This window comes from Quercus suber, unplaced genomic scaffold (genome assembly GCF_002906115.3).
Source record: "Quercus suber isolate HL8 unplaced genomic scaffold, Cork oak 2.0 scaffold_466, whole genome shotgun sequence".
Lineage (NCBI taxonomy): Eukaryota > Viridiplantae > Streptophyta > Magnoliopsida > Fagales > Fagaceae > Quercus > Quercus suber.
This window is the reverse complement of record NW_027069917.1, coordinates 210,927-283,015: the sequence shown is the minus strand read 5'-3', so window position 1 is coordinate 283,015 and position 72,089 is coordinate 210,927. Positions and strand designations below refer to the sequence as shown.

At 35.3% G+C, this 72,089-nt stretch overlaps 5 protein-coding genes and 1 long non-coding RNA gene across 6 annotated transcripts in view; 3 read left to right on the top strand and 3 right to left on the bottom strand.

Moving 5' to 3' along the window:
- Window positions 1-1,832, bottom strand: part of LOC112039859 (cation/H(+) antiporter 15) — a 4,159-nt gene extending 2,327 nt beyond the window's left edge. The window contains exons 1-2 of the mRNA XM_065762622.1: window positions 1,525-1,832; window positions 1-535 (exon numbers count right to left, since the gene is read on the bottom strand). The exon at window positions 1-535 is cut by the window's left edge and continues 461 nt beyond it. Coding sequence (XP_065618694.1) covers window positions 1-535; window positions 1,525-1,743 — 754 coding nt within the window. The 5' untranslated portion in view covers window positions 1,744-1,832. The remainder of the gene's footprint in view (window positions 536-1,524) is intronic.
- Window positions 1,833-16,920: 15,088 nt separating this feature from the next.
- Window positions 16,921-17,709, top strand: LOC136062905 (uncharacterized). Its single transcript, XM_065762619.1, has one exon. It carries the CDS (start codon window positions 16,921-16,923, stop codon window positions 17,707-17,709), a length of 789 nt encoding a protein of 262 aa, XP_065618691.1.
- Window positions 17,710-32,430: 14,721 nt separating this feature from the next.
- On the top strand, window positions 32,431-34,724 carry LOC112008566 (epsin-3). Its single transcript, XM_024040894.2, has 4 exons — window positions 32,431-32,698; window positions 33,510-33,632; window positions 33,749-33,910; window positions 33,991-34,724. The coding sequence occupies exons 1-4, from the start codon at window positions 32,592-32,594 to the stop codon at window positions 34,589-34,591; spliced, it is 993 nt and encodes a 330-aa protein (XP_023896662.2). The 5' UTR covers window positions 32,431-32,591; the 3' UTR covers window positions 34,592-34,724.
- A 9,058-nt stretch (window positions 34,725-43,782) lies between these two features.
- LOC112030603 (uncharacterized mitochondrial protein AtMg01250-like) lies at window positions 43,783-44,217 on the bottom strand. The gene has a single exon (XM_024063278.1). The coding sequence runs from the start codon at window positions 44,215-44,217 to the stop codon at window positions 43,783-43,785; it is 435 nt and encodes a 144-aa protein (XP_023919046.1).
- A 2,412-nt stretch (window positions 44,218-46,629) lies between these two features.
- LOC136062909 (uncharacterized) lies at window positions 46,630-48,454 on the top strand. Its single transcript, XR_010624642.1, has 3 exons — window positions 46,630-46,850; window positions 47,455-47,505; window positions 47,975-48,454. It is a non-coding gene; the product is annotated as an uncharacterized LOC136062909 (long non-coding RNA).
- Window positions 48,455-62,817: 14,363 nt separating this feature from the next.
- Window positions 62,818-64,397, bottom strand: LOC136062904 (uncharacterized). Its single transcript, XM_065762618.1, has 4 exons — window positions 63,650-64,397; window positions 63,347-63,517; window positions 63,098-63,240; window positions 62,818-62,946 (listed from the first exon to the last, which is right to left on the bottom strand). The coding sequence occupies exons 1-4, from the start codon at window positions 64,395-64,397 to the stop codon at window positions 62,818-62,820; spliced, it is 1,191 nt and encodes a 396-aa protein (XP_065618690.1).
- Between the last annotated feature and the right edge of the window lie 7,692 nt (window positions 64,398-72,089).

Genomic DNA, 72,089 nt, shown 5'->3' with positions numbered 1-72,089 from the left:
GACGGACAGCAAAAATGCAAAAGACAACAAATAATATGCTTGACAGTATCACCCAGAGGGAAGCTAAAGAAGAACTTTCATTATCAGACAGGGCAATAGCAAAAGCTAATAGAATCCAAGCACACATGTCATTGACAAGAGCTGATGATAAAGCAATCTTGCCAATCTCCGAATTTATGAGTTTAAGCTCTGCAAGGATTCGAGCAAGCACAGGGAATGCAGTGACAGAGACGGCAAGACTGAAGAATAGGATGTAAGTCCCTAGTGTCATGGCACCATCTGATTTGTAAAGAAAGAAGGCGAAGACGGTACCGACCACGAAGGGTAAGACCATTCCAGAAATTGCAATAGCCAACGACTTTTTTCCAGTTCGCCTGATTACTGTAATGTCCATCTCTACTCCAACCAGGAAGAGGAAGTAAAGGAGACCCATATTTGCCAATGTCTCAACCACCATCACACTTCTTAGAGGAAACATTGTTTTGGCAAAGGTTCCGCTCCTTCCAAGCACTGATGGACCCAATATCACTCCACCCTGTATATGTTGTTGTACACATCGAATCAATGTTACAAGAATAATACTACGAGCTTCAAGGAAATATCATCATAAAATTACTATGTGATATATGTCGTACATATCCTTTGCCATAAATCGTTGAACTAGAACTTGAAAATATACCATGTACATGGGAGAACTCTTTATGTCACGTTTTTAAGTCTGAAATCATGACTTCAATTATTTTGGACAACAATGTATGCAACAACAATGCCCTATTGCACAATGACCAATATAATAATAATATACTAAGAATAAACAAGAGAAAGCCTCGGCCCATATCTAATTTAATAATTTTGGAGAAAGAACCCAACAAAGGAATAAAGGAGATAAAGATGGGTCATCCCAATTGCAAATGGCTGTCCAACGAGCTACATTGTGTCACAAAAAAAATTACATTTCTAGTAATAAAAATGGAGTCCCAACAAGAGAGGGACTGTAATGCCTCTTTGAAATCAGAGAAGAAAGGAGCTAGAAGCCAAGGCTAAAAAGTTGCTTGGAATGCCTCTTTCACCGCCAATTTTTCAACAATTATGATCATGCAGATGAAATATTGTAACTATGTACTAGGATCGTGGACCAAGGTGCTAATCTAAAGGGGTTTTTATGTTGATTATATGGTCCTAATCATTAAAGTGAAATTGTGCTTATTAAAAAGTTCATACGTATGTTATTAAATGGTAAAAGAAAAATTGTAGGAAAATGCAAGAGATATGAACTTTTTTTGCAAAAACTTTTATAAATTGTTAATGTGATGAATGATTATTAGTAAATAAAAATGATGTTATTTGTAGACCTAGATAAGAACAAGTAAGAAGTTGACTACAACAACAATTTGTAAAAATGTTGTTACATTTTTTGTGGCCGTAATATTACTCCCAACTGCATGCTGAAACTTGAAACTTTATACATGACAATCAATGTAGGGAAATTGAGTAGTACAGGTAATAATTAAGAGATAAACGTACCAAAACTTCAGAGATAACACGAGGTTGGCGAAGGGGTTTGAGGAGGAAAACCAGAACACGAGTAGTAACAACTACCATTGTCAATTGCAAAATGAAGAGAGGGAGAGAATAATCTAAAGGGTTATCGCCTTGCCATATACCATTTGTTGTTATCATGCTCGGCGCATAGCATACTATTGTGCTGTTTGTTTCGTTCAATGGTCGCTGCAATTCTGCCATTTCTTTACACTGCTTTAGTCTCCAATGCCGCAGCCAAAACCACCTCCTCTTATGGCCAAGCCGCCTACGAACACCTTTGGGGAAAAAGGAAAAAAAAAAAAAAAAGCGTGTTACTTCACAACTGGTGCTTCTACTTTTATCATCATGTATATCATTTTCACGTAGAAAAAATAGGCTGTTGCTTTCTTAGGAGTCAAAAAAGAGATGGATAACAGTAGTATGTAAGAGAAAGTTCAGGGTGGTTTTGGTGGTTGCCCGTCCCATTTGGGGGCACAATTTTCTTTAGCCAACGTTGACAGGAAGGTCACTATATTCTAGATAAATAAAGTCGAAACATAACATTTTATACAACTGTTACAACAATTCACCACATGGTGAGTTGTGAGTAGCAAAGAAAAAATGATGGGTCCAAATCTTCATCACTCACAACTCACTACGTGACGAGTTTTAGCAAAAATTGCGTAAAATATTGTAGTAATAACATTGCTCAGATAAATATTATCTGAGGTATCAATAATAAAAAAAAAAAAAAAATGCCATATATTTTATTTTAATTTAATTTAACAATTTGGATTGTACTTAAATACACAAGCAATTAGCAAAGATCAATGAGAGTATAACAAATTTAAACCCTGGTTTTAGGGGGACTCTTCTTTGGTCAACAATTCACAGAAAGGACTCTATTTTTAAAGAAATATCACCGGTTGCATCCAATAAAAAAATTGCAAGTATTCTAATTTAATTTAGTGATTTTGATCATACTTAGCTCTGTTTGTTTTAAAAGTAAAATATTTTCAAGTGTTTGGTGTGATATGTAAAATATTTCAAGCAAACTACTAAAACTGGAGCTAGAGGTTCAATGATCGGATCGTCAAAACAATGTTTCTAAAGATCAGACTACCAACAAATACAACCAAAACTACAACTCTAGCCACTTGGCTGTAGCCAGAATGATGTTTCTGTTGACCAGCCACTAATACCGGCAACCTAGCCACCAGATAAGAGGAGAGGTAGCTACTATGTGTTTTTGTAAAAAATTTTACCAAATTTTTAAAGGTAAAATATTTTACAACATTTTATAAAGGATTTTACGATTAACATAAAATATTTTACAAGTTTAACTACATTTTTACATGCAAACAAACACCTTAAAATAGGAAAACATTTTGCAAAAATTATTTTTTACTTCAAAATAAATAGAGCATTAAAACACACCTTTACGCACATAAAGAATAACTTCAATGGACAAAACTTAGGTACAGTACCTTAGGTGTTGTTCCTTATATTCTCCTCTTAAAATTTAGTCATGTGGCTACTTAACTAAAAAATAAACTTTCATCCTATAAGAAAAAACTCATATGGCAAAATCTTAAAAGGGGAACCCAAGGAACAGCACCTAAGTACTGTACCTAAGCCTTACTCAACTTCAATAGTAGATCTATATTAGAACCAATAAGAACTTAACACCATCATTTTTATATTCATCTAATTGTTATAATACTAATTACATTACAACCTTATTGTCTTAGCTTTCATAGGAACTATCCTAGGCATCCTAATTCACCGTATACAATTTATTACATAATTTTTCATGTGTGAACACATAATCCATTATAGTGGCAATTTTAGCAAATTTTCACATAAAATCATAAAATAATTACAAATGGTCTTATTTTCATGTTGGAATATTTTATACATATTGTTAGGACATATGTGTTTCACTTGTTTAGAACATATGTCATTATTTTATGTAATTAGCTAATCTTTTGACAAAACGTATTTTACTCGTAATTAGGTAGTTCTAGGTGTTTTTAATACTTCAAGAAACAATATTTCAAGATCAAGTGGTGAAGTCATCAAGTTTGTCCAAGAAACAAATTGAGAAGTGTAAATTCATTAAAGCTCGATAGCTGCATCTATCGAGCTTTAGTAAGCTGTTCAACCCCGTGTGCTCGATACCTTCTCGACAGCTCCTCGACACCTCCTATCTGTCGAGGTTTATGAAATTCAGAATTCTGATATGATTTTCTTGGAATCCGTGAATGTGTATTTGGGTTTTATTTTCTCCTAACCCTAGACATATAAAAGGATTGTTTTAAGGGTCATCAAAGAGTACACAAGTTACACAAGCTTTGAGAGAAGTTTGCTCAAGCAAATTATGACCGGAGATAAAGTTTTACCCTAGTTCATAATTCTTGAAGAAGTTGTTGTGTATGTGCATCATAGAGTTTTGTGACCAAGTATCTTCTTGATATTCATCGTTAGTATGAATTGAAGAACTTTGCAGCCAACAATTTTCTCTAGTTGGTGATTGAATTCGCGTACTAGAATTCACGCATTGATTAGTCACGTACTTAGGAGCCGTGCATCAAAAGGGGAAATTATCACTATAGAACAAGTCCAATTGGATATTGGGGTAAGGGTTCAACTGTAGGTTCATATAAGGTACTGGAATTCCTTTACTTGTAATCACTTGTTATGATAATAGTAAAATTTCAGGAGTGGTAACCTGAAAATCACCCGGTGAGGTTTTTGCAGTTAGATTTTCTCCATTCATAAACAAATCACTTTGTTATTTATTTTTCGTTGCATAATTAGTTTATTGATGATTTTTTTGTGCTACCACGTGTTTGCATGTTAATTAACTTAATTAATTCACTTGACTAAATTAATTGGTTAATTTATCACAAGGGGTCAATTCGTTTTTTGGCCTATCAAGTGGTATTAGAGCAAGTACACTCTGATTAGGTTTAATCTTTGCTGTGTTTATCCATTGATCCCTGTTTGTCATGGATAGAGGACAGTCGTTAATTATACCTCCTTTATTTAATGGCACTAACTATGCATACTAGAAAGTACACGCATGAGAGTTTTCTTGTAATCTTTAGATGAGAAGGTGTGGCAAGCTGCAGAAATTAGTTGGACTAAGCCAAAGGAAGCACCAGCCGATTAGGATGAAGCAAAGATCAAGGCGGCTAACTTTAACAGCAGGGCATTGAATGCTTTATTCAGTGCGGTCATCAATGAGGAGTTTAAGAAGATATCCTCCACTGAAACTTCTAAGGAAGCATGGACCATCCTCAAAACAACCTATAAGGGTACAAAGGTTGTCAAGGATTCAAAGATTCAGGATTGGCAAGTCGGGTAAAGGCAAGTGCATGGCTTTGAAGGTCAAGAGCAGTGACACTGATGAGCCTTCAGATGAGAGGATTCTAAGATGAAGTCCTACATTACAAGGTAGTTCAGGAAGTTTATATAAAATGCTAATGGGAAGGGCTTCGACAAGGACCGTAGGTAATCCAGTTCTTCTCAGTTCAAGAGCCAAGACAAAGGGAAGAAGGATGCAAGGGATGGTGGTCAGTATATTATTCTCGCAGGACTTAAGTGCTTTGGATGTCATGGTTTCAGACACATGAAACAGGAATGTCCTACATATCTCAAAAGCATTGGGAAAAGTAAGGCACTTGCTACTTCATTGAGTGACACTAAGCCTGAGGATGATTCTGACAATGAGGATGACGAAATCTTGAATGCGTACACTGCCATAGTCAATCCTACTGAAGGGATTGTTGAAGATGTCGATGAAGAAGAAGAATTGGTGGATTCTAAGTATGAAAAGATGGATGATCAAGATGATATCCATACAGCGTATGAGAAACTGTACAAGCTTTTTGAGAAACATGAGAAATTGTATAGACTGGCCACTAAGAAACTCAATGATGTGGAACTTGATCGTGAAGAGTTGTCCACAAAATTTGATGAGGCTAATCAGACTATTAGAGCACTAAGATTTAAGAACAATTTCTTGACTAAGAAGACCAAGAAGCTTGAAGCGGAGCTGTTTCAAGTTAGGGCTCAATTGGAGAGGACTTCAAGTGCAAAGCTTGATGAGATGCTCAGCATTCAGAAATCTACTACGGATTGAACAGGTTTAGGGTATGGTCTTTCTTCTTCTAATATTGCTTCTACTAGTGCCACTATTTTTGTTCCTCCTGCAAATAATGATGAAATTAAGAACAATGATGTTAAAACTGAATTAGCTAGTAAGAACTTAGACAAGAGTAAATCTATTTTACGAGCACCCCCTAAGCAAGATAAGAAAGATGTTAAAAACCTTAGGGTTAAGAAGGCTAACTCTCAAAAGCCTAAATAAAAGAAGCAGTATCTTTGTCATCATTGTGGAACTACCGGTCATACTCAACCAAATTGCTATAAGTGGTTAGTCACTCAACAGAGCAATGGCACGATAGCATCTGGAAGCCAAAATCAGCTTCAATCCTCTCTTGCACCTCTTGGAAATCTTCTCAAAGCCTTTATGTTCCTTTCGAACTTGAACGGTTTCAATTCTTCCCCCTCACCACTGATTCAAAGGTTTAATCAACAGAAATATTCTTCCAAAGTGTGGAAGGAAAAAGGCTCCAAGTGATTCTATCACTTTCTTCTCTTTCTTTGTGTTTTTGCTTGTTGCATTACTTGTGTGTTTTGCTTTATTGTTCTGAGTCAGTCTAGTTTTATGTTTTTCTTTACTTAACATGTTTTTGTTTGTTTATTTTCAATTTTGCTTATTTTTTTTTTCATATAAAAATAAATAAATAATTGAAAAATCAGAAAAAAAAAAAAAAAAAAAAAAAAAAAAAAAAAAAAAAAAAATTAAAAATAAATAAATAATTGAAAAAAAAAAAAAAAAAAAAAAAACAAAAAAAAAACAAAAACAAAAAAAATAAAATAAAATAAAACAAAACAAAACAAAAACAAAAACAAAAGCAGTGTGTGTTTTGTGTACATTGGTACTTGTGTACCTTGGATGGCCATTGAAACAAAATTTTCTAAACTTTGTATCTCTTGTAGCTTAGATAAGCATCTATATGCACAACTAAGCAAGTGAGCTTTATGGCTCTTGTTTGTGATGAGTAAAATTAATTTATCTCTTGTACTTAACACTCGTATCACTCTTTTTGATGAGAATGACTAGAAAATCCTAAGAGAAAGGCATAAATAACCATCTTATCATTGTTACCTATCAATCATGAATGACATCTGTATGCTTCAGCATAGCAAAAGTGTGATGTCAATGACATTTATGTGCTTTGGCATAGCAAAATTGAAATGTCAATTATCATTGGGTATTTCTTTTCTTTCTTTTATATGCCCATGCATGATATGCTAAATTAAAAAGAAAAAATGCAAAGAAAACAAAAAGCAAAAAGATCAAAAATGCTTTTAAATATAATTGCAAGCATATATTCTAAGAGATGTGGGAGTTATAAGATGTACCTCGAAGGTGATAGTCTCCATCAAACAGTTATGATTGTGAGTGAGTTAAAGTGATTTTGTCATATCTCAAATCATCATAACATGTATACACTTGTGCAATCTTGCGATGTTTTTCATACACAACATGCAATATTCTTTGCTACTTTTAATACATGTGCAAGTACAATGTGATTTGGCCATCACAAGGTTTTACATGTGTTAATATATGCTCATTAAACTATCTTGACTTGTTTTTGAAATATAAAATTGGTTAGACTTGTTTAGTGTGTGTGTGTGTGTGTTTTTGGGATCCATGTGCCTAAAATTTTGTTGAGAGATGAATTTGAGAGCTTATTATGTTGTTTGGATCATTGATTGAGTTGCATATTGGATTACATTCATGACTGTGTTTTTCACTTCTCGAAAAACTGTTTGTAAAAGCTAGCTCAACACCTCCTCAACAACTCCTCGATACCTAGCTATTTGTTGAACTTTTTTAGCTTTTTCTTATCGCAATCTCGACAGCTTCTCGACACATGGTGGATCAATCGAGAATGTTCCTGGCTCCTTGATAGCTTCTCGACTGCTGAGTCAATCGATCAAGCTTCTGTTCTTGGTTCTGGTGGTTTGTTCCTTGACACCTTCTCGACACCTTCATCTGTCGACAACCAATTTCTCGACAATTCCCTCGACAGATGGCTCGACACCTTTCGATACCTTCATCTGTCGAGATATACTGAGGTTCTATTTAAGCTTCTCATGTGATTCGATTCTCATTTTCTCGATCTCTCTCGATCTATCTACACCTATTCACCTCCCAAACCCTCTTTTCTCACTCAAAACCTTCAACCCACATGATTTTCGGCCTTTCTTTGCTTCAAATCACTTGGTATGCTCTCTTATCTCTTCATTCTTCATGCATTTCATGCATTTTGATTTAGGTTTTAGGGTTTTTGAAAAATTTTAGGGTTTTTCAAAATTGATGAGTGTTTGTTGAAATTTTGTGATGGGTTTTCATTTAAATGTGTTTAAAATCTCATGCATTGTATCACATTTGCATTATAATGGTATTATCATGCATTTAGATGTATGCAAGTTGATTGTGTGCTGGTAGGATTGGATTGGGCTGACCCCATGATGCAATTTCTTTTACATGTCACATGTTCATGCATTTCTCATGCATACGTACTCGCTTTTCAATATACTTGTTATATTTGAATTGCTTTGGGACTTTTCTGATTGTCTCTCTCTTTCTCCCTCTCGTTCTGTTTACATTAGTCGTGTCTATGGCACCTAAGCATAAATCTGCTTCGTCTCAGAACCCTCTTCGTTTCGGGGCATCGTCTTCTGATCCTACTCCTTCTAACATTCGGTTCCATGATAAGGATGCTTGAAAGGCTTTCTCAAAGAACTTTTCTAGACGGGATGTTCATTTGGAACACCAAGTCATTTTGGCGAACTTCGCCAACACTGACCTTCCCACTGTCATTCACAGTCAGGGATGGGAGTCATTGTGTGATGTCCCAGTCACCTGTCCTCTCGTGTTTATTCAGGAGTTTTACTCCAACATGCGCGAGATTGATCGTTCAGTACCTCTTTTCTTCACTCACGTTCGAGGTACGCGCATTGCTGTCACACCGCAACTTGTTGCAGATATGCTTCGGGTCCTAGGATAGAGTTTCCTGACAATCCTAATTGTGAGTGTATGAGGACTGTGTCCAAAGATGAGTTTATGGCTGCTTTCTATGAGTGCCCTTTTGATTAGGGTGAGCGTCAGTTTACACCGTGTTTGCCTTTTGTTAAAGGTCCTAGATTCTTGATCATGATAATGATTTTTGTACTCCATCCTCTCTCTTATTATAACTCTATTATAGAGCTTCGTGCTCGGTTTTTGTTATCTCTTCTTGAGCATCTTACTATAGACTTTCCTTCCCATTTCATTCTTTCTATTATAGATGTTCATTTAGATTCGGCGTCCCGTGATAAGCTCATCTTTCCTTCTGCTATCACGAGAATTTTACACCATTTTTCTGTCCCTTTTCCCTTGTCTGACCATTTCACTTTTATGTGTACCATAGACGCCGCTACTGTAAAATATAGTGAGTCATAGTTTAGGTCGCGACAGGAGTCAGCAGCACCTCCCTCCGATTTGGCTCCTTCATCTCGATCTACTTCATTCACATCCGCCCCTTCCTCTTTCATAGGTGATGTGACTCTTGGTGACATCATGGCACAGCTTTAGCGCATGGATGCTCACCTTGATACACTTTCTACTGAGTTGTATCAGGTGAATGTTCGTGTTAACCGTATTGCTAGGCAGCAGGCGACCTTAGGTGGTTTTGCTTTTGAAACTTCTCCTTCTCCTCCTTCAGTAGCTTTTGATTCTACAGCTAAGGATGATGATGATGCTGATGGCGATGACGATGATGCTTCTGATGATGATGATAGAGATGCTAGCTCTACCGATGAGATGTCTATTTAACACTCTACTCTTTGTCACTCATGACAAAAAGGGGAAGTAGTTTTAGGATATGAAAGTAGTCATTCTTAGAAGGAGAGTTAGTATAGGACCATTTTGATAGGGGGAGTGTTGATATGAGGGATGTAGTGAGGATTTTATGTATCTTTTCTTTTCTTTCCTTTCTTTGATAGATGCATTTGTTCTTGTACATTGGGTCTTGTGACCATTATTGACATACATTGTACTTATCTTCTTTATATGTGGATGTATGTTTTTCTTTCACCTATCCTTACATGTGTTGTTTCTTTTCTTCCTTTATGCTATACAATCTATTATTTCTATCTTTATGCTATGCAATCTATTATTTCTATTTCACACTAAGATACCTTGATGAGTTTTGTTTAAAGTGTTTCGGAAATACAGGTTGTCAAAGTCTACTTGCCATAAACTCTTTTCTTGTAAAGTTTTTCAAGAGTTTGTGTTAGGATAGATTTTATTGTATTCAACAAGTGAATATGACTTACGTGATTTATGACTTCTCTCATATGTTCATTTGTTTGTTGTGGTTTTGTCACGGATTGCCAAAAGGGGAGATTGTTAGGACATATGTGTTTCACTTGTTTAGAACATATGTTATTGTTTTATGTAATTGGCTAATCCTTTGACAAAAAGCACTTTACTTGTAATTGGGTAGTTCTATGTGTTTTTAATACTTCAAGCAACAAGGTTTCAAGATCAAGTGTTGAAGTCATCAAGTCTGTCCAAGAAACAAGCTAAGAAGTGCAAATTTATTAAAGCTCTACAGTTGGCTCGACAACTACATCTATCGAGCTTAAGTAAGCTGTTCAGCCCCATGTGCTTGACAACTTCTCGACACCTCCTATCTATCGAAGTTTATGAAATTCAGAAATTTGATCTGATTTTCTTGGAATCCATGAATGTGTCTTTGGGCTTTCTTTTCTCCTAACCCTAGATATATAAAATGATTTTTTTAAGGGTCGTCAAAGAGTACACAAGTTGCACAAGCTTTGAGAGAAGTTTGCTCAAGCAAATTGTGACCGGAGACAAAGTTTTGCCCTAATTCATCATTCTTGAAGAAGTTGCTATGTATGTGCACCATAGGGTTTTGTGACCAAGCATCTTCTTAATCTTCATCGTTGGGATGAATTGAAGAATTTTGCAGCCAACAATTTTCTCTAGTTGGTAATTGAAGTCGCGTACTGGGATCCACGCATTGGTTAGTCACGTACTTGGGAGCCGTGCATCAAAAGAGAAAATTATCACTACAGAACAAGTCCAATTATGTATTGGGGTAAGAGTTCAACTGTAGGTTGGTATAAGGTACTGGGATTCCTTTACTTATAACCGCTTGTTGTGATAATAGTGAAATTTTAGGAGTGGTGACCTGAAAATCACCCGGTGGGGTTTTTGCTGTTAGGTTTTCCCCATTTGTAAACAGATCACCGTGTTATTTATTTTTCACCGCATAATTAGTTTATTGATGATTTGTTTGTGCTACCACGTGTTTGCATGTTAATTAACTTAATTATTTCACTTGGCTAAATTAATTGGTTAATTTATCACAATGAGTCAATTCGTTTTTGGGCCTATCACATATACTATACATATTAGACATCAGTTTCAAAACCTTTCTGTAGACATCATATGACCTTGAAATAACAAACCTATTTAATAAAGCTCATCTTCAATCTAATACACATCCGAACAAGGTGTCCACTCAAATCTTACACACAAAGCCATGTACTTTAGAAACCTTTTTTATCCACATGCAATTTCACAAACATACTTCAATCCATAGCAAAAATTCATTACATTACTGGCTTGTACATGTGATTTCTCATACCCTTAAGCCAAAACTAGCATTTACCCAAACTTCACATGTTCTATTGAATTAAAGACTTTGATTTTTCCTTACCCTAGGCTAGTTTCTTGGAGGAATGGAGCTAGAATCACTTTAGCTTAAGTCTTTGAGGAGAACTTTAAGAAGAAATAGACATTTTCACCCCTTTAGAGTTGCTGGAACCGTAAGTTGAGGAGGGAGAGAGCTCAAGAGTGCTCTAGGCTTTTCTGAGAGAAAATAAGAAGAAATGCATGGTCAGCTAGTAGGGGTATGGGGGCTAGGTGGGCTATATGGAAAGGAGAACAAGTGTCCTCTCAAGAATTGGGCCAAGTCTTATGCTTATTGGTCCATATGTGCAGAAAGTTACTAAATTTTCCTTCTCTTAAGTACCTAATTACAAAACATATATATATAGTAACTTAACCACTTAATATAGTAGCATATATTGTTTCGTGCGTACTTAGTATATATAAATAAATATCTTCTATCTATTGTTCTCAGCAAAGTGAGTGGCCCTCCTCTCTCTCTTTGTTGTAGCATAAGGTTTCCCTTCTTCCACTGAGAAGGAAGGCACATCCCCTATAGTAACTCAGTTACCAGTAGGGCTTGGGTTTGAGGTACTGGTAGTTTGCAAGATGGATGATCTCGCACAAAGTTGGAAAATGCTGTCATTGTCTGAGGAGAAAGATAGGAATGTGGACTTAACGAGTAACAAGAAGGTGGGTAAATGGGTTTTGGCAGCGAAGTTTCTTACTCGAAGAATAGTGAACATCAAAGCCGTGGCTCGGATGTTTTGTCCATTGTGGAGAACAAGAAGAGAGTTCGAAGTGAGTGATGCTAGAAACAACGTAATTTTGTTTGATTTTATGCTTGAAGCAGATGTGGAGAAAGTCTTAATGGGAGAACCATGGTCATTTGACAGACATTTGGTTGTGTTGGAGCGCTATGATGGCTCTATCCCAGTCGATGAGTTGAGGTTTGCTATAACTTCATTCTGGGTTCAAATCCATGACCTACCATTCTCTTACTTGAATGTAGAAACTGCCCTTAGTCTTGGTAAATCTCTAGGTATTATTTCAAAACCTAAAAATAAAAACGAGATGAGAGGTCATAAATCATGCGAGTGGGGGTGGCCGTGGATGCTATGAGATCACTAAGTAGAGGGAGGCGTGTCACGTGGGACCAATCATCGGAGGGCTGGATTTCGTTCAAGTATGAACACCTACCGAATATTTGTTGCTTGTGTGGTCATTTAGCTCATGATGACAAGGATTTCATGGTTTGGCTTTAAAGTAAAGGTTTGCTAGCTATGGAGGATCAACAAGATGGAGCTTGAATAAGGGCAAACCAGCATAATCCATCAAAAAATGTAACAATCATAGTGCCTAGTTTCAAAGGGTCATGCTCAGGTAGTCACGTCAACATGAGAGCTAGTGTTTTAGGTCTAGTGACGGTGGTGGCAGACTCAACGGAGGAGGGGGCTATGGCTCATCAATGGCATCTAGTTAAGTAGGAAGGATACAGATTGGAGGGGGGAACTAACTCGATAAAGGAGCTGTTACCAACGCCAGTGACCTCAAAGAATATTTTTCAAAATCAATCCATGCCATAATTTGAGGAGATTATCCAGGGAGTTGATGAGGCAATCACGAAAAATCTTGGTGTTTTAAATTCAAATGAGGAGTTCCCTAACTCGATGGGAAATCTGGAGGGAGATGTAATTGATAAGGTGATCCCGTATAAGAAGGTTGTTTCGAAAGAGAAGGATAAAGATGGAAGGATAATGGGATTAAATAACATGAATCCGAGTAAGTTTAGTACGCCCGGTTTAGAGGGTAGTTTTACTATAAAAGTTGCCACAAGGAAAGAGGGCAGTAAAAGTAGAGGTAGAAATAAAGGGAAGGTAAAAGCTGGTACCGAAAAAAAAAAAAAAAAAAAAGGTGAGGGTAGTTTTACTATAAAAGTTGCCACAAGGAAAGAGGGCAGTAAAAGTAGAGGTAGAAATAAAGGGAAGGTAAAAGCTGGTACCGAAAAAAAAAAAAAAAAAAAAGGTGGAACGTGGACTAGATTAATAGATAGGCCTATGAGTTCGATGATCATGGAACAATCTAATGCGGATTATGGGCCAAAGAGAAAGTGTGAAGTCTTACAGAATGCGAAGGGGAACAATGAGGAACAATCTAAAAGGTTCAAGCTTAAGGAGGAAACAAAGAAACTTAGTCATCTATTGGCTACACACCTGGAAGCGATGGAGGTTGCTATGCAACCCCACCGGGAGCAATAAGTCTATTAAGTTGGAACTGTGGGGGGCTTGGGAACCTCCAAACAGTCAAAACCTTAGAAAATGTGATAAAACAAGAAGAGCCCATAATTGTCTTCCTCATGGAGACAAAATCAGATTTGGAAGTGATTATGAAGGTTCATGATAAATGTAACTTCAAGAATGGCTTGATGGTTCCAAGTAGAGGTAAAAGTGGGGGCTTAGCATTGTGTTGGAAGGAAGGAACTAAAGTGGACATGCAGACTTATTCTCAAACTCACATTGATGCCCTGGTGGATGGGGGCCCTGAGATTGGCTGGTGGCATTTGACTGGTTTCTAGGGTGATCCTAATACAACAAATAGACCAGAATCATGGGCAAAGCTTAAACACTTACATGGTACATCTACTCTCCCTTGGCTAGTGATTGGCAACTTCAATGAGATCATGGGGTTATCTAAAAAGGAAGGAGGTAGCTTTTGGCCTAGACCACAGATGGAGAGGTTTGTAGAGTGTAAATTGGTGTGGACTTAAAGCCATCAAATTTGTGGGGCCAAAATTTACTTGGATATATCAGAGGGAAAATGGGTTTTAGATACAGGAAAGGCTAGATAGAGCCCTAGCCTCACAAGATTGGAGCTTGAAATTTTCAGGGGCAAAACTGGTTCATCTAACATCAGTGGCATCTGATTATTCCCCAATCTCTCTCCGGTTAATACCGAAAACTAGAAGGAATACAGGCAAGGTATTTCACTTTAAATCTATGTGGTTGAAAGACCCAAGATGTGAGGATGTGGTGCACAATGCGTGGCAAGTCAATGTAGCAACAAGTCAAGAAGATGTATTCAACAACTATTTAAAGGTTTGTCGTTCACATTTGGAGGCTTGGAACAAGACTGAGTTTGGCCATGTAGGAAGAAAGATAGCTGAGTTATAGAAGCCCTTGGAGTGGTTGGAGCTTTAACTTGCATCCCCAACAATGATCAGGGATATGAAGAATACAAGGCTTGAATTAAATAAGTGGCTAGAGAAAGAGGATGCTATGTGGTTGCAAAGGTCTCGTGTTGATTGGTTTTAATCCGGGGATTAGAACACTAAATTTTTCCATGCTAAGGCATTAGCTCTGCACAACAAAAATCTTATTGAAGGCTTGCTTGACTCTGATGATGTATGGCAGGAAGAGGATAGTAAAGTTGAAGAAATTGTGGTGGATTACTATCAAAATCTCTTTACCTCTGGTAACCCAGTGGATTTTGATGAGATCATTCAAGTGGCCCAACCAAAAGTCACTCCATAAATGATCTTGGCATTGACCAGGGATTTCACAGCCGGTGAAGTTAGAATGACCATGAAGCAGATGTACTTGTTAAAGGCACTAGGTCCAGATGGCATGCCCCTCATATTCTTCTAGCATTTTTGGTCAATGATGGGAGATGTGGTAACCAAAACAACCCTTGACTTCCTAAATTCAGGTATATCCCCTCCAAATTTTCACGACACCCATATTGTGCTTATTCCAAAATGTAAAGAGCCAAAAAGAATTATGGATTATAGGCCTATTAGTTTATGCAATGTAGTCTATAAGATTGCTTCTAAGTCAATTGCTAATAGGTTAAAAAGTTCTTACCCTCTATTATTAATGATACCTAAAGTGCCTTTGTACACGGCAGGTTGATTACTGATAATGTTCTTGTAACTTTTGAAGTTATGCATCATATTAGTCAGAAAAAAGTGGGGAGAACAAGTGAGATGGTTTTGAAATTAGATATGAGCAAGTCATATGACAGGGTTGTATGGGCTTGCCTAGAGAAGATTATGGAGAAATTGGGTTTTTGAGGCCAAATGGAGGGAGTTGATGATGAAATGTGTCAATTTTGTTACCTAATCTATGAGAATAAATGGGAATCCAAAGGGACATATTGTGCCAAGTAGAGGATTACACCAAGGAAACCTCTTTTCTCCCTATCTCTTCCTGATATATGCTAAAGGCCTCTCTGCTATAGCCAAGGGACTGATGGGTGGAGTAGGGGTGCCGTACTAGCCCCAAATTATCTCATCTTTTCTTTGTGGATGATAGTATAATTTTCTACAAAGCTACTATTGAGGAGCGCAATGCCTTGTAGCGAGTTTTGCTAGTTTATGAAAAGGCTTCGGGGCAGCAGCTAAACTAAACAAAAACTTCTCTATTCTTTAGTAACAGTACCTCAATAGATATCAAAGAGGAGATTAAAACTAGATTTGGTGCTCAGGTGATTAAACAGTGTGAAAATTATTTGGGGTTACCTTCATTGGTAGGGCGGAGGAAACAGAATACCTTCAATGATATTAAAGAGAAGTTGGGCAAGAAATTAGCTAGATGGAAAGAGAAACTATTATTCAAAGTTGGCAAGGAGATCTTAATTAAGGCCGTGGCACAAGCAATCCTGACCTACACTATGAGCTGCTTTAAAATTCCCAACTCCCTATATGAGAAATTGACTGGGATGATTAAGAATTTTGGGTAGGGCCAAAGAAGAGAGGAGAAGAAAATGGCATGGCTTAGCTGGGACAAACTTTATGAACCAAAGGTAAAGGGTGGCATGGGATTTAAATAGATGAAACAATTCAATTTGGCCTTATTGGCAAAGCAAGGCTGGCGACTCCAAATGCAATAAGATTCACTAGCATACAGAGTTCTAAAAGCAAAGTATTTCCCAAGGTGTGAATATTTACAAGCACCTTTGGGAAACAGTCCGTCATTCACCTAGCAGAGTATATGGGCAACATAAAGTTAGTGAAATTTGGGTTGAAGTGGAGGATTGGTAATGGTGATAGTGTACGGGTTTGGGGTGACAAGTGGTTGTCGACACCATTAACATATAAAGTGTCATCGCCAAGGTTATTCTTAAGTCCTAATACTTGGGTAGGTAAGCTGATCAACAAAGAGGAGGCTTGCTGGAAGTCTGAGGTAGTTGATAGTCTACTTATGCCCCATGAAGCCATGATAGTTAAAGGTATACTAATCAGTTCACGTCTACCTGAAGATAAGCAGGTTTGGGCTTTAGATCCAAAAGGCTTATTTAGCGTGAAGAGTGCGTATTGGGGAGCAGTAGAGTTGTCTCAGTCTGAATGCAGTGGTAGTTGCTCAGATATCAGTCATGAAAGAAGGTTTTGGAAGCTTCTGTGGAGCCCCCCAATGCCCCATAAACTTTGACACTTTGCATGGAGAGCGTGTCAGGATGTTCTGCCCACAAAGTCTAATCTGATGCTCCGGAAGATCTTACAGGATAGTACGTGCGAGGAATGTGGGTTGATGGCAAAAACTACAGGTCACTTGTTTTGGTCCTATCCAAGGGCTCAAGAAATGTGGGCGTGCTCAGAGCTGGTCATCCCTTTTGAAAGGGACGAATGCCTGTCATTCAAAGATCTAATATGGAGATTGTTTATAGGGGATGCATCTCGGATAGAAGTTGCAGCAAAGGTGATCACCGATTCATGGAGTCTTTGGAACAACCAAAATGAGGTTCGGGTTGGTGGTGCAAGGAAAATAAGGGCTGACCTGATAAAGAGGGCAGTGCAGTATATGGAGGAATTTATTGCAGAAACGGAATTACCTATGAGTATGCCAGTTCCAGAGGCACAATTCCTAGCTTGGGTCCCTCCAACAACACATTATTTCAAGGTCAATGTGGACGGTGCGACTTTTGCGAAGCAGAAGGCTGCTGGGGTCGAGGTAATAATTCGGGATGATCAAGGACAGGTCATAGAAGCGTTAATCAAGAAGATTCAAGCACCTTTAGGGGCGGTTGAGATTGAAGCGAAGGTATTTGAAGCTGGGATGCAGTTCACGAAGGACATAGGCATTCAAGATCTCATTTTGGAAGGAGACTCACTTACCATTTATCATGCACTAGTGGGTTTGTCACTACCTCCAACTTTAGTGGATTCTGTGGTGAAAGGCTTGCAGTCCTTTTGTGGAGAATTTCATCAGATTTCTTTCTCACATGATCCGCATCAAGGAAATAGGCCGGCACACCTTTTAGCTAAACATGCCAAGGGCATTGTTGATTATCCTACTTGGATGGAAGAGAACCCTTATTTCTTATTTGAACAAGCTCTGCTCCATAATGTACTTTCTTTTATTGCTAATTAATATAGTTTTAGTCTTTTCATAAAAAATAAAAAATAAAATGTAATATAAATATCGTGCACATCAATCAAAACTTAGCTTTTGGTTTAATTTAATCTATGATCACTAGTTACTTTGCTTATATAAATAAGAAACAATCTTAGTTTAATGGTTCGTGCTAATTACAATTTTAACCCTCCATTACGAACCTTAGGGCCTCCTCTAGTTTAATTTAAAAGATCTTAATTGGTGCGGGGCACCACACTCCATATCCATGTGACCGTTGAAGTTCAAAAAATAAAAATGTAAATCAACTAAGCAAGGACAACCATCCTCAGATACTAGTCAACATCTGTGATGCCTAACCATATCTTGGGAACGCATATCTCTCGCCCAAAAGCGGCTGGAGGCTTAGGAATTGTCTCCACTCGACTATGGGAAAATCAAGCGTGGTGAGTATGGGCTAAAGTACTTCTTCAAGCTAAATATTTTCACCTCTCAAGCTTCCTTAACTGTGAATCTTCTAGAAACACATCACTCACTTGGAAAGCTATTATGTGCTTAATGGTTTGCAGTGGATCGTAGGAAATGGTAGTCAGATTTAAGTATGGAATGATGGTTACCTACTGGACCTCTTCGGACCACTACCAGAGACTGAATTTCTCAAACCATAGACTCTTCTATTTTTCAGGAGGGTATAGGTGAAACTTAGAAGAACTTCCCATGACAATCCCATGCATGTGATATTAAGGAAACTATTTTAGGCCTTCCTATTGCCTTAATTTCTTCTCCACAAGATCATTTAATTAATTTGGCCTTCCAACATGGGTTCACCGTTACTGTGAATTAGAAAGTCATTCATTTTTTTATACTAGTGTGTAACTTCATGCATATATACGGGTATAATTAAAAACAATCACAATTATTCGATTCATATTATAAGAGTACATATTTTTATAGAAGAGGTTTAAAATTATATATGCTATCAGCTTACATTAAAAATGATAAACTTTGGAAATAAGCCATAACTATAATTTCTTTTTTAAACGTGAAGGGAAAAAAAATCTTAAATTTTAAGAGTTCTCTCTTTTAATCCAAAATAAAATTTGTTATTTGACATTTATGATCCTATTTCTAAAAGAAGTTATCCTTAATTAATGATAGTATTTTTGAACTTAGATAGACTCGTGGCAAAAAATCGGACTCTAATTGAAATTCAATTTAAAATCTAATTGGATTTAAACTCTTCAATTTTTACACTCAATAATTCACTTTACACAAAATTAAAAATTAAATAGAATATGTGGTGGAAAAATGAGAATCCAATTAAAATCTAATTGGATTTTCTCCATGGCTATTTTATATATATATATATATATAAAAGACATTGTTGTAAATTCTAGCTCTTTGAACTGGATATGAAGATTCCATGTGGACATAAAATCCACATTTTCATACGGAAATGCTACCAAGATCGACTACTGTAAAACTACAAATGTAAATTGATTTGTATTTTCAGCCTAAAGATAATACGCGCGGTTGAAGGCTCTGTGTTTACTATATATGATGAATATACAAATTACAAAGAGTTTGAATAATACAAAAAAAAAAAAAAAAAAAAAATTATCTTAACAGCTTTATCCTTATTACTTATCAGCAACTGCTAAACCGTGTTGTGCAGTTGTCACATTATCACAATTACTTGAATTTTGTAACGTAGGTGAATGAGAGGAGAATTTGCTCTTATCCTTAAAAAAACTACCTACCAGCTCACAACCAAAATGGGATCGAATTTTTTGTCCACGTTGAAACAACTCTTCACGACCACAGAGATTTTGGATTTCCTGACCTGGACAATGAACAATATCCGATCCTTCTTCCAACTCAGGCCTCTAGAGTCTAGATGATATATGGCTGAGAACAAATCTTAGCGTGAATTAATTTGCTTCTAGAATCTCCTCTCCTTCCATTCCTTGGGATATAATGATTGTTTATGGAACATGGAACCTTTAATTCTCTCTTTAAACCAAAAAAAAAAAAGTGTTCTGCTTGGTAAATACATTGTGAAAAATAAATTAGTTAAAATATACTAGCCTTTGAGCACGCATTCACGCGCGTGCTCAAAGGCTCTTCAATTTTTTTGGTAAAAGTTAATAATTTGCATTCATTATAATTTAGAGCATTTTTTATAATTTAAGATTACTACATTTTTTAATTATAAAAAAAAACCTAGAGGTGTGATGAAAAAATTATTTCACCACACATAATACTCATCACACCCCTAGGTTTTTTTTTTTTTTTTTTGTGATTTAAAAATGTAGTAATCCTAAATTATAATAAATGCTCTAAATTATAATTAATGTAAATTATTACCCTTTACCAAAAAAATTGAAGAGCCTCTGAGCACGTACGTGAACGCGTGCTCAATCATTATGCTAAGACACAAATTTTTCACATTAAAAAAAAGGACAATATTAAATTTCATATAGTAGGATATTTACAAAAAACGTTCATTAACAACTACTTGATAGATTGACTACCACTTCACTCCCCTGAATTCATCCAATGCGTCTGTCATGCAATCTAACAAAATTGTTGATATATCATCCTAAAAAAATACCAAAAAATATAGAGAGTAAGGCTTAAATGTAAAAAAAAAAAAAAAAACCAACAAACAAAAATAATATATAGGAGGAAGACAAAGCACCACTTAAAACACATACACTAAAATAATTAATCAAACCCAATAACCACAAAAAAAAAAAAAAAAAAAAAATTTTATTTTTTATTTTTTTGGACACAACCCAAGCTCAAATACAAGTTTTGGCTCAACTATTAAATAAGCCGAGCTCAAACATAATAACGTGTTTATGAAAAAACTCACGAACATGCATGCTCAAATTTTTTATATGGATACTTGTCCATCAATATATTTATATAGATTTTAGAATGGATTACGTAAGCTTGTAACTAAGTTCATGTAATATCAAATTCATATTTGAATGGGTGTGAGAGACCGGAACTTTTGGAGTGCTCTCAATCAAAAGAGAAAGGTATCAACACCTCTTTTTTGGGTTTTTGATTATTGTGGAGTCTCCACTTTTTTTTTTTTATTAAAAAAAAAGAAAAAAGAAAAAGAAAAAGAAAAAGAAAAACTAAAATATACAATTTACATATTGAAATACCTCAAATTTCATTAATTGAATGTACAAATACAATTTGGTAGAATATCATTACAAGGTTTTGGGCCTAAATACAATCTATGTAAAAAAAAAATACAAAGCTTTGTTCCTAGATACAATCTACCAAAACAAAATAAAGCACCGATTCTACCAACTTAAAATTCTAATGTTCGAGGGCTAAGTTATAGAATGGGAAGGTGTTAGACACCCATTTTGCCCGAATAAAGTCCAGTCTTCTAAACTCTAAAATGATCATTTTAGTACCCTTAAACAATGATATGCAACATGTTGTGTTAATATTCCTAGATCTAGGGTTGGATATTATACAAAATTTTTCGATCTGTAGCTCTTCTACGTGAAGAAATTAAATGTGATTTTTTATTATAAAAAATGATTTTTTATTATAAAAAATGATTTTTTATTATAAAAAATGATTTTTAAAGGAAAAAAATTCAGATTAAATTTTGAATAATGAAAAAAAGGAATTGTGGGGCCCGAGGGCCTGACAGCCTCAGCCCATCGTGTAGTAGGCCCAAGGCCGGCGCCGAGGAAGACTGACCATCCAAGGCTAAGTTGGGGAAAGCCTCTTTTTTGACCTACACCGAGGACCTCTTCGTCCTCGGCATACTAAGGGTAATTTTTGGGAAGGGACAAGCCCAGAGCAAGCTGTCACATTCACACTTAATGCATTCACCTAACCCCTCTGGCCGCATTAATGTGGATATAACCCCTTAACAGGGCAACGTTGATCAGAGTGAACCACTTGAGTACTGATAAGGCCTCTGATGGGACGGACGGCCAGAAGAGAGGCAAATGGATGATCAACAGATGGAAGAAGGAGATAGGAAGATGAAGACTATATAAGAAAAGCAAGTAAAGTAAAAAGAAAGGGGGGGAGGAAAAGGGGCTTCTCGGCCACGGGCCGAGGAGCATCCCCCTAGTTGTAAATAAACTCTAAGTATTTTTTAATAAAAGAGAGTTCATGCTTGGTGAACGACGGCCAGCGCCTAAACCTTTAACCCACTCTCTACAAATTTATTGTTTGGGCTTGTTGGGCTGAAAACCCATTCATACTCAGGGTCAAATCCAAGTTGAGTCCCTACAATTGGTGCCGTCTGTGGGGAGGATTAGAGTGCTGGTTGGCGCACCAGACGATTGTTCTAAGTGATCGTTTTACAGTAGGTTGGCGAAGTAAAAAAAAAAAAAAAAAAACAGAAGATTTGACAGCGAAAAGAGAGATCTTGATATTATTTCATAAATAGAAACAGTACAAATTACAATCAGAGGCTCAGGCAGGCATGTTTCACAAACAAATTTACAAGCTAATCCTACCAGCTAGTTCTACAATCAGAGGCCCAGGTGGACCCGCCCTAAAAAACTAGCTAGAGGGAAGTGTCAAGCCGTGCTTTTATTGGCATAAAGAGAATGGGAGAGCTTGACACTAAAAGCAGGGAAGGGGGAGGGCCAGCTTGTTTCAAGGCCACCAATAACTCCTTTCTCGGAGCGGCGGAGCTGGAACAAAGAGAGGAGCAGATGCAGGGGCTCCGGGACACCTTCCCCCATGATGTTCCCTTGATTTTCTCCAATCCTCACGAGTGTTGGCCGTTGGAGACGGCAACACTCGAGCATCGCCCATGATATGAATTCTCACGCCTTCTTCGTCGGGGGTGCGCTCCGAGGAGAGACGTTAGGTACTTCAACAACATCCCTCCGGGCCACCTTGTATGGCGCCATCGGGGTTACGCCTAGATTCTGCTGCACTGGAAGCCCAGTGAGGGCGCGGCCATAACGGCTCTTGGCACGGATGTCCTCACACCCGCCCAAAGCCGCCTCATATTTGCCAACTCCAGTCACAATTCCGGCGGGGTTGTTAAAAGGGCTTGGGGAGCTGAAAGGATGTGTTTTTTCTGTTTGTGTTGGGAGGTTCGTGGATTATAGAGAAACCATCCCCCCACCTTATATAGGGGATGAGGGATGGTGAGAATTAATTCATGCAGAATTCCAAAAGAGAATTATCAGCTGGGCTAATAATGAAGCTACCAATTTCCAAGGAGGCCGTAGACCGTTCGACTCGTGTTAATTCACGAGGACATTAATGAAGGCGCGTTTCGCGCATCGAAGCGTCAAGCGCGGAACACGAATGGATAAAGGGCGCTTCATAAATGAAAAAGATGGGGGCTCGAGCTGGAGGCGAGATCAACGCCACGTGTAAAGATCATAATCTGACCCAAGGAGGAATCATTTCCAGTAAAGCGGTCCGAGGACAAACCCCTATTTACAGAAAAATAGAAGTGGTAGACAGAGCCAAGGTATTGCATGGTCCTTGGAACCAAGCCTGTGGTAAAACTATTCACACCATTATACCTGGGTACTAGACAGAACCAAGGTATTGCATGGTCCTCGGACTCAAACCTATAGGGAAACTAGATACTTACAGAAAAATAGAAATGGTAGACAGAGCCAAGGTATTACATGGTCCTCGGACCCAAGCCTATGGTAAAACTATTCACACCATTATACTTGGGTACTAGACAGAACCAAGGTATTGCATGGTCCTCGGACTCAAACCTATGGAAAACTAGATGCTCACAGAAAAATAGAAGTGATAGACAGAGCCAAGGTATTGCATGGTCCTCGAACCCAAGCCTATGGTAAAACTATTCACACCATTATACCTGGGTACTAGACAGAACCAAGGTATTGCATGGTCCTCGGACTCAAACCTATGGGGAAACTAGATACTTACAGAAAAATAAAAGTGGTAGACAGAGCCAAGGTATTGCATGGTCCTCAGACCCAAGCCTATGGTAAAACTATTCACACCATTATACCTGGGTACTAGACATAACCAAGGTATTGCATGGTCCTCGGACTCAAACCTATGGGGAAACTAGATATTAAATCTGATTTTTTTTAATTAAAAAACAGAATGAATTTAAAAAAAGAATTTTCAAATCTGAATTTTTTGTTTGAAAAAAGAATGGATTTTGAAAAGAATTTATAAATCTGATTTTTTTATTAACTAAGAACAACAGATCTAAGATTATATTATATATATCCTATATCTATATGATCAAACATATGAACAAACATGAACAAAAAATCATTACATTTTTTCTATGAAATAAAGATTCAAAAAAAGAAAAGAAAATCACATTAGAGATTAATATCCATAGATAAAATGTAAATAGACTCACATGCTAATGAAAGAACAAACATGTTAATAAAAGAGTATAAGCAATACTTGTATCAATGCATGAATAAATTCAGTAGGGGGGAATTACTTCAGAGTTAGAGGGAGAGTGAGTCTCTCTAAGTCCTAAAGAATTTTCTCTTAACGAAAAAGAAAATCTTAAAGTCAGTCTTCCAGAGTTTCTTTTATGTTTAGGGGTAGAGGGGTGTGCTGAATTTTAGATTTTCTCATCTATTTATAGAGATGTGTTTGCTTAAAAAATAAGTTAGGGTTGCTTAGAAAATTAGCAAACACAAATTAGGTAAGGTTTTATTCCTAAAAAATCGAATCTAATAAGTTTTGACTTGAGCTAAAAGTTTCTAGGCCTGTTTTCAAATCTGTGCCAATCAGCACTGTGGAAGTGCCGATTGGCACTCCTCAGTGTTCGGCCCAATTTCCTTTTCTAGTTCATTTTGGACTCTTTTTTGGGCATTTTCTAGGCTGGGATTTGTACTTGGACATTTTTCCAACTTGTATTCCAAATAAAATCCATTTTGACTTGATAATTAAGTCCCTAAAAGAATAATTATTTGAAATATAATTACTTCTAAAAGCCTAATTATCAACAATTCCCACATTATCAGATTATCCATTTTATTCCTATGCAACCAAACTCATTTTTAATCAAATTCAACAACCAATCACATAAATTATTTAATTAATTTTAATTATTGACCAATCAAAATTAATTTCAATTACGGTTTCACCTAAATGAAATGTATGCAGATAGTGAAAACTTGATCTCGTGATATCTTTCAATCCGACATATCATTGCCATTGTTAGAATCTCAAGATCATTTCTATGATACGTGATGAATGATTTAATGCATGAAACGTAGTCATGATTTTTGGGTACTTAGAACGACCATTTTAGTCATCTTCCAAAATTAAATTATAGGTAGGAATGGCAACAGGTCGGATTTAGGGCAAGTTTTTTTTATGCCCGAACCTGACTCGCTAGCCTGCTCCCGAAACCTGAACCTACCCCGTTTTATAAATGGTTTTTTTTTTTTTTAAAAATAAAAAAAACCCCCAAACTTGCCCCATCGGGCCTCGCCTAGCCATGCCACAATTTGGGCCCAAACCATGGCCCAATAAAAAACAAAAGGGCCTAAAGCCTGACCATGGCCCAATTTTAAAAAATAAAAATTATGTTTGCCCAGATTCAAGCAAATCTGGGCAGCTTGAATATGGGCAAACATAATTTTTTATTTATTTATTATTTATTATTTTTCTTTATACTAGCAGGAGTATACTTAGGTAGAGGAAATCAAAGAATGAAATTCCCACATACAAAAATAGTTGAAAAATAATAAAGATTTGAACTTTGGTAGAGAAAATCAAAGAATGAAATTGGAAAATTGAAAAGTAAAAAGACCCACAAGGAAATTATGGATGAACAATGACCAAAGATTTTTGATTTTGATTTTCCCTTTCAAAATCACAAATACAAACACAAACACAAACCCTAACACAAACACAAACACAAACACAGAATTCACAAACACAAAATTTTCAAATTTATGATTTTGCCTTTCAAAATCACAAACACAAACACAAAATTCAGATTTATGATTTTCCCATTCAAAATTACAAACACAAACACAGAAATCACAAACACAAACACAAACTCACATGATTGAGACCAAAAAAAAGAAAAAGAAAAAAGAAAAAAAAAGATGGAGAACGAGGTGGTTCGGTGGAGAAACATGGAGGGAGCGAGGCAGTTGGGTTGAGGTAGTGAAGTGAGGGGACGAATGGGGGTATGGCTGGCGGTGGTGATGCAAGTATGAGAGTGAGAATGGTTGAGGGTGAGAGTGCATGAGGGTGAGGGAGGGGGGTGGCTAGGCTGAGGAGGCTGAGAGGCGGCTGTGTGTTAAGAGAGAATTGAGAGAAAATGATAGGTTTAGGGTTAGGTTATATATATATATATATAGGGAAATGCTAGTGAATGCCCTTAGGACATTTGTTAATAACACATTTAAAGAAAGTTTTTATGGGAAAAGAAAAAAAAGCAATTAATATTTTGACAGTCTTTTTCATTTCCAATAAAAGTGGTGTAAAAAATTTCCTAAAATGGATTGTTAACCAATAACCTAAGCGAATTTGTTAGCATGACCCATATATGTGTGTGTGTGTGTGTGTTTTTTTTTTTTTTTTTTTTTGTAATTTTATTTTTATACTAAACAGGTTGAGTTTGAGTTCGGGTTCAGGGCAGGTATTACAAAAACCCACACCCGCTTTGGGTTTTATTTTGAAAACCCATACCCGACCTTATTGTTTATCGGGTCGGGTCGGGCCAGGTACCCGTGGGTCGGGTAACAGTTGTCATCCCTGATTATAGGTGCAAAATTGAGTATCTACAATGGGTAAAAAATTTTATCAGGGTTTTACTATATATGGAATAAGAATAACTTAATCAAATAGCTTGTGAACAAGATTGAGCTTGTTAAAGAAAAAAATGAACTAAGCTTGAACATGTAATCTTGTTTAGTAATGAGCTTGAACTTAACTCGTATTTGAAATAAAACTAAATAAACAAGTGTAAATTTTAATACTAGGCTCGATCGGCTTGTTTACAACCCAAAACACAAGAAAGCTTAGTCTAAAATAGATATGGGAGCAAAACATGAGAAGAAGAAGAAGAAGAGGGAGAGTGGGGTGAAGTGAGGATGACAAATTAAGCTTGATCGACAACATGAAGAAGAAGAGGTTGCGAAGAGCGTGATCAGCGATGTGGTGAGGTGGTGGTGAGTAACATCGACAACAACAAACTGTGAATGGCTTTGATTTTTGTACTGTCCTAGCTTTTATTCGATTTTCACCAGTATTTCAAGTTGTAAGAATCAAGAGCATTTTTATTTCATTTGATTGACTGATAGGAGAAATACTGGCCATACTGGTATGGCATGATATTGACTCCACGGATTTTGATTATCTTTAAAAAAAAAAAGAGGGAGAAATTATACTTTACCACCCTAAACTATACCTCATGTTACATTTTGCACCATAAATTATGACCCTTGTTACATTTTACACTTTGATATTAAGTTTGTTATTAACTTGGATGGAAAAATATGACACCACGTGAAAAGACCTAATTGCCCCTCTTCTCAATACTTTAAAAATAACAGATAAATTACATTTTACCACCTTAAACTATACTTCTTATTACACTTTGCATCCTAAATTTTGAATTTTTATCCAAGTTAACAGTAAACTTAATGGCAGGGTGCAAAGTGTAATAGGAGTCATAGTTTAGGGTGCAAAACGTGCATTCAAAAAGTTTAGGGTGCAAAGTGTAACATGAGGTATAGTTTAGAGTGATAAAGTGTAATTTTTCCTTAAAAAAAAGAAGAAGTTGGGGTTATAGATACTCTTTCGAGTATGAAGAGCAAAATCATGAAGGGGTAGACAGATCCACAAGATGTGAAATCTAGGTGATGTTAAGAAATTAATGCTTGATGAGACTAAATTGGTCTACAAAGTGTAAGAGTTGCATACACCATGGCAAAACTAGGAATTTTCTATTGGGGGGCCAACTAAAAAAATTGGAGAATTGTTTTCATTGGTTTTTGGGTCTAAAAAAATAAGTTGGCAAAGTATAACTATACCTAGAAAAAATGAAACTTAAAAGAATTGTGCATAACTCAAACAACTTAATTTCACCCTACACCTTGGGGTTGTTGTCCCATTTAATTAGAAGGTTAAGGTTGGGAATTGCCGTAAATACAAGATTGGTGAGGAAAAGGAATTATGCATAGTTTGGTTGGTGTGGTTCTTAGTTAATTCAATTGATAATTTTGTTGTTGCTGAATAAGCAACCAGGGTTTGAAAGATGAAAATAATGAAGAGAGAGAGAATGAAATATTAATAACAATGCAAAAATGGTAGAAGCTAATTGGAGAGAGAGAGAGAGAGAGAGAGAGAGAGAGAGAGGAAAATTAGACCAACCTCCCTTGTGACTTCACAAAATCACACTCCCCACAAACATTTCAACAAATGACATGACCCTTTAATATTTTTATAAATGCAACAAATAAGTATATATCCTCTCAAACTTTACTTTCCTAACGAAATACTCCAGTTTTGAATAAAGATTCTTACACAGAATTATAGGTGAAATGACACTCCCTTCTTAATGTTTGTGGATAAATAACACTTGCCTCTTGAGGTTTGCGTAAATGATTAGAAATACTTTTTAATTACTGGTATATTTGAAGTAACTATTTGAGAGAGAACAGGCTTATTTGTTGTATTATAAAAATCTCAAGGGTAGGATTGTCATTTTATGAAATGTTTAGGGGAGTTGTTATATTGTGAAATTTTGATGGAGGTTGGAGTAATTTATCTTTAAGAAAAAAAATTGAGGGAAGAGACATTGTGATGAATTTTGGGTTTTTTAAATGAAGAATGAGAAATAAGAGTTTGAAAACCCTCATTTTGAACTATATGTTAACCGGTAAATGTAAGAGAGAGTTCATTTTAAGAATCTGCTCCAGAGTAGAGTTGACCTATAAGGCCAAAAAGTAACTACAAAAAAAAAAAAAAAAAAAAAAAAAAAAAAAAAAAAAAAAAAAAAAAAAAAAAAAAAAAAAAAAAAAAAAAAAAAAAACCTTTCTACTAGTGTTTCCAAACACATTCTTAATGTTTTTCATTTTAAATTATTACTTTATATATATTTATATATACAGCCAAATTTGTCAACAAATCATTTACACGCATGAAATTGATGAGTTTTATTTATTTATTTATTTTTTTTTAACTTGTCGTTTAATAAATTTATATTTAAGAAATTGGTCAATATATTTAACTTAATAAAATTTACCGTAATCATAATCCAAATAAGAAGTAGTGAATCTTTTCAAAAAAGAAAAAACAAAAAAGTGGTGAGTGTGATCTTGGACAGATGTTTGAACACAATAACAAAAAAACAAAAACTAAACCAAAATAAACATGTCACCAAAATAAGTTGTCACAACAACAAGTGTCATCGTTTTCTTAATTTACTTTTCTTTCTTTTTTTATATATTTTTTTATTTTTTTATTTGGTAGAAAGTTTACTTTATTGTTAGAAAGGTGGAAGCTAATCAAGCAATATTATGGACAAGCTTGAACTTGTTCAAATAGTTAATGTATTAAGCTTAAAAGTGTAATTTAGTTTGTTAATATGTTCAAGCTTAATTGGCCATAGTTTATATAGAATTAAACGAAAAAACCTTGAACATATGATAATCAATTTGGTTCTCAATCATCCTTAATTTATTCTAAATGTTGTTTTACATTTATTTTTTAACACAAGTGTGTCGTTTTCCAAGGAAACACTAACCATGCATATTTGAATTATACTCCTAAGAAGGTAGTCAAATTATATTCAACAAACTCCCGAAGAACACACATTTATCCAACCAAATACATATGCAATTATAAGTATCATAATCTTCCCCACATATATTCCCGACGTTGATGTTGTACATCAATGTGGCGTCCTCAGGTCATAAAGGTGTTACTAGAATCTTTACTGGTTGAATTGTGAGTGAAATAATCCTTGGTTTCTCGATGAGTGACTAGAATCCTTAGAGCACTAGTATTGGGGGTGTAAAAACCCCTTAGTTTCTATTTTACCTCCTAAAACCTTAAAACCATGTTCCATCCGGGTATGTAAACCTAAAACTTTTTCCATCCTTTCTACACTTATTGTTCATAGGGTTGTAAGCAAAAATATAATATTTTAATTTCTCACACTCTCTCTCTTCTTGCATATATAATTATTTTATTTTATTATATTAGGCACTTTATATTATTTTATTGAGTTATATGTAAAAATAAAAACTGGGATGTAAGATGAGTTGGTAAATAAGTTGGTAAAATAGATAAAATGATATTTGAGGAGTAAAATAGGTTTTTTTTTTTTTTTGGCATTCCAGATGCTATTGCTCTTAAGTAGTATCTAGTAGACTTATATTTTCTTAGAGTTTTAGATTAATTATGTTAGTCTAAGGTTTTAAGATTCCCCTACACGTACTCATGAGTCTTTATTTAACAATATAGAAAACTAATATGGTTGGATCAAGATAACCTAGAGGGTGTGAGCACAATGTCCCTTTTCAGGATGCTAGTATTGGAGAATTTGTCAAATCCTCGCTACATTTAATTACATGAGTGGCGAAGCAACAAGGACGTATGAACTACTAAGTAATAGTAAGGGAGTCAATACCGTATTGGCATTCCAGATGCTATTGCTCTTAAGTAGTATCTAGTAGACTTATATTTTCTTAGAGTTTTAGATTAATTATGTTAGTCTAAGGTTTTAAGATTCCCCTACACGTACTCATGAGTCTTTATTTAACAATATAGAAAACTAATATGGTTGGATCAAGATAACCTAGAGGGTGTGAGCACAATGTCCCTTTTCAGGATGCTAGTATTGGAGAATTTGTCAAATCCTCGCTACATTTAATTACATGAGTGGCGAAGCAACAAGGACGTATGAACTACTAAGTAATAGTAAGGGAGTCAATACCGTATCGGAGGCTGTACCGGTTTGGCCAGCGGTACGATATATTTCGAATACCGGTTAATACCGGTGTACCGTTTCAGGTTTACAGCTATTTTTTATATTTATAAATAAAAAAAATATATATATATATATATGTATGTGTGTGTGTGTGTGCATATATATGTATATTATAATAAATATAAAAGTTTAGGATAAAATATTTCCTCAATTCAAAACTAATTATTTATGGTTTTAGACTTTAGTATCAATTAAAAAAAAAAAACACAATATAAAAAATAGAAAGCTTAAAAGTTACCATTGCATATTAAGAAAACAAATAATACTAATAAGTTAATGCAAATAAGTTACCATTCTGTCTTAACAAAAATTTAAAAATTACAAAACTTTAAAAAAAAAAAAAAAAAACCTTTTTTCTATACTGGCCGGTACGTCCGGTACCGGCTGGTATTGCCCGAAATTGGCCGGTACGGCCGGTATTTTTTCCGGTACGAAACAGGGGGATTATATGTACCGGTTTGCTTGCCGGTACGGTATATACCAGCGGTACCGGCCGGTGCGGTACGGAATTGACTCCCTTGAGTAATAGGCTTGATCTTTCGAGTAGACATCCCTAACCTTCCCCATGTTCCCAATAATCCAATCATTGGTTTCACTCAAACTCGAACACTTTAATTATAAGCTTAGAACAACTACTTTTAAAGAGACTATTGATCCATTTGATCAGGTGGAGGCATAGGTTGAGAAGATGGAAAGGCAATTCACTACCATGGGATGCACGGGTGAGTAATGTGTGAATTTTGTTGTAATAATGTGAGGGAAATGCTAACATATGGTGGGATATGGGACGAAGATTGTTGAATGAGGTTGATAAACAAGCTACATGGGAGGCATGTTATGAGCTTTACTTATAGCATTAAATACTAGTTGGAATTAGAATTGTTGAAACTCAAACTTGGGAACAAGAAACTTACAAAATATGAGGTAATAACGTTCACTGAGTTAGTACAATATGCCCCTCATATTGATGTAGATATAGCTAGTAAATGTCGTAGATTGCTTAAGAGTTTTTGAGAGATATGATATTAGACCACGACTTATTCCTGTAATGTTGAGAGATTTCCATGAACTAGTTGATTGATCTATGGTTGATATGGAATATTACAACCTACCATGTCATCATGGACAGGAATGACCAGATTGAAAGCCCAACCTATGTGTCCTTGCCCAAATTAATCAGATATGCCAATGACAACACCACCAAGTAGGGCTTAAGAACATGGGCTGGGGTAAGTAAGCACCAAAGCTCGAACCAAAAGCCCATGCAGAAATGTCGAGATTAATGGCTCGTTTGAATGGAGGGGGGAAGAAGGAGGAGGAGAGTAAAATTGACTAAAAATAAGTTAATTTTAGGCTAAATGTACTCTACTTTACTCTACTCTCCCTCTCTCTTCCTCAATCCAAATGGGCCATAAAGGACTTGTTAACCTTGAAATAATGGGATCCAAGGAATGATAGTTTGATAATCCTAATCTTCAGTTCAATCAATTTAAAAACATAAATTTTTCAAAAGAAAGAAGCAAAAACTTATGGATTACATTTGGTCAAATTCTAATATTAGTAATTTTGTTTTCCTTTTCAACTAAAATACTTGGCCTTTATTATCTGAGCTAGAATCATGGCTACCCATGTGGTTCTAAATTGCATCTCAAAATAGTGTATAGGCATTCTTTAGGAAAGCTTTTTATCCGTTTGAGGAACTGTGTTTTGAGGCCTTTTCCTTCTTATGCTGGGGTCTTCGATTATTTAAGTCCTTAAATGTTTTACAATTGCCTATAAGGAACATTTCTGGCTTCTGTATGTAGTCTGGTTCCTTGGTATATAATCACCAAACTTTTTAAGTAAGTATTAGGTTTCACTAATGACTTAAGTGTTTAAACAAGTTTTCATTGTAAAAGAAATCTCTGCCATTGTCATGGGGTCCTTGTTGCTAGACCACATTAAAAAGCAAGCATCTTCTTTTCTACAAGAGAAATACAAAAAAGCTAGGCTGGCCTTCACAGACGTTACTGAAGCTGAACTGTAAGTCTATCTCTCTTTTTCTTTTTATTAAACAATAGGTAAGATTATGTTCCTCAACACTAAAAGAAGAATGTGGTGCGAAATGCGTGACTAATTACCAAAATTGCTTTTAAGTTACCTTATAAAATGTTGATTGGTTATAAATCCTAATTTTCTAGAATGGAACAAATTAATGAAATCGCAACAATAACTCAGATACAATTTTCACTTTATTTAATTAGGCTTTCGTTAAGTGCATTTGATGAATTTTGCTATAATAAAAAATAAAAAAAAATAAAAAAAAGAAGAAGAAGAGAGAGAGAGAGAGAGAGAGAGAGAGAGAGAGAGAGAGAGTATGGACCATTATGCATAAAAGGGTTAAATTTGTTGCCAATAAAATGTTGATTGGTTATAAATCCTAATTTTCTAGTATGGAACAAATTAATGAAATTAATCGCAACAATAACTCAGATACAATTTTCACTTTATTTAATTAGGCTTTCGTTAAGTGCATTTGATGAATTTAGCTATAATAAAAAAAAAAAAAAAAAAAGAAGAAGAAGAAGAGAGAGAGAGAGAGTATGGACCATTATGCATAAAAGGGTTAAATTTATTGCCAATGGAATGATTTTTCAATATTTTTAGTTTGTTAGCTTCCCAATTGCTACCTTCTTCAGTCAAAAAAAAAAAAAAAAAAAAAAGCTTCCCAATTGCCATCCATTAAACGGTTTCCCTTGTTTATAGTATAGAACAAAATAGATATAATTTTATTTTAGGTTACTATCTGCTGCTTTTACAATAACTTATATAAGATTGATGCTCTTATATAAAGGTTGGTTGAAGAAGCAACAAATAATGATCCATGTAGCCTTGATGCTAGAATAATGACTAGAATAGCTGAAGCATCTTTCGAGATAGATGATTATTGGAGAATTGTTGATATTCTTCACAACAGGTAAATTTTGCGTGCTTTTGGCTAAAAGAATTCAATTTAATAAAAATTACAACATTAATGTGTTTAATTATTCACAAGCATGCATACTTTTTATTAGTGATACGTAAGCATTGCAGGTTGTCTAGTAATGATTGGAAGCGATGGAGGCAATCCTACAAATCACTGGTGCTTCTTGGGTTCTTACTAACCCATGGTCCTGAAGAATTTGCTGAAGAATTTCAATGTGATACTGATGTTATTCAAGAGCTCGGAACATTTAAACACATAGATGAAAAGGGGTAATTAAAATGTGTAAATGTCGCATTACCATATGCTTGCTTTTATTATTTTAACCCTATTTCGTTGTGATCGATGTTAGGTTCAACTGGGGTATAAGCATGCAAAAGAAATCAGACGAATTACTTAAACTTTTGGGAGGAGGAGAGACACTCAAACAGGCACGTTTGAAAGCCCTCAAAGTAACAAAAGAAATCCAAGGATTTGGAGGTTCAATGGGTTATCCTTCGTCCTCTACTCCTTCCACAACCACTCCTTCCTCATCGTCCTCGGAAGCATCAAGATTTTCATCATTTCTCTCATGTTCTACCACAAGTCCCACATGGAATGATATAAATGAGCTAGACAAGCATCAACTGTATACACCCAAAAAAGAAGTGCTGGGAAGTTATTCACAAGGAGGTATACATGATGAGGAGAATACTATTTTCCCAGCTACAAACAAAAATTCCGAAGGATCACACCTGTGGGATAGCCCTCGGATTCAAGAAACGGGTTCTTTACTTGATTCTGAGGACGAGGAAGATGAAAAAAAGGATGGTTTTATGAGTGGAATTTGCTCGAAGCTTGTTGGAAGTAGTTCTTCAAGAGGTAATCACGAAAAGGTTGGATTTAGGAGTGTTTCTGATGCCGGAAGGATGACAAAGAAAAGGTTTGATCGTCAATATTCGCTTTGGTATTGATAGGGTTATGTAAATTCAAGTTTTTGCTTTGGATTTGACTTATTTTCGTGCATATGTAAGTGTTACTAACCATAAGAGAATATGATTTTGCAATAAACATATTTGGACAAATTATGGAACAGCAATTCTAATGCGATTTCTTCTCTCACCCACCAAATTTTCACTTTCCTGGCATATGAAGGGACCAAATTTGCCTCCCCTTGCCCAATAACTTAGGGTTTGAACTCAGATAATATGTTCTGATACCATAATAAATTAATATTATTTCAAAATTTAAATTTTAAAATAGTGAAAATGTTATAAATGTAACATTTTTCTTTAAGATAAAAGTGATTTTAAGGATCTTACAACTACACAACGTATATAAACTAATGTTTCATTAATAACTAAAAAAGAGAGAGAGTAATTTACACTTATTTATTTAATTGTTAAAATATAATTTATTGACACGTTAATTTGTAAATTTTGTAGTATGTTTATTATTTTTGTTTAAAAAATAATTAATTTAATTATATAACTATTATTCTACAAGTCAATTTGATCAATGTGATATCTCTACAAGTTAGCTTTACCTTTTTTTCTTTTTTTCTTTCTTTCTTAATGTGAATGAGCAGCTTCATTTCAAAATGTAAATAGATTACATAATTTCAATACAGAGAGCACTCCAGTCCTGCAAGGTTGCAGAGAATCAGCACAAGACACAAACTAGCTTGAGTCTCTCAAATACAGTAAACACAAACAACGAATGAACTACTAACAAGAATTTTTCAGAAAGAGAAGCAACGACCTAGGCTTTCACGCTAGCTTTTGTGGTCAGCCACTTCTCAAACCCAACACTAATAAGTTCAAAAATTAAAACCCTAATTTCAAAAGAAAAAGATGACACAAGAAAACTTTGCCAAAGCTAAGAAGTCTTTCACTCTCTCCAATTTCCTTACACTTAATAAGATTTTTCCACCTAAACACAGGGATCACGAGCCATGTATTGGAGTGTTGTTGTCAAATCATAGAGGCTAAGCGAAATCTTCAACAAGCCTTTAAGCAATCAAGAGATTGGTTTAGAGGTTAGCGTATCAACTGATGGCATCAAAAAGCTATGAAGAAACAAGGCTGGAGCCAGTAGTACTGCAAGTTTGAGCGAGAAGCTCGGGTACTGTGAGAGGGTTTGGATTTCACTTGTTCTCGACATCATTGTAGAGTTGCGTTTTGTGTTTTTTTTTTTTTTTTTTTTTTTTTTATGAGTTAGGTTTGGCCCTATAGTGTTTTTTCCAATTAGGCTTTCACTTCCTATGTGATTCCTTGTGGTTGTGTGTGAGAGTTGTTTTGTGATAATTGAATATTTATTTTATCCATATTGCACTTGAATTTGATTAATTAATTATTTATCCGGATACATCAAAATTAATAAAATTGGTAGTACAGCTTAGGAGTCTAAACAACATTTTTCAACCCCTGGCCCATCTTAGAGCATTCACATCAGTTTATCTTTTTTTTTTTTTTTTTTTGGGTCTATTTTAGCATAAGACATACATTTTCTATTCTATACTCCATTTTATTTAAATAATCATTTATTATTATTTTTTGACCTTTATTTTCTCTAGTTCTCTCCATCTCTCAGGTCTCTTTGTTTTTTTTGTTCTCTCTATTCTCTCTCATCTCAATTGTCTCTCTCCACTCTGCTCTGTTCTCTCTTCGTTCTCTCATCTTTCAGCACCTTCATCTCAAATGTCTCTCTCCTCTATGCTCTTTTTCATCACCATCGTTGTTCCCCCTTTCTCTTAATTTGACCCATCATCAAACCTATCACTGTCCTCTACCTTTTTCTTGATTTGACCTAGCACAACTTTCCTCTTTTTTGATTTGATTGGCAACACCACAAAATCATAGGTTTTTTGGGTTGATAGCTTTCTCGTTGATCTCACCATGACCCGAACATGGGTTTTTTGGGTTGAGGTGAAATAGGTCGAGATGATGTTAGGTTGAGATAAAATGGGTGGGTTGAGGCAAAAATTCTATTGTGGTTTTCCTTTGAATTTGGTTTGAATTTTTATTTATTTTGGGTTGATTTTTTTTTTTGGTTAAATTTTCTATTTATTTTGAGTCAATTTTGTGATCAAACTATAAGGTGTTGTGATGGGTTGTGGTGGTGTTGGTGGATAGTGCTATGTTGCGGTGGTGGTTGGACAGTGGTGGGTGGTTGATCAGTTCTATCTGGTCTAGAGAGAGAGAGAGAGAGAGAGAGAGAGAGAGAGAGAGAGAGAGAGAGAGAGAGAGAGAGAGAGAGAGAGAGAATTAGATGGAAAAAGAAGAGAGGTGAGAGAAAAAAATATAAAATAATGAAACACACTGTTATTGTAATGAAAGCACAAATAGTGTAAAACACTATAGTTTGTTTAGACCCCCAATTTTAAAAACACGGCTTAATTGCTTTTACTCTAACTTATATAAATGCAGAACAAGAGTAAATGATATGCAATAACTGGGACTACTCTCTAAGCCAGAACCACAAGCAAGCAATAACAAATATAAAGTTTAAAGAGTAAGGAAGAGAGATGCAAACACAAGATAACATCAAGACATGTTATCAAAGAGGAAACCGAAGAATTCAGCGAAAAACCTCAGTGCAACCCTCCAAGTCGAAATGATCCAATAGTGAATAAGTTTGAGTACAAGGATACCAAAAAGATCCTCCAAGCCTAATCTACCTAAAGTACTTGAGCCCTTCAAGCTCCAGTTACCAACGGACTTCTCAGAGTCTTGTCTTCACTAGCTTCTCGAATCTCGCAATATCGCCTGATTGCATTTGCCAAGCCTCATCGGCTTATTTTGGCAAATCTCCAATGCTTCCCAAGCTCCAAATCACTCTCTACACTCTTAATATGTGTGGGTTGTGTTTGGGTATAAATATCATCTCAAGGAATAACAATAGGAGAGGGAAAAGAGAAGAGACTACAAAGATTTCTCTATTGAGGATGAGTAGCTCTCTCTAATAAGGTAAGTGTGTTGTAGAAACCTTTTTAGGGTTTTCTTTTAAACAATCTCCTTACAATTTTGTGGGTAATAAGGGTATATATAGTATGGTGAAGAGTATAAGAGTCACACTTAAAAATCCCAGCTGTTAGTGCATTTCGTGGGTCATCCCGCTAGTCGGCCAAGTCGGGAGATGAGTCCCGAAACACCCTAATTCCTTAGCTTCTGGCATATACTCCTCATGTGACCCTTGAGGGTTGCACCACTTGCGAGCCAAGTCATGAGATCAACTTCTTGAGCAAATCTTCATTACTTAAGACTAAACCCATTACAATTAAATCTCACAAAATACAAGGAAATAAATTAATACAATTACAACACTTTTTGTTATCTAATAAAGCCAACATAAATGTTATGTGAAAAACCATAACTTAACATGTAGCAATTGTGTAAATTTTCACAATTTTATACTAACTAATGTGGAAGAATTTTGGGGTAAATATACAAAGTTGGACACATTTTATATTTTACATTAACTGATACAAGTGCTCTTATTACTTACATCTTGCGAAAAAAACTCCTACATAGCTATTTACTAACATGGCCATAGATTCATAAATATCACAACTGTGTGATATACAAATTTGTTTGAAATTTTTAGCCTAACATCCTTTGGCTCTGCTCTCAAGTCCTCTTACTATGGAAGCAGGTCAAGCATATGCCCTTGTTACAAGCGTCACTGTGTGCTTCATTTGATGCGTGTATATAAATTTTAAAATGCCTCATTAGACTTGTTGGGCTTTTAACTATTTTTGTGATGGTCTACAAAGCCCGACCTAATTAATCTACTGTCAATAAAATTTGAAGATACAATGAATCGTTTTTTGGTGTATGGAGGATGCAAATCCAAGTTTCTTAAAACGAAAAACCCATACTCCATACTCTACAAAAGATTCGGCAGGTTGGTTAATTTTTAATCTTTAGATATCCAAGCAAATACTTTTTAGATGCCAGACCTAATTTTGGCTCGGCTGAAAGTCTTGCAATCATTCCTCATTTCCTCCCTTCTAAATTCCCGGCAAACAGTAGGTGACTGCAAAAAGAAATATAAATGCAAGGCAATGACTTTGACTTATACATGGAATTGTGAATGGTAAGCATGTTTGCAGCATATAATGCATACATAATTTGACTGACACGAAATAATAGAATCGAGCAGTTTTTTTTTTTTTTTTTTTTTTTTTTTTTTTTTAGTAAACAATAATGTTTATTAGAACACAAAAAAAAAAAAAAAAAAATACTATTATTTTAAATCAGGTTTGTAATACATTACATAATTAGAGTATAATTACAAAATAGCTAGCTTAATATTTATAGTTGTAGACTGGGGTATAAACACTAAGCACACATAACCAATCTGGAATAAACATTTTTTTTTTTTTTTTAGTAAACAGTAATACTTATTAGAACACACACAAAAATAGTAATACTAGTGTTTTAAACCGGGTTTAAACTAGTTGTAGTCCAGAGTTATGAACAGAGTTGAGCTGTTATGAGTGTGACTAAGGTAACCAAATTAAATAAAACTCAACCAAAAAGACCAGTTCAAAGTTTCAAACCAAACACTAACATTATTAAATCATTGAATATGGTCATTTTTCTGTTCCTGGGTCTTTGTTAATTCCTTTCATAATATATATGCTAGTGTCTGGTGTATTGTCACTATAGTTCTTTTGCTCGGAGTCATATCATATCTGTTAGAACTTAGAAGAAGTGGGCTATGCATTGTCTTTTTCGCTTGATGACAAGCGACGTTGCAAGTTGCAACTCAACTTCTATACAGGGAACTTTATGGCTAGATTCAAGTTAAATAACCTTAGTGTAATTTAATAATCATCGGATTGGATGTGTTCAATAAATCCGGTGTTAGATTTTTTTAATTTTAACTAAAGAAGTGGTATCCTAGCTTTACTAAACTAATTCACTTTATGCTCATGAGATAGCTCAGAAATCCCATGAGTTGTTAGATTTTTTTTGTCTACTGATAGTGATACCCATTCATGCTCGTATATATCATGATCAGAAATTAATAACTATCTTATCAATAAATCTTCAAATTTCAAGTTAAACTACTTTAAAATAATATACAAAAAATTATTTATTGATTGAACGGTAAACTAAATTTAATTAATATGAAATTTTGTGTGCTTGTTAAAAATAACAGAGTTTGTAATATGACAAGGAAACTAATAAAATATTAATCCAACAAAAATTATTAAGTAATGCAAAATTTATATATATAACTACACATGTGAATCTTACATAGTGTGAGAGGGTATTGATCTCATGAGACCATCTTCTAAAACTACATTAATGGAGGGTTTGACTTACCTCCAGTACTTTTTTGACTTGACATCTCTTGTTATTTTAAATATACATCGGCAGTAGTTGTGGGTTTTAATCTCCACATTTTATTTAGTTAGTAAGTGATGTAACAGTTTCTCATTAAAACAAAATGAGATTCCAGTTAAAAAAGTACTAAATGTAAGCCAAACCCATTAATAGAAATATGGGAAAGGGGTGGGTTAAAGACAAGAAAAGGTTAGGCAGCCCTGCTTTCCAAAATAGGGCCTTCTACAAAATCGGAGTTGGGAAAACTAAACTGAAAATTTATAAGAGTACAAACCCTTGAAGAAATAAAAATCAAGGCTGAAAACTTATCTAATCAAAATGTGTGAAAATTTTACGGGAAAAAAGAGCAGTGCCAATGATGGTCAAGGTTATTGCTGATCATGGTTTGAGGTGTACTACAATTTGTAGGAAAAAGATTGATGTAATGGATTCTAGGATGTTGGTTAGAAGTAACTTTCTTTACCAATCAAGGTAAAGATAACTTTTTCAACCCAAAAAAAAAGGGTAAAGATAACTTTCCTAACAAGCCAGGTTTGCCAATTTAGAATAAAAACTCCTCTCTAATGGATCCCACGTAATTAGTTTAAAAAAGAGACGCAAAATTATAGAAATTTTCTTTAAACTAGGGGTCTATTTGGAATCCTCTTATTTTGCTGAAATTGAAAACTTTTTCCTGAAAGTATTGTAAATAAAGGTAAAAAATAGTTGAAATTCAAACCTGTGCGGGCAGAGCCCACATGATTTCTAGTCATGCCCGATAACCACTCTGGCATGCCCACTTCATGCCAGTTAGTACGTCAAATCGTATTTAACAGAAATTGAAAACGTATTAGCTGTTAATCTCTCATATGTTGTCTGATATATGATATAGTTTTCATAACAACCTTTTCTTCTCACTCAAAAAAAAAAAATCTTTTTGTTATCCAGCCATTTCTTTATGTCTTTTCCATTTTCAATTTTGATTATCTATATTAGGAGAAATTACACTTTACTATCCTAAATTATATATCAAATTACACTTTGCATTTTAAACTATTCGAATACATACTTTGCACCCTAAAATATCACACTTATCACTCTTTGCACCCCGGTGTTACTTTTGCTGTTATTTTTAACAGAATGCTACTACATGTGACAAGCACATGCATTTCACTTAGGTGACAAGCCCATGCACTTCTATTATTTATTATTATTATTTTTTGGTGTTTTTGGCAAACTTCTCATAAGTAGTATTACTTGCGTGCCACCCTTTAGTTACTAGTTCCACCATAAATTGACAAATAGGCAGTAGGAATGGTCACTCACTAGCTCTCCACCACATACTGATAAACACAAAATTACCCATATGCACAAAATACCCATTTCACAGTGCTAACTAAACAATACCCATATGCAAATCACCTAGGAAAGTAGAATGAAAAGCTAATCTTAAAGCTAAATATTTTGGTTCATCGTTATCATCCACAACTCTGAAGCATCATCAACTATTTGCAACAACATCATCTCAGCATAGAAAAATACTCTAATTGATCTCAAATCTCAACCTCCAAAGCAACGACAGGGTCCTTTCTTAAATTTATCTCTACTCTTGGCTTGCAATATGTAATGGAGAGAGATAGGTAAGCATAAAAGTTAGAAATGAGTGATGAAATGGGAAATAATTGTGGAGGGATGGTGTCACAGTGGTGGAGCAGAAGCAATTTCCGAATTGGGAATTTAGGGTTTACAAGAATTTGAATTTGGGGAAGAGGCCAGCATGCACGACATAAGGAGAGAGATGTGGAAAAAATTGGCTTCTATTTTTTTTTTTTTTTTTTTTTGAGAATCCAAGCCGCACGGCCAAATTTAATTCAAGAAAAGGAATTACAAAGCATCCCTCGTTACAAGGGGGGCTAAATCATCATGGATGGACTCAATCCAAACCTGTAACTCATTACTAGACTTAGATCGTTTAGCAAGAAAATGGGCAACTGAGTTGCCTAGACGCCTAACATGTTGAAACTTACAAAAATGAAACTCAGCAGCTAAGGAAAGGCAATCCTGAATAATATGACCATACTCTGGATGATGCACCTCCCTGCCTTGCGGTGGCCTTATGATGACCTTGGCATCTCCTTCAACCACTACTTCGAAAATGCACAGATCCTTAGCAAACACCAAAGCCCTTCTACAGGCAAGACCTTCCATCGTAGCTGCTGAAGAGGGGAGAGGAACGCACTCAGCCAAAGAACCTATCACTCTACCAAAGGAGTCTCGAATAACAATCCCTAACCTCGCTGCTTCCACCTTAGAAAAAACTGCACCATCAAAATTGATTTTGTAATAATTGGGACTGGGAGGCCTCCATCTAATAGTGGTACTGCCTTCAGCTACTGCCTTTCTTTCACACACCTTGGCAGATTTGAACTCCAACAGGTATGAATCTACTCTAGCTCGAATCTGATAGTACTCAAGGACAGATTCCCCCATTTTTGCAGCATTTCTGCTATTCCAAACTAACCAAAAAATCACAACCAACAATTCAACATCCATCCTATCCTTTTTCAAGAGCAAGGCAGCCTAGAGATTAGGGAACGAAATGAATTTTTGTCTGGTGAGTTTCATGATTTCTTCATCAGTTTCCCATACGACCAACAACCTTCTGCAATTCCATAGAGCATGAATCAAGTCTTCGCCATTAGACTTACATATTGGACAGTAAGCTGAATTAACCACATTGCGATGCATCAGATTGTGGAGGGTTGGTAAAGCTTCATTGGCTGCTTTCCATATTAGGTGTCTCACCTTGTGAGGCACTTGTAGATCCCATATACTCTTCCAAAGGTGCCTACTGCCTCCCCTTGAAGAGGTACTTGGTAACAAGTTCCGCTCTTTTTGAGCTTAAAGCAGGTAACCTGATCGGGTTGTGTACTCACCATGAGTAGAAGGTAGCCACACTTGCTGGTCTTGAATATCATACATACTCAGAGGAATGACTTTTATCCTCTTTGCTTCATAAGGTAGGAACCTTTGATCAATCAAACCAGGTTTCCAAGCATGAGTTTCATGGTCTATAAGCTCACAGACCCTTAAGTTTGAAGCCATACTTGATACTGAGGAAAAAACTCTAGAGCCTGAAACTTGGGAAAGCCACTTATCACCTCAGATCTAAATGCATTCACCATTTCCAACTCTCTAAATCCTTCCCAAATCAATAACATGCTTTGCTTGAATGATACTTTTCCAAGCATAAGACCCTTTGTTCAAACATTCACATTCCATGATAGAATAGTTTGGGAAAAATTTTGCCATAAAAACTTTATGGAACAAGGAATCCTCATTTTTATCCACGCCCTAGATTTGTTTGGCTAGAAGTGAGTCATTAAACTTACTTAATTCTTTGAAGCCCATACCCCCTCACTCTTAGGCTGGCACATTTTTTCCCAACTAATCCAATGAATTTTCCTCTACTCACTGTGATATCCCGACCAAAACTTACTAATAAGCATCTCAATCTCATTGATGAGACCTTTAGGCAACTTAAAGCATGACATGATGTAAGTAGGAATGGCTTGGATAACCGCCTTCACAAGAATTTCACGACCTGCTTGAGACAAGAGTTTTTGCTTCCATCCCTTCAATTTCTTCCAAATTCTCTCCTTGATGATACTAAATGACTTCTTTTTTGTACGTCCAACCAAGAAGGGTAGACCAAAGTAATGCTCGTATCTTTGAGTAACAGGGACACCCAAGAAGGTAGAAATAACCTCTTTAGTCCGAGATAGAGTGTTAGAGTTGAAGAAAATATTAGTCTTTCCTCTATTGATGGACTAACTTGAAGCTTGCTCATATTGATATAGAATTGATTGGATCTTCACACACTTAGAAACTGTAGCTCTACAAAATACCACACTGTCGTCAGCAAATAAGAGGTGGGATACCCTTGGACTAGCAGGGCACAAAGATACTCCCCTAATGTCTCCAATCCTCTCGGCTTGTTCAAAAAGAGCATGCAAACCCTCTGTCACCAATAAGAAAAGATAAGGCGATAATGGATCACCCTGACGCAACCCTCGGGTTGGAGTAATCCAACCATATGGTTGGCCATTAAGCATAACTGAATAAGTAACAGTGCAGATACAAGCAGTAATTAGATTAATCCACCTTGGACTAAAACCCATCTTTTCCATAATCCTCTCCAAATAAACCCATTCAACTCGGTCATAAGCCTTCCGCATATCAAGCTTCAATGCCATGTAATCCATTTTGCCTGTTCTCTTTTCTTTCAGGTAATGCAGCGTCTCATGGGCTATGAGGACATTATCTATAAAAAGTCACTCTGATAGGAAGGCGCTCTGAGTCTCCGAAATTAGCTTAGGCAGAAGAGGTTTTAAGCAATTTTCCAAGACTTCAGCTATCAACTTATACAAGACATTACTTAAGCTAATTGGTCTGAAATACAAAACTTTTCTAGGACACTAAATTTTAGGAATCAAGGTAATGAAAGTATGGTTAAGATTAGCTAGGATTGTACCTAAATTAAGGATTGCCAAGAGTGCTTCTGTTACTTCCTTACCAATTTTTCCCTAAAACTGTTTGTAGAAAAGTGGTGGTAAGCCATCCGATCCTAGGGTTGTATTCGCGTCCATTTGCTTTAAAGCATGTTTCACCTCATCCTCCAAAAATGGCTTAAGCAACTCATCATTCATCTCCGCTGACACCCTCCGTTTTACCACATTTAGAATAGGTGCAAACTCGGAAGGATTTGCCGAGGTAAATAAAGAAGAGTAGTATCTTGTGATCAGGTTCCCAATCCAATCTTCCCCTTCCACCCAAATCCCTTGCTCATTCTCTAGACTTGCAATGAAGTTTTTTTTATTCCTCTCTATTGCTTGACAATGGAAATAATTAGTGTTCTGATCTCCAAATTTCAACCAATCAGTTCTTGAATGCTGGCGCCACATACATTCCTCATTTTCCATCATCTTGTGAATCTCCTCAATAAGAGCTTTGATCCGAGCATGCCCACGCCTCCCAACCATAGAGTCACTTTCTGCTCGCAGAAGTTCTTTCCGTTTTTGGACTAAAGCTATACGAATATTACCAAATGTTTTCTTATCCTAAAGCTTAACTCAGTCTGGCAATCAAAAAACTTCCTACACTTTACCCATAGCATCCTCTTCTAGGCACATATCCCAGGCCGAGTGAACCACCTCCTCACAATGATCATCTTTAAGCCATATGGCTTCAAACCGGAAAGGTTTTTGGGATCTGTAAAATCGAGTATTGACATCATCAGAAGCTAACCACAAAAGCTTATGATCAAAAGACAAACCTTGAAGATGATGGAGAAGGATAGAGGGGAATTTCAAGATCCAGTTAGCTATGGCCAAAGCTTTATCTAACCAAACCCAAACTAGAGAGCCATCAAACCTCATGTTACACCAGGTAAAGGGTATCACCGTGTAACCCAAATCCTTAAGCCCATAGAAATCTTAACAACCTCTGAAATCTTGCATTTGTTTTTCAGATCGAATCGCTCCTCCTAATTTCTCTTCGACCTACACAATTTCTTATTGACATCATCAGAAGCTAACCACAAAAGCTTATGATCAAAAGACAAACCTTGAAGATGATGGAGAAGGATAGAGGGGAATTTCAAGATCCAGTTAGCTATGGCCAAAGCTTTATCTAACCAAACCCAAACTAGAGAGCCATCAAACCTCATGTTACACCAGGTAAAGGGTATCACCGTGTAACCCAAATCCTTAAGCCCATAGAAATCTTAACAACCTCTGAAATCTTGCATTTGTTTTTCAGATCGAATCGCTCCTCCTAATTTCTCTTCGACCTACACAATTTCATTGAAATCATCGATGCACACCCACGGTAAATTGTACTGTGAGGCTAGGTGGCAGAGCATAGACCAAGAATCTTCCTGGTTGGCAACTTTAGGAGCTCCGTAGAATCCCATGAAGCGCTAGGTGTCATCAATTCTTGGATTAATCACTATGTCGATGTGTCGAGGAGAGAAAGTCTGAATGTGCAAATTCAGCTCATCCATCCAAAGCATAGCAAGACCACCACCCCGATTTCTTCTTGGCACAATGAATAAGTTATCAAACTTCAATCTACATCTCAACCTTTCTAAATAAGAATTCTTTTTCCTGGTTTCCATTAAAAAAACCAAGTTAGGGCTCTTTGCTTTCACTAGTTCCAAAAGCTCTTGAACTCGCCGTGGGTTCCCAAGCCCACGGCAGTTTCAGTTGACACAATTCATAGTGAATGACAAGGCTAATTGACAGCCACCGCCGATAATACAGATAGGGTAGGGGACTCATTTTTGCTAACCTCTCTCCTTTTCACGAGTTGAGTATCTAAAGCTTCAGGTGGAGGTCTTTCATGGGTTAGGGGAGAGCTTATATTCTGGGATGTTTTAACAGGGGCTAGCCTTTCCAACCTGGTCCTCTTTCTTCCTTGCACTTTTTAAGAAGCCTTAAGATAAATGGGCTTGGTAATTAAGCCTTGATCAGTTCCTTTGTCCAACCCCTTAAGAGGTAAAGCTGTGTTGCCTAAACTCAGCCCAATAGTGTAATGTCCTATCAGTTTAAAAAAAAAAAAAATGAGAGGTTAGGTTGTTTTAAGCTCCCACGTGCCCCCCACCTAACCCCACTACCCAACACTCCTTTTCTCTCATCTTATCTCTTCTTTGGCCAGCTCACTCCCTCACTTCTCTTTTCTTTCTTTTTCTTCTTTTTCATTTTTGGCAGAACTCCTTTTCACTCCTTCAAACTCTCTTGCCGACACCTCCAAATCAACATCTCCACCATCATTTTTCTGGCAAGATCACCGGAAAATTTTTGGGAACCCATAAACACCTTCACATCCTTTTTTTGAGGTAAAAATTTCTCATCTTTTTGGTGGGTTTTGCACTTTTGCTTGAGGTTATTTTTATCTAAGCTTTAATAATGATACCCATGTGATTTATGAGCATTGGAGGTGATATTTATGTGTTTTTATGTATGTGTTTTGTATTGGTGGGATTATTTGATGAGTGGGTATATATTTTGTGCTATTGTTGGCTACTTAAGGTTTATGTATGGTGGAAAAATTTAGGAGTTTTAAGTTATAACATGTGATGGTTGGTAAATTTAATTTTTCCATTGCCATTGGGTTTATTTGGAGTTAGTTGAAGTTCTAAATTTGTTGTCTTAGAGGATATTTTGATTTTGCTTTCATGGATCTTTTAATGATGTAGTGTAAATCTTATGGAAGCTAGTCATAATGTTGGAGATGATATTAAATGGGTTAACTCTATAAATTGGAGTTTATGCCTTGTGAATCAATTTGTTGAGAAACTATGGAAGTGGAATATATTATTATTGATGAGGTTAAATACTAGGCTTGCCTAATTAAGTGATTATTTGGCAATTCCTAAATTGTGGCTAGATGCAATTTCAAGCTCTATACTTATTGTGATAGGTTTACTTAATATTTTTTAGGTTCTAGCTAATCTCCTTGGAGCTTGGAGAATTAGGATTTTGCGGTGTGAGGTAAGTAACTTTTTAATGGGATTTTGGAAAATAACCATGTTTTATAAATGTTGTTTTTGGGTCAAATACATTTTGGAAAATTATATATGGATATATGGTTTCTTAAAAGTATTGTGTTGTGACCCTATTATATATTATTACATATGAAAAGAGCATCATATTTGGTATTGCATTTGGGGAAATGCATGAATTGTTGATATGGAAAAATGAGCATCTTTTATTTAATCTTGATAAGAAAATCTTGGATTTTATGGTGTATTGGAAAATTTAAGATGCTTATCTTGTCTTAGTACTTGAGAAATTAATAGAAAATCTTTTGACAAGAATGAAGTTGAAAATTTTACAAACTTTGTAGAAGTTAGATTATTTAAGGTTTTCTGAAACTACCTGGATATGAACTATGTGTTTCAAAGTAATGTAACCTGTGAGTTTATGTTGTTTTAACACCATGCCATGTGTGATTTCTCAGTAATCATCCGATTTGGTTTTTGTAGTCTTTGTGACAATGGAATCAAATCTAGGTTAGTGCCCTTTCACTTTGGATGACGCGTTCTTCCCTGCTGTTCATGGGGGGAAGAGGATTCCTTAATTATGTGTGGGTGAGGCTGTTGCCCATGGGGCCAAGAGATCACATGCAAGAGAGGTCCTATTTGACGCGCTCTCTTTGCTGCCCATGGGGGAAGAGAGAAACCTTGAGGGTATGGGTGAGGCTGCTGTCCATGGGGCCAAGAGTCTGTATACCAGAGAGGACAATATCATGCCAATTGTGAATGGATGGATCCCCTGACCGGTCTATGTGGTAGTGTGGTATATTTGAGATAAATTACCATATGTTAGAATTAATGGCTTTGGAATTATACTATTATTGCTCACAGATTATAGCATATGGTTTCAAGATATTTACTTTGAGGAACTTGTATTTCATTATTAAATCATTCTTGTCATATTATTATTATCATAGTAGATGAAACTTGCATTTCCCCACCCCCCATTAAATATGCTACTTACTAGGCTCTGTTTTATTCCATTATTTTATAATCTTTTCAGAGTAGGCAACGGTCTTTTGAGATAGCTTTTTGATGGCTAATAGTAGTTAGACTAACTACTGATGGAGGCTGAACTTTTGTAATGGGTTTATTAGATGGTGTACATCTTAGAATAGGCTTGACTCATTCTTTTGTATATTAAAGTGGTTGTGACGTTATTCTCACTGATGGGACAAGCTGATGATATGTAACTAAAATTTAGACCTCTATTCTTTTGTGGCCAATGGTCATTGTAATTATTGTTTAGAACTCTGAATTACTTTGAGAGTCTATTTAATGGAATTATTATGATAATTCTTGATTTTAGTACTTGATGTGATTTTTGTGGATTAAATTGTCAAAAAAGAAAATCTACAGGTTCTTTGAGATGTCTTTTTCATGCTTTGGACCCTTTGGGGTGTGACAAATAGTGCATGACCCATTTACTTTGACACTAATATCATCAGGGCCCAGATGCTTTTGCATTTCCTGACCATCCTCTGCTTCTCCTGCCTTGCCCTCTAACTTTGAAAAAACCCCAGGTGGCTAAAGGTGGATTTTAGGGCATGTTACTCTGCAACGCATTGTCTGTCGTATTTAATCCCCTTTTTTCGCCTTCAAACATGGCGATTTCCCTATCAATCTCCTGAAGTTTAGCCGAGAAAAGGTCCTCATGCTCGCATTGATCCTGTGTATCCCTTGCCATCCTTGGATTCTCGCTAAAAGAGGTGATTCGCCTAGTACAACCTTCCTTATCAGTCACATCACTATCTTTACTGGCCCTCAACGTCTGTGATGTAGGCGTAGATACTTTAATATTTTCCTTTTTCCATTTCCCCATCCATGCACAATTCCATATCGGGAACGGATTCACCATGGAGATTTTCCTCCGCCATGCCTGGACTGCTCTCCTCACTGACAGACTGAGCTTTTTTCCTTAGAACCTTTTCACCCTCATAAAAACCAAGAACAAAAACCACCGGTTTGTTATAGGACTTGTACGGGGCAGCTTGTAGGCTCTGGTCGAACTGCCTCTGTTCAGGGGTGAGAGTGCCTTTGCTTTCAACCCATAACCTGCACTCTTTATCTCTGTGATCCATGCATCTGCACCAATAGCAGATATTGGGCAGTTGTTCATATCTAAACTTAACCCAGAATTTTTTTCCATTCTCGAAAGAAACCAACCGACCTCTACAAAGAGGTAGAGCAATATCTAGGGGTCACTTTAATGCAAATAAAACTACCACTATCTTCCTCTACTCCGCCATTTGATCTACACAACTTGCCAATAATATCACAAATACTCTCAGCCACTCCACTCTTCATGAAACAGATTGGAATATCATGCATTTGGACCCAAAATGTGGCCTTTCGAAACTACAGCTCCTGAGCAGGGACTTCACCGTCAAACGATTCCAACATGACAAGGTGTTTATCAAAACTCCAAGGCTCGCTTTAGGTGATACGATTGACATCCAACTGAGTGCTAAAAACAAAGAGGACATTGTGGTCTTCGATATTCCTAATTTGAAAACCACTCGTAGACCTCCATAGTTGTTGGAACGTTCGTGCCACTGCTTCCATATTCAAGGCTCACCTAGTTAGGAATTTTGTAGTTATGATGAACTTGGATGACCTTAGATTGTTTTGCAGAATAAGGTTTGAACCTGCCCTCTCATTGAGGGAGAGGTTTTTCCAAGACTTGGTAATATCCTCCATAGTACCTGTGTTTCCCAAAAACCCTATGAAAAAATACAACCAACAAGCTCTGAGAGTAAACTAGTTACCTATAGAGGACAAACAACCTTCACAAGGAAGGGACCTACCTATTCTACAGCCTAAGAGAGGATGGTCAGAGCCAAAACTTTCTTAAGGGCAGAGAGACCCTAGTCAGTTTTATCAATGCATCTATTAAACACTCAAGAAAGAGTCGAATTGGCTTCTATTTTAATTGATTTCGAAGAAGGGTGCTTCAATTTTTAAGTTTGTTCCACCTAAGCAAAATGCATGTGCTTGTCATGTGCAGTAGCATTCCATTAAAAATAATAGCAAAAGTAACAGTGGGGTGCAAAATGTGATAGTTTAGGGTGCAAAGTATAATCTAGTGTATAATTCAGGGTGGTAAAGTGCAATTTCCCCCTATATTAGTCTTCATTCCAACTTCTTGCCATTCTAGCGGCAAATCAAATTCAAAATAATAGTATGTCATTTTGATGACAAGAACCATGGTTTTAAGAACTAAAATGGTCAAAGAACCAGAAAAGAGACTGGTTCCTTATTTTTACTAATTCTTGATCAATTTTTTCTTGTTTTGACCGATTTTTTTACTAGTTTTCTTGGTTTAAGACTCCTTATAGTTGTTAATAAAGCATAGATCTGCGTAGTAAATATTTGATGTGGGACTCATTAGACATCTACACAACACACACACAGACAATATACAAATCAAATCGTGGGTGCCACAATCTTCCCCACTTAAATACCTAACACCTTTGTTGGGGCCCACTTTGAGGGGGTATTGTCCCTGAGCCCACACTGGGTTACCAGACTGGTTCTGTTACATATATACTACATGTAACAACCCAAGGAAAAATGCTAATTACATTTGTGCTATACCTCTACAGATTTAGTCACAATTGAAGCTCCTTATAGTTATTAATAAAGCTTAGGTGTACGCAATAAATGCCTAATGTGGGACTCATCATACACCCATACAACACACACTTAGACAATATCCAAATTAGATTTGGGGCACCACACTAAGAGCCAAAAGGCTCTTTAAAAATGCCTTTTGACCCTTTAGGAAAATTATCTTTGGCATTGGCATAGAATAATATAGTAAGGAAAGCTTATATCTTTTACTATTTTGGTTTAAAGAAGCACTTTTCAAAGAGTATTTAGAACATACACTCCCCAGAAATGCTTCTTTTTCTTCTCTAATTTTCAACCATAAATTACTAATGCTTTTAGAGTTTTCTCTTCTTGTTTCCATAGTTTTGATCCCTTTTAATCCAATATGCTCAAACTATGGTGGTGATGTGAGAGATCACGCCCCTGGCCGAAACCTAAAGAAGGTTTTGGCATAACTCACATGAATAGGTGGAGTCATGTTATTGTCTCTCAAGAGAGAGTAGAGCTACTACAAATGTTATCAAGCCCCCTAGATTAAGGGTTTACTTGGAGTTGCTACTTATTTAATTGGAAAAACAAGAAAATCAAATCAAAAAGTGCATTGTTCTTATTGATAAATTGAAATTGTACATTTCTTTGATAATAATTAGAAAATTATGTGGCTTTGATCCTAGATACAATCTAAAACAAAAATACAAATTTTCAATTCCTAGTTACAATATAAAAAATAGAATATTACAAGAAAAATCCTAATCTACTAACCCTAGATCTAAGTTTAAAGGCTAGGTTACAGGATTGTGAAGGTTTTAAGCACCAAACTGCTTAGTGAAACTAGTCTTCTAGACTATAGTGGCCAATGATCATATCATGTCATTCAAGAATTTGTATTATCCAAGAACATATGATTGTAAAGATATTGAAACAAACATTGATGATGAAACCTTATTCTAGACAAGCAAAAAGTTAATATTGAAAGACATGGTGAATATGTGTGTGATATATGACAAACCCTAATCTAGAGCATGTGAACATGTTATTGAGTTCTTAGCCTAGACTTAAATTAGAGACTAAGATTAATTCATAGATCCAAATAGATTTTGAAAACAATTTTTATTTTGAAAAAGACCTTCAGATTTGTAAAGAGATTTAATTTTAAAAAGAAGTTTTGATTTTGAAACATATTTTATTCTTGAAACTAAAACACAAAATTGTTTTTATCATATAAGGATTAAGACTCAGAACAACATACAATAAAGCAAACGATATTATTAGATTTGAGAGCTTTTTTACATCAGACATCTAGGATTCAGGTCGGCTATGGAGGCTTCTCCTAACTCTCTCTTGCCTCCTTAAGATTACAAGGACCCTATTTATAGACCAAACGAAATACATAATACAATACAGAAAAGGAGGGGCCATTCTTATGGAGTTACAAGTGTCATTACAAGAGAAGGGACCGGCTCTGAAGAATCTTCTGGGAGATAAGGATCTGCCATCTTTTTGTCTTCATATGAGTCTGAAGAAGTGAAGCTTGGCAACAAGTGTCATGCTGAATACAGGATTGGATTTCTTCAGAGATATGTTTCTGACAAATAGATAATGAACAGTAACGGGTGAAAGATTACGTCTGAAGACGTTTCTAGGACTTTGTAGTGCTCTTTTTTTTTTTTTTTTTTTTTTTTTTTTTTTTACAATAAAGCAAACGATATTTTACAATAATGCTATTTTAATCCCATCCATCTCTTCCTTGGAACCATTCTTCATCAACGTCATCTGGATCATGATTGTGATAGTAAGGGTCATCATACCCTACAAGAGGATTAGGCATCTCCCAATGATCTTCATGTGGCCATTGTTGCCTACAGATGTCTGGATCAGTTGGTACTATTTCAGGAAGGATTCCTTTGTTAAGGGATTCAGCCATGGTAAGTGCATGATAACAAGATACCCAATGAACATCTGAATGTGTGTGGAGTGTACCATCTGAATTAGTAACCCAATGCATCTCTGAAGGGTGAAGAATTCCATCTGCTCGGATATCATTTTTAGAATTCAACTTGGCTACCAAACACGCTGAGGTGACTTTGTGACCAAATCTTGGATGTTCTGTTTTTGGATACTTCGTCCAATCACCATTATGGGCATCATTTTTCAGGATTTCAAACGAGAACTTGTGAAAATATTTATTTCTATGGGGAAAAATGTATCTGTAGAATTCTGGCTCAAAATGGAGACATAGGTAATACTCATTGAGTAAGTACCACATGTAAAGGTAATGTGCAACATTCCAATTAGTTACCCAAAAGGCAAAAGGGGTTTTCCATGGTTGGTCCGCATCAGGAAAAACAGCTAGAAAGTGGCACTGGTGTTTTTTAAGGTATTCATGAAGGGTTCTAATGATTCTTTTGGATCTGGCTTGAAGGGTCAAGGTTTTTATTTGGTCCTTTATTTCTGGAGGAAGGGTGTCTATCATGGTAAGGATATCATTAGGTTCTGCCATGGGTGGATTTGAGGATGTGGATGGATCAGTAATAGGATATACACACAAGGGTGGAGGGATAATGGTGGTGTTAAGAGCAGGAGGCTTTCTAGAAAGATAATCAGTGATGAGATTATCTTTTCCTTTGATGTGTTTTACTTGAAAAGACCATTGTGAAAACCAATTTGACCATCTGAGTAACTGAGGATGTGGGAGCATTTTCCTTTTGAACTGAAGCATTTTGGGGAAAGAGGACATATCCATTTCTACTAGAAAATTATGCCCAATAAGATGGAACTGGAATTTTTCAATCCCATGTTTGACTGCTAGAATCTCTTTGAAAGTGGAGTGATAATGAAGCTCTGAAGGCTTAAATGCACCACTTTTATATCCACAAATGTTTCTTTTGCCATTAAGCTCCTCAAAAAGGGCTGCTGCCCAATATTCATCACTAGCATCTGTCTGCAAAATTCTTTTGCCCGGACCTGGAATCTGCAAAGGAGGAAGCTTTTCTGCTAATTTCTTCAGTTGTTGGACTACTTCTGTATGAACAGAATTCCATTCTGGGGATGATTTCTTCAATAGCTGAGCCAAACAATTCCTGTACTTGGAAATCTTTGGGATAAAATCAGACATATAATTTACAATTCCAAGGAACTGTTGTATTTGCTTAGCACTTGTGAGCTTATCTGGGAATTCACTAAGAGAAACAGCTATATGAGGCTGTAAAGTATACTTCCCTTCTGAAATATTTACTCCCAAAAAGTCTATAGAAGACTGTCCTATGACCATTTTCTTTTCTGAAAGCATTACCCCTTGTGATCTTGCCAAATTATGGAATTCAATGAGCAATTTTTCATGAGACTCTTCGTCTTTTGAAAACAGAAGGATATCATCTACATAAATTAATGCATTTGTCAAGAGGGGATGGAACAGAGTTACCATTGCTTTTTGAAATTGGGATGGAGCATTTTTTAGGCCAAAAGGCATGACTGTCCATTGATAATGATGGTCTGGAATGCAGAATGCTGTCTTGTATCTTTCTTCTGGATGGATTCCTAATTGCCAAAAGCCTGCTTTAAGATCAAACTTTGAGAATACCCTAGCATTTGAAAGATGCTGGAACAGAGCACTCTTGTTTGGCAAGGGAAATTTGTCATCTGCTAGGAAATGGTTAAGATCCTGATAATTGATCACCAATCTGAGTTTTCCACGCACTTGCTCAGCATGCTTGTTAACATAGAAAGCTTCACATGCCCACGGAGAAGTTGTGGGCTCAATAAGTCCTTCAGAAAGGAGGGTAGATAGCTCTTGCTTGGCTAAAGTCAAATGTTCTGGGTTCATACCCCTGTGATTGGCTTTTGTGGGGTTGATATCTTCATTCTTTTTGAAGGGTAGGCTAATGAAGAAATTTGGGTTTTTCCACAAAGGGTTTGGATTTTTAAGGAGGAATTCAGAGTGACTGTTTGCACAACAATCATTGATTATCTGGAATCTTATAGGATCAAAAGGATCAACTGTGAATAAATGGGGAACCTGAGTCCAAGTGAGAAGGTGTTGTTTATGCATAAGTCCTTTTGAAGACCATCTGAGGCTAGGTATTTGATGAAGGAGGTCAAATCCTATAAGAAGATCTCTTCCTGTAAGAGGGGAGCCAAGGACTTGGTGCTTGATGGTGAGTGTTGGGAAGATTCTGATGAAGATGGGCTTACTTTTCAGAGTAATCAAAAATGTTTCTCCATTTGCTGCTCTGAACATCTGATGATGAGATAACCAGTATTCTTTGGGTAATATCTTAGGGTGCAGGATTGTTGCCGCTGCTCCTGTATCAAATAATGCTATTACTGGGATGGGTCTAGCATAGGTATCAAGGAGGATATTTACTTGGGCTATAGGTGTAGGACTGGTTAGGGGAGCTATAATGGGCTGGGATGTAAAAATGGCTTGAATTTCTGGATCTGAGGAAGAATCGGACTCACTCTTGCCCTCCCCAGAGAGTTTGTGATCCCATGATTTTATGTATAAAACAGTGCAGAAAAATAGTGATGAATAGTGCAATAAAATAATGCTCTAAAAAACAGATCTTTTTAGCAAATTGAATCTATGAACCAAAATTTAATTAAAAAGATAATCATAGATCTAGGATGCAAGAACATGTTATTTTAGTATTTTAAATCAAAAGCATGGAAACACGTTCATAACTAGGAAAAACCATAATTCTAAACAAGTGAACATAATATTTGAATTAAAAACCCTAGAAACACAAAAACTATGAAAAGATAAGCAAAACATAGATCTAGAATGCTAAACAAACAAGGACTAACTAAGAACATGAAAATAAAGCATGCTTGAATCTAAATGCTAGAGCATAGTAAAAAACGAAGAGGTTTAGAAAACTTACCTACATGCACCAGTACTCTTGAACACTCTAAGCAAGAAAACCTCTCTAGAGAAGGATTTGTAAGTAGGAAGTTGGTAGCATGAGACCAAGAGGTCCAAACTATCCCTTCTAGTGAATTGAGATCAAAAGGTTTAAGACACCAAAGGCACCTCCCTACTACTAACTCTAGAAAATAGGGACCATAACTTTCTAGAGGGGAATACATGAATAGGAAGTTGGTAGCTCAAGACCAAGAGGTCCAAACTATCCCTTCTAGTGAATTGAGAACAATAGGTCTAAGACACTAAAGGCATTTTCCAACTACTAAGTACTAACTCCAGAGAGAGAGAGAGAGAGAGAGAGAGAGAGAGAGAGATGATAGGCCAAGAATGTATTGATCCCTTGTGATAAATTAACCAATTAATTAGTTAAGTGAATTAATTAAGTTAATTAACACGCAATACGCATGGTAGCACAAACAAATCACCAACTAAGTTAATATGTAGTAGAAAATAAAGTTGAAATGGTTATTTGTTTACGAATGGTGAAAACCTCCAAGGGAAAAACCCTACCGTGTGATTTTAAGGTCACCACTCCCGAGAATCCACTATTATCGCAATAAGCGGTTACAACTAAAGGAATCCCAGTACCTTATACCAACCTACAGTTGAACTCTTATCCCAATACCCAATTGGACTTGTTCTGTAGTGACAATCTCTCCTTTTAATGTACGGCTCCTAGTACATGACTAACCAATTGATGCGCGGATCCCAGTACGTGGCTTATACACTAACTTGAGAAAGATGTTGGCTGTAAAGTTCTTCAGTTCATCCACACGATGAAGATCATGAAACTCCTTGGTTACAAAACCCTACGTCGTACAAATGCAACAGCTTCTTGAAGAGAAAGATGAATTAGGGCAAATTGTCTCCAATCACAATATGCTTGTGAAAAACCTTTACCTCAAGTTGTACTCACTTGCATCAACTGTGACGGCCCTAAAATAATCCTTATATATGTTTGGGGTTGTGAGAAAAAAAGCCCAAACATGTATACACGGATTGGATGAAATTCAGAATTGAAAATCCGATTTTCATAAATCTCGATAGATAGGTTATCTGTCGAGAGCTGTTGAGCATCGAGTTGAAACAGCTTTTTAAAACTTGATAGATACTAGTCGTCGAGCTAGTTGTCGAGCTTTAAAAATTAGCACTTCTTCACTTGAATCTTGAACAGATTTGCATGGTTTTAACACTTGAACTTGAAACCTTATTCCTTGAAGTATTAAACATATCCTAGATTTACCCAATTACAAGTAAAATGCGTTTTGTCAAAGGATTAGCCAATACTAAATTGACATATTTTCATAACTATTTTGTTAGATTGATATTTAGTTAGTAATTCTTTCATAATTCTATTCTTGGATCTTTTTTTTGTTAGAATAAGGTGTAGACACCCCATTTCATTCCAACCTATACCCGAGGTCTCCAGTCCCAATGACAAGAAATCAATCCATAAAAAATATTATTAGCATCGTGTGTAGAGCCCAATGAGTAGTAGAGCCCAAAAGTGACCTAATGTAACCAAGCCTAAACCCTAGTATGACAGGAGAACTAAGCCTAAAGGCTAATATTTGACCTTATTTGGCTGAGGCTTACAAAAGGTGTGTATGTCTTGTATATGATACATAAACACCCAATATGTGGTGTATGCACTTTCTAGATAGAAACCTCAAATCACTCCATTTCCATTTTGGTGAAACGTTAGGGCGACCAACTTGATCAATTGGTTGCCCAAATGTCTAACCTAACCTTAGAACACTTGTTTTTCTATAAAATCCTCATTTTCACCATCCAATTAATCTAGAATTTTCCATCTACTAAAACTCTACCAAAATACAGTAAAAAACCCTAAACCAAAGAGTTGAAGGTTTGAAGGGTAGAAACAGTGAGCATTAGACAGGTCTTTAACAACCATTTGGTTAGAAGACAGTCTCCTACTCATTAGGGTTAAAAACTATACGTTTTTAGACCCCTTAAACACAAACAGATTAACCTAGTTATTTAGCCAAGTGATTAACTTAATTAAATTATTCAAATCTAGGTTAACGCAAGTAAATCATATCATGTAAATAATGCAGAAAATAAAAAAACACAACAATATGATAACTCAGGAAAACCAAACTGGTAAAAAACTTGGGGAGGATTTAATCTAGCTATCCTCAAGGTAAAACAAATCTATTATAAAAGAATTGAAGTTTTACAATAGCGACTTAGACCACTAATATCCTATTACTACCTCGAGTAGAAAACTTACTACTATGACCACGTGATAGCTTCGAATCCAGGGACTACTTCTTTCTTGGATGCATAGTAACTACAAGTACTCCTACTTATGTTTTCTTTAAGCTCTTTATGCAGCAACTGAAACGATCACCAAGCTCTCGGCATCAATCTTGATCTTGATAACCCTAAGTGTGTATGAAGGCAAACACCTCTAGATCTCACAAGAGATTCATACACACAGTATAAACAACAACAATAAAACGTGGCTAGGATTTTTCCTTTTATAGTTAAGGCAAAACATAAAACCCTGCACATCATATGGGCTTGGGCTGAGTTGAAAAATTCTGCAGAAAAATAATCTTCTTGAGCTTCGATCTATTGAGTCTAATTTTGATCGATCGAGCCTTGCGGAAAGTGAATAGTAATTTTCTGCAATTACTTGATTCCAACTTCACAATAAACATACTTTGAGCAGCCTAATTCTAGACTCTAAGTTTTGATCATGGTTTGCCAACATTACACATTGAAGTTCTGATACATTTAGATCCTAAATACTTAGAACTTAACAAACTCCTCATTTGACAATTCGTGACAAAACACATAATAAAAGAAAATGCTCAAAGTTACAAAAATAGCCCAATACAATAAAATTGCCTAACCAAAAACAATTCAACCTAACTACTATCTATCAGTTGCAAGTGTAGACAGTAGCACGATTGAATCAACTTGTATATTCCTGAAACACTGAACAACACATAAACACATTGTGGAAAATAAAAGTAAAACAAAATAAATTCTTGATTTCACATAACATAAAATAAAAGACATATATCATGAATAACCTCATAAATATATATCAATAGCCAATGTAGCACAATGTGAAACAAGAAACAGAAATAAAAACATAATGTCTCCCTCTAACATATACAACCCATAGAAAATAAAGACATCAAAATAAATACATCATGAACCAAAAAAAAAAAAAAAAAGTACAAGATGAAGTACCTAGATACAATCTAAAGCTCCAAAACTCCAAAAACTCAAAAAGAAAATCTCAAAATCTTCATCCATATGTACTCTCCCTTTTTGTGACGAATTGCCCAAGGGCAATCAAGACTTATCATCAAAAGGAGGTGGTGGAGGTGTCTGCCTAATGCTCGCCAAATCTGCATGTAAGGCCTGAAGCTTTGTAAGCACATCCACCAAAAGCTGACTATGAGCCGCTTGAACAGTCATGACAGTGTCCAACATACAACGAATGCTAGAATCATCCGAAGTAGAAGGTGGAGGATTAACAACGGCCATCGGATTAACATACTCCTCAACTGTGGGATCACCTGAAGAAGGAGGAGGAGGAGGTGCACCGAAGAAAGACTCTACCCTAGGGCGTTTAGAGCTAGCTCTCATCTGAGCAGCTCTCTGAAGGTGGCACCTATGGGAGCTATAATGTGTAAGGCTCAAAAGCAAGAAAATCCTCTAATCCTAGATGTAACAAAATCTGATAAATAAAAATAGGGAAAAAAAAACTATGTGCAGTAGAACTACTCCTATGAACCTCAACTAAGGATTGAATGAAAAGAGTAGGAAAACTCATAGAAGCATCTGTCACATGGGTATACAAAAATGCACATCTCTCGATAGGAATGGTGTGCAAATGAGAGATAGGCCAGACGGAATGATAAGAAATTCAAAAAACAGATAATGAATCTCAGTCAACTCATAAGAGGTAATCCGAGGATCAGTACCCCACTGAATGGAAGTACTAGTGAGATATGACATAATGTCATCTAGAGGAGGGGTCTTATCATAAGGATACACATGATGCTATACCTTAGGCACCCCAAGAGCAGAGGCCACTACCGAAGGAGTAATGACATACTCTTCACCCTATATCCAACTTTTCACAAACTAAGTGTTGGAATCATTGGAGTGGACAGAAAGGTTTGAGTAAAACTTTCTAATCAAGGTAGCCAGAGGTGGATGATCTATATCCAACAAAGGTAACCAGCCCCTACACTCAAAGTTCTTCCTAATCTTTGAATCTAACTCATTTAATAGAACTTTTCTCTCAGCCCACACAGACTTAAGGATGTTCAACTTCTCATAGGTCTCTTGGTTTTTCTCACTTCGAAAACTCTCACTATCAAAAGCTGGAGTAGAGGTGGAGGTGGATGTCTATGGGCTCTAGTCTTCCTAACGATGATGCTAAGGGTTGGAAAGGATAGACAAAAAATAAATCAAAGAAAGAAAACAAAGAGAACCCAAGGGTAGATTGCATCAGACAAGGTTAGAGCAAAAGAAAAAAAAAAAATATATATATATATATATATATAGAAAAAAAACAATCTAAATGATGCATGAACAATATAAACACATGACGCATGCTCTAATGCATTGAGAACAGTTCAATTATACTTTAAAAATAGAATTGGCTTGAACTTAAAGTTTTAGAACAAAAACCCAAACTTTGAAAAACCCAATTTCAAAAATCCCAACAAATTGATTAAAATATCATTACACAAGGTAAATAACAATATATGATGACATAATTAATCAATTACACAAGCCAATTTCATTAAATTAATCTCAATTGAACAAAATCCCCAAATTCGTTGAGTTACAAGCCCTAGAATTTCAAATACTTCCCAATTCACCAAATTGATCAAAATAAACCATAAGAAACATGTTTACATCATCCAATAACAAAAACCCATTGATCAATTTTGAAAGAAATCATCTCAAACATCAAAAACCCCAAAAATTATTAGGTCAAAAAATTTCTCTAAAATGCATGAAAAATGTGAATAAAATGAAAAAGGAGGGGGTAGAAATGTCTTACGGCACAAGAAGACAAAAACCTTGAGAAAAAATTGGACAAAAAACAACAAAAAATGGACTTGAATCTGGATCGGTCGAGGAGAGAAAGAGAAAAGCTTTTTGAAAAGTTTGAAATAGTGAAGAACACGTGAAAAGCTTGTTTTAAAAAAACTCTCTTAATAATTTTCGATAGGTCGAAAATTAGATTCGATTGATCAAAAATCACATTCGATCGATCTAGCATCAATCAAGTAGCGATCAAGCCAGGCAGATTCAAACCAAATTTTTTATTGCAATTTCGATCGATTGAGCAACAGGTTCGATTGATCGAAAATTTGAAAAAATCATTTTTTTTGAAAAACAGAGCATTTTAATGCAGAAACTCCTCAAAACATAATGATTTATGAATGCAATGCATGAGTATGGGATGAAAAGTTTTCCAAAAACCCTTGAATTTGACCTAGATATTCCAAAAACAAGATTTTTAATCAATTTGTTCTCAAATCTCAAACTTTAAACACATTTTGCATTAAAATCAAGGAAATTTTAATCTAGGATGGTCACAACAAGTTCACACACAATATAATGTACTAAGTTTAGCAAAGAGTTACTTATGTAGTGTGTGCAACTAGAATAGCTTGAGATACATGTAAGGTGATAAGCAAATAGTGATCAATCACAATTTCTACAAAATTCATCACATAAGTTTGAAAGTGACTATCACCTAAAGAGTTACATCATATAACTCTTACATCTCCTAGAAAACAAGCTTGCAATCATGTAAATTTCTTGATTTGCCTCATATGTACACACCAATTTTATTTGATTTGAAACCTATTTAAGATAGCCAAGATGATGTACACACCAATTTTATTTCAATTTGAATTTTATTATAAGCCGAGGCTACACCTTATGTTCTTTTTATGCATGTGCTACACTTGCTCGAGCACAAAATCATATGATATGCACTAAAGTGATCATGATTGGCTAGTAAACAATGGTGAGATGGTTATTTATGCATTTCTCTTAGGATTTTTTAGTCCTTACAATTAAAAGCATGTGACTTTAAGATCAAGATCATGTGATTAAAAACTATAAACAACTCCTACACAACATGCATTACAAAGCTCAAACTAGTAAAGTACAATAAAATAAGTTCATCCAAGCTAAACAAGGTGCATAAATATGTTATGTAAAGATAATATGGCTAACCTTGATTTCAAATCCAAGAAAAATAATGCAAAACACATTTGTCTCTTTCCTTTTCCCTTTTTTTTGTTTTTTTTTAAAATTTTTTTTTGAAAATAATAACAAAAACAACCTAGTATGAAATGCATGAATGTTATGCAATGCAAATCCTAGAAACAAGGAAAAAAAAAAACAGCAAAGAAGAATGGTCACAAAGAATAGAGAGATGAATCACAAGGACTATGTCAAAAAGTCTCAATTAGATCGAGCCATTTACATCCAAAACTTTTTAGATGCAACTCTTGCATTGAAGTTATTATTTATATTAGAATGATGAGCAACTCCAGGATTGGAATAAAGGCTTAAAACCTTTACCAATTCACCAACAAGTACCATGGGATCTTATGCTTGAGGCACAGGTACTTTTGGCTTATTTGCTCACTTAGTAGCTTACAACTTAAAACAGTTTGGACGAATGTGCCTAGACTTTCCAAGAAAATGACAAACTCATGCAGGTATATCATGCAACTTATCCTTAGGAAGGGTGGAATTCTTAGGCTTAAAATCTTTAAGATCAACCATAATCTTCTTAAAAGGTGTAACTTCTACAGGTTTGACATTCTTACTCACAGGGGGCTAAGAAGAAGAAACAAAGTTTGTGGAATGATTCTTAGACACAGAGATGCTATCTTCAAAACCTAGACCAGTTTTGTCTAAGGGTGACTTTTGAATACTTAACATGTGTTCAAGTTTAGAACTAGTAGACCTATTTTTGTTCTCTAGCAACAGATAATTCAAGTTCTAAATTCTTAACTTTATCAAGCAACAACATATTCTCAGTCTTCACCTTATCAAGCAATTCATTAGCATCAAACACTTTAATGAGCAAATTCTTCCTATCAAGTTCAAGAGAAGCAATTTTTTGTAAACCTAAATCAACATTCATAGCTTCCTTTGTAGCAACCTTGCAAAACTTATTATAGGTTTCTTGCAAATCAATATTCTTAGAGAGTTCCCCATCAGAAAGGGTTCTCACCAATCACAATACTTTCATCAACTATAGCAGTTGCTGTGAAAACAATGAAGTTTCCATCCTCATTACTACCAGACTTATTATCAGAAATTTCATCATCATTAAGGGTTACAGCCATAGTTTTACCCTTTGATCTCAAGAATGTAGGATATTCTGATTTCATATGACCATACCCTTGACAACCAAAACATTGTTAACCCATAGAATTATTTGAGGTTTGACCTACTTTCTCTTTAGGTTTTTCAGTATTGTTCACTTTAGTGGGATCATTCCTCCTAAAAATTCTAGGTTCAACATTGTTTTTACCTCTTGTCCTTCTGTTATTGTTCCTAAGAAAATTTCTAAAATTCTTGGCAAGGTAAGCAATCTCTGTAGTAGAGAGTTCATCATCAAATCCATTCCCATCAACATCATCAACTGACTTAAGAGCCATTGATTTAGATTTGTTTGTCTTGAGTATGTCTAACTCATAGGACTTGAAAGATCCTACAAGTTCATCAACAGGGATGGACTCCACATCCTTGCTTTCAGTTATGGCAATCACTTTGGGTCTAAAGTTCTCAGTCAAAGATCTAAGTATCTTCTTAACAGTCTTAGGTTGATCATAGATTTCTAAATTATAAGTAGATTTAACAATATCATTTAGTTTAGCATAGAATTCATTAAAACATTCATCATCAGACATTCTAATACTTTCAAATCTAGTAGTTAACTGTTGTAGTTTGTTGATCTTAACTGTCTTTGTGCCTTCATGCACAATTTGGAAAATATTCCATGTAGTATGAGCAACCTCAACATTAGAGATTTTCTTGAATTCCTCCATAGAAACAACGTTATAAATAGCATTCATGACTTTGCTATTAAAAGCGGCTGCTTCTTTCTTAGAAGTTTGCCACTCACTAACAAGAATAGTGGGCTTTTTCCATCTGTATTCAAGGGAATTCCAGACTCTCTCATCAATAGATTTTAGGAATGCTTTCATCCTTACTTTCCAGTAGGCATAGTTATTCCCATCAAAGTGAGGTGGGATCACAAGAGAGTGACCATGTTCCATGACAATAGGGGTCAAGGATCAACTCTTAGATAAAAGGATCTAAATACTAGAGCTAACCTGTTTTGATATCACTTGTACGTTTTTAGACCCCTTAAACACAAACAGATTAGCCTAGTTATTTAGCTAAGTGATTAACTTAGGTAAATTATTCAAATCTAGGTTAACACAAATAAATCATATCATGTAAATAATGCGAAAAATAAAGAATACAATGATATGATAACCTAAGAAAACCAAACTAGTAAAAAATATGGGGCGGATTTAACCTAGCTATCCTCAAGGTAAAATAGATCCACCATGAAAAAATTGAAGTTTTACAATAGTAACTTAAACCACTAACATCCTATTGCTACCTCGAGCAAAAAACTTACTACCACGATCACGTGATAGCTCTGAGTTCACGGACTATTTTTTTCTTAGGTTCACAGCAACCACAAGTACTCCAACTTGTCTTTTCTTTAAGCTCTTTATGCAACAATTGAAACAATCACCAAGCTCTCAACATTAATCTTAATCTTGATAACCCTAAGTGTGTAAGAAGGCAAACACCTCTAGATCTCATAAGAGATTCATACACACAGCATAAACGATAACAACAAAACGTGTCAAGGGTTTTTCCTTTTACACTTAAGGCAAAACATAAAACCCTACACGTCATATGGGCTTAGGCTGAGTTGGAAAATTCTGTAGAAAAACAATCTGCACAAGTTTCGATTGATCAAGTCTAATTTTCGATCGATCGAGCCTTGCAGAAAGTGAATTGTAATTTTTTGCAATTACTTGATTCCAACTTCACAATAAACATACTTTGAGCAGCCTAATTTTAGACTCTAAGTTTTGGTCATGGTTTGCCAACATTACACACTGAAGTTCTAATACATATAGATCCTAAATCTTTAGAACCTAATAAAAACATTAGTTGGTATCACATTCAAGCTTGTTAGCATACCATTTAGGGTCACCTAAAACACACTAAGAGAACCGTTCCAAACCATTGCTCCACACACACAGTTGAAGTTCAAATGCATACATTGGTAGAAGGATGCATATACTAGTAGAAAGATGCGTACGCTCTTACAGCATACACCAATCTAGGCAGAATCCAAATTTCTTGCCTTTTATGTTTTATTTGCTTTTAATGTTATGATTTATTATCTTTCCTTAAACTCTTTTTGTATGCTTTTAATTACGTATCGTTTGCCTTGTTTTGTTTCCTTTTGTACAATACATGTAACAAAACCTAAGCTATCTAAGTTTATTATCTTTCCTTAAACTCTTTTTGTATGCTTTTAATTACATATCTTTTGCCTTGTTTTGTTTCCTTTTGTACAATACATGTAATAAAACCTAAGATATCTAAGACTTTTCTTTTTTTCCTTCTTTAAGCCTAAACCCTAATGCATCTTCACCCTTCTCTTTCATCCACTCTCTAGTTCTGACATTAACCCTACAAGGCAATTAAAAGAATTAAAGACAAGTAAGGAAGACTTTCGACTCATTAGTGCTCAATATTTTCTAAAAGATTTAAGTCAATAGTCAATTAGGATTCAATCTCTTTTGGAAACCAATTGATTATTTAAACATAAGAAAAGTTAACATTTATTAAGATTCTTCAAGATTAAAATAATAATTCAATCAACGCTTAATTGAAGGAAGATGTCTTAAAAAGTTTCAAGATAATTAAGGTAATCAATTTGAATTTAAATGGCAACATAAAAGTAAAGTTAATTCTTTCTTAATCAATCAAATGAAGTCAATTTTTAAATCATGCAAAACAATTAATAATGAATCAAGATCATCTAAGTCTAATAAAGGGAAGAAACTCAAAAGTTAATGAAGCTTCCACTTCAAAGAATTAGTATCTCTTACAACTCGAGCCTTCATTCCCCAATGACAATAACATTAAGAGCTCTAGGGCTAATCTAGGGCCTAGCTATGGAAACGAAAGATTCTTTTGGAAGAAAGAAAAACCTGATAGAAACCCTAAGGGTGCATACGTAGGCTCCTTAACCCCATGAATATGCAACCAAGAGCATGCGAATGCAACTAGGGTTTTAGGATTTCTGCAAGGACAATTTTTTTTTTTACTCAAAATTATGGCAGAGGCAATCCCACATCACTTGCAATTTCCTTCGCCCCTTCTCTTTGAGCACTATAAAAAGGCCCCACAACCCTTTTCCCAAAAACAAATAGAATCTACTCCAAAATAGTGATTCAAGAGAAGCTTTTTAATTTGAAAAGCATCCTAAACTAAAGTTTCTTGGCTAGGACTTATTTTAGTCCAAAACCTTCTAGTTAAACTTTCTAACCCTCTAGTATTGTTTTTCTTTTATATGAACAGTGGCGACTGTAAGATTTTTTTCAGGGGGTTCAACAATAATAGAGCAAGAAATTTGTCATGTGAGTAAATAAAAAATAAAATGATATTTTGTTTTTCTGTACATACGACTTCCATATTATATACAATAATCTAAAATAGTATTCTAAATACAATTCAGTATATAATACAACTATATTGTACAATAATATAAAATTTTTATTAATAGTTTAAAGATTAGTAAGACAAGAAATATAACTAAATAATTAATCATACATTTTTGTCAAATTATTATCAACTTATTATATTTATATGTATTATCAATTAAATAAAAATATATGATAAAGAAGAATACTAACACATGTAAGAGTAGAGCTAAGAGTAATGTGAAAAAAAGAAGAAAAAAAAATAGTAACTAATATAAGATTTTGCTTTTGAAGTGTGTGGTTTTTTTTTTTTTTTTTTTTTTTTTTTTTTTTTTTTTTTTTTTTTTTTTTTTTTTTAGAATCATGTATGGATTTTTAATCATACATGTGTTCGCTCTCTTGAAATTTAAGCAAGCACTAAAAAACTTCTTGGACTTGAAAATCTATAGAGTATTTATCAAACAATTTGATCAAATAAAGAGAAAAACTAAGAAAATACAAAAGAGAGAGAGGGAGATAAAGAGAATGGGAAAGAATCACAAATGTAGATAGAGATATATTGGTTGTAACAGTAGTGTAATTTTTTGCTTATGGAAAAAAAAGTGCATGAAAAAATAGCTTCATTTTGCTGTCAACAGTAAAGTAAGCCAAAGTCCTGCAGAGAATATACATATATTTTTAACAAATGAGCAAAAATGAAACTTTTTTTTTTAATAATATTCAATACACAATACTTTCACAAAAATTTTATAACAAAATCTAGGTGGCAAGTTGTTAATGGTAGGTAAAAAGTGATGTTAATTATGGGTCCAAATAAAAATCAGTTACAACTTGCCATATAACATTTATTGTGAAAATATTGTGAAAGTAGAATTAAGATGATCATACTCAAATTTATTTTAGTTGGTTTTAAATAAAATTTAGGATCAAGGTGTTCAAATTTTTATTTTAGGGGGTCAAAATAAAAGTTAAAAAAATTTATATATATATATATATATATATATAAATTGACAAGTCAAGGGGTTCATTTGAACCCCTTGCCTTGAACATAACACCACCCCTGTATATGAATCGAGGGGAACGGTCAAAATCAAGCTCTAAAAGCTTCTTGTGTGAGGTACTTGTTCTTGTTTTAATCTTTTTATTTGTTTTTCTTTATCTCTTTTTTTTCAGTTTTAATATCTTCCAGTGTAGTTTAGATTTGTTTTTTGATTGATTAGAAAGCATGTTAAGATGTTTAAAGTAGATTTGATTAGGGTTTGCTTGCTGTGTTTCTAGGCAAGGTTGCATACGCAAGCTCGTGCATGATCCTCTTGATTCTGTGTACACATGCTTCAACATGCATACACAAACTCAGACAAGAAACCCAAAATTGCTTGTTTTGCTTTTTATTCCGTTTAAATGCATGTTTTAGTTTCTGTTTTGTTTATTTCTCACATGTTTAGGTCCTAGGTCAATATAACATGTTTTAATCTTTCTTTGTTTAGATTGCATGATTAGGGTTTCATGCTTGATGAATACTATGAACATGCACATAAAAATGAACATGCATTGATGTATAGGTGTTGTGGTGCAGTGAGGTAAGTCATGCATAATCACATGGACATGCTAATAACGCCTTAAAATGTATACTTGTTATATATTTATGTGGGCGTTATCTCCTTATTACTATGCTTCATTTGTATAACTAAGCCATGATTAGCATTAGTCCCTATTATTTATCTTTACATAATTTCTTGAATAAGATGTCATTCATTACGTGTAATTTTCTACTTTCAGTAAATCATGTGAAAAAGATGAGTTTACAGGAGTTTATGGGAGAATGGAGGCCCAACTAGAATTAAAGAGGAGCTAAAGGACTATGCTTAAATGTCTAAGGAGGTGAAGCTGGAGTGCTTCGGTTGTCTACCATGTGTGGAAGTTTCAAATAAGGAAAGAAATCAAAGAGGTAGAATCTGAAAAGGAAAAATTAGATTTGAGAACTGATCAGTATTTTGGGCGTATCTTTCTCCTCAAAATTCCAATTGACACAAGGTCATATGAGTTGAAACTGTGGCTTAAATATCTACAACTTTTCTGTTTTGAGTTTTTTGAAATTCACAATTTTTGAAGGCCGAAATTAACTCACAATTTACTACTGTAAATTTGGACGAAAATTAAGGTTATGTTTGGTAACAATTTTTGTTTTCTATTTTCAAAAACCTTTTTTTGAGAATATAATGAAAAAACAATTTTCTTGTATTTTGGAAATCAAAAATATGTTTGGTTAGTTGAAATTAAAAATATAGTATTTTGAAAAAAAAATAGAAAATACTAAGATATATTGTTACTAGGATTTGAACTCTAATACTAACTCATTAAATGGGATAGATTCATTAAATTAAATGCGTGTTTTCATTGACTTTTAACAATTAGAAACTGAAAACAGCATTTTGCATGTTTTCAGTTTCCTTTACAAATTGAGTTTTGAAAACAGTTTTTGTTTTTTGTCCATTTTGAGTTGCTAAACAAGTTTTTTAGTCTTAAAAATAGAAAATTGTTTTTGGAAACAGAAAATAAGGGGAAAAAACAGTTACGAAACATACCGTAAAATAATAAAATTTTTTTTTCTTTGGACACTTTAACGTTAGGGTTTTGAATGGAGGCTGGACAGAATGAATTTTGGAGAAAAAACCTTGTATTTTCCTTTCTCTAATAGTAGCCTAAATTCTTTGCTAGGACTAGAGGTTATGTTTCTTCTATATGGTATGAATATTCATTGTAATTCTTTCTAAGATTTTGTCAACAACATATTTGATTGTTCAATTAGATTTCTTTTGATGTATTAGTTCTTCCATACTTTCAATAAGTTTAATCATGTTTTTCTTATTGTTTAGATGATTTTCTGTTAGGACATATGTGAATTATGTTAGGAACATATGTTAATATTTTATGTAGTTGGCTAATTCTTTGACAAAATATACTTTACTTGTATTTGGGTAGATCTAGGATGTATTTAATACTTCAAGGAACAAGAGTTCAAGTCTAATATTGGAGTCATGCAAATCTGTCCAAGAAACAAGTGAAGAAGTGCTGATTTTTTAAAACTTGACACCTCTCGATAGCTAGGCTATCTATCAAGCTCTTCAGCTTCTTTTTATCGCAATCTCGATACCTTTCGATAACTATGTAGATTGATCGAGAAACTTTCTATCCCCTCGATAGCTTCTCGACACCTCTCAATCAATCGAGAATTACGAAATTTAGATTTTCAGCCCATGCTTATGTATTTGTGTAGGGTTTCTTTTCTCACAATCCTAGACATATATAAGGCTTATTTTAGAGGCCGTCACATAAGAGAATACAAGGAGAACATATGCATAAAGTGACTGATATCTTATTCTCTCTAAAAGAAGTTACTGCGTCTTTACGCCTTAGGGTTTTGTAACCAAGTGCTTCTTGATCTTCATTGTTGATGAAGTGAAGAACTTTGCAGCCAACATCTTCTTCAAGTTGGTGTGTTATTCACATACTGGGAGCCATGCATCTTTTGGTTAGTCACGTACTGGGATTCGTGCAAAAAGGGTGGCATTCATATATTAAAGAGTTTAGAGGTTCTGAAACGGAAGAATGTTTCTGCTGTAAGTTCATCTACGGGGATTGTAGTGTTTAGGGACAAAGGTTTTGTACTAGATTTGAAACTTCTCTTTACTACAGTAGATTGCTTTTCGGGAAGGTTTTCCCTCAGGTTTTTTACTATGAAACTAGTTTGTTTCATTGGTTTTCCTGAGTTATCATATCTTGTCTTATTTAATTTTCCGCTGTACATGATTTTGACATGATATTGATGTTTGTTTGTTTTACCAAGTTTTATTCATAATAAATCTAATTAACAACTTGGATTTAAAACTTGTTAATTCTATCAACCGAGGTCTAAATTTTCCAACATTTTCTAATAGTTTCAAATGGAAATGAGGTTTTAAAGTGAATGGGTTTTTTCTGAAAACTTTTCTAACCGCATATTAATTTAGGTTATCATGTGTTCTTAAATTGTCTCAGTTCAAAAGAATCATAAGTAATTAATTGTATAAGAATAATTATTTATGAAATATATAATTTCTTAGATCACAAAAAATTTCATATCGATATAGGGAAACACCCTAATGCCCTAGTATTTACATTATTGACTTAAATCAGTTATCACTATTATTCTTGTTTAAAATTGCCAAGCAAAAATTATTCTTCATCTTCACCAAAAGTTATATATATATATATATATATATATATATTACATTGTCTTTGAATTTACCCCCCTCCTTGTGGTTTGCCCTCGGTACTCCGAGAATTATATTGCTACGATCTCCTGCACTTAGGAGTGAGCAAGCAATTTTGGAGCCGTTGCTAGGGAGCTGTTGCGTGATCAAAGGTAATTTTTGGAAGCAAAGCACAACCGGTGGAAATTCTTCTATTGGTAACTTTGTTCCATTTTTTTTCCTTATTTTGTTTCTCTTTTCTATTTTAATTTTATTTTATTTTATTGTGCATAACAAGAGAGGCATATTATGTTCCTTCATGCATCATGTTTCCACCTAATGCACCACATGTAGAACTAAAACAAGGTTTATTAGCAATACTTCCTGACTTTAGGGGACAAGAAAATGAAAATCCTTATGTCCATGTTAGAGCTTTTGAAGAGGTAATAAGTAGTTTCTATGCACAAAATGTTATTGAGACTGCTAAGTTACGTTTCTTTCCTTTTTCTCTTAAGGATAAGGCAAGAAGTTGGCTTTACACCTTGAAACCTAGGTCTATAGGTAATTGGGGGAGATGGCCCAAGAATTTTTTAAGAAACATTTTACTCCCCAAAAAGTCCAGTAAGTAAAAGGAAGGATAGCTAGTTTTGTCCAAGGAGAGAATGAGACATTATACCAAGCTTGGGAAAGGTACAAAAATCTTTTCAATTTTTGCCCAACTCATGGGTATGAAGATTGGAGATTGGTTAGCTATTTTTATGTAGGACTTACACCTAGGGACTGACAGTTTGTTCAACTCTCATGCGGATGAGACTTTTTACAAAAAGAACTCGAAGATGCAATGGATTATCTTGATGAGATTACTAAAAACTCTAACACATGGACTAGACCTAGCCTTATGGACTCCACTAATAGGACTAGATCTAACACTACTACTTCTAGTGGAAGTGTTTTCAAGTTGAGGGAAGATGATAACATGAGTGCAAAACTCAGCATG

Excerpts from the sequence above, each read along its gene's own strand:
- LOC136062905 (XM_065762619.1), top strand. The coding sequence starts at position 16,921 with ATGTGGGCGTGCTCAGAGCTGGTCATCCCTTTTGAAAGGGACGAATGC.
- LOC112008566 (XM_024040894.2), top strand. The coding sequence starts at position 32,592 with ATGGGGTCCTTGTTGCTAGACCACATTAAAAAGCAAGCATCTTCTTTT. Across the intron at positions 32,699-33,509 it reads GACGTTACTGAAGCTGAACT|GTTGGTTGAAGAAGCAACAA; the intron begins GTAAGTCTATCT and ends TCTTATATAAAG. Across the intron at positions 33,633-33,748 it reads GTTGATATTCTTCACAACAG|GTTGTCTAGTAATGATTGGA; the intron begins GTAAATTTTGCG and ends TAAGCATTGCAG.
- LOC112030603 (XM_024063278.1), bottom strand. The coding sequence starts at position 44,217 with ATGGATTACATGGCATTGAAGCTTGATATGCGGAAGGCTTATGACCGA.
- LOC136062904 (XM_065762618.1), bottom strand. The coding sequence starts at position 64,397 with ATGGAACATGGTCACTCTCTTGTGATCCCACCTCACTTTGATGGGAAT. Across the intron at positions 63,518-63,649 it reads CAATAACAGAAGGACAAGAG|GGTATGGTCATATGAAATCA; the intron begins GTAAAAACAATG and ends TTGGTTGTCAAG. Across the intron at positions 63,241-63,346 it reads TGATGAAAGTATTGTGATTG|GTTTACAAAAAATTGCTTCT; the intron begins GTGAGAACCCTT and ends ATGTTGATTTAG.